The sequence below is a fragment of the Saccostrea cucullata genome, unplaced genomic scaffold (assembly GCF_032062105.1).
Source record: "Saccostrea cucullata isolate Sc308-1 unplaced genomic scaffold, CSIRO_AGI_Scuc_v1 ctg1236, whole genome shotgun sequence".
Taxonomy (NCBI): Eukaryota; Metazoa; Mollusca; class Bivalvia; order Ostreida; family Ostreidae; genus Saccostrea; species Saccostrea cuccullata.
In genome coordinates, this window is record NW_026940042.1 from 1,441 (window position 1) to 61,816 (window position 60,376).

General features: G+C 33.6%; 4 protein-coding genes and 1 long non-coding RNA gene across 6 annotated transcripts; 2 read left to right on the plus strand and 3 right to left on the minus strand.

The window, feature by feature from the left end:
• Window positions 1-3,463: 3,463 nt before the first annotated feature.
• On the minus strand, window positions 3,464-18,854 carry LOC134254652 (uncharacterized). The gene is made up of 3 exons (XR_009989346.1): window positions 18,749-18,854; window positions 17,473-17,610; window positions 3,464-4,858 (listed from the first exon to the last, which is right to left on the minus strand). It is a non-coding gene; the product is annotated as an uncharacterized LOC134254652 (long non-coding RNA).
• On the plus strand, window positions 18,852-29,457 carry LOC134254651 (zinc finger protein Xfin-like). Of its 2 annotated transcripts, XM_062737189.1 has the most exons (6): window positions 18,852-18,929; window positions 21,206-21,427; window positions 22,121-22,259; window positions 22,523-22,658; window positions 23,628-28,898; window positions 29,425-29,457. In XM_062737189.1, the coding sequence occupies exons 2-5, from the start codon at window positions 21,255-21,257 to the stop codon at window positions 28,877-28,879; spliced, it is 5,700 nt and encodes a 1,899-aa protein (XP_062593173.1). In that variant the 5' UTR covers window positions 18,852-18,929; window positions 21,206-21,254; the 3' UTR covers window positions 28,880-28,898; window positions 29,425-29,457. The 2 variants fall into 2 exon arrangements, with proteins under 2 accessions (XP_062593173.1, XP_062593172.1); XM_062737188.1 differs by having other exon boundaries at window positions 23,628-29,457.
• A 6,601-nt stretch (window positions 29,458-36,058) lies between these two features.
• Window positions 36,059-38,242, plus strand: LOC134254648 (uncharacterized). The gene is made up of 2 exons (XM_062737185.1): window positions 36,059-36,700; window positions 37,340-38,242. The coding sequence occupies exons 1-2, from the start codon at window positions 36,120-36,122 to the stop codon at window positions 37,797-37,799; spliced, it is 1,041 nt and encodes a 346-aa protein (XP_062593169.1). The 5' UTR covers window positions 36,059-36,119; the 3' UTR covers window positions 37,800-38,242.
• Window positions 38,243-42,281: 4,039 nt separating this feature from the next.
• On the minus strand, window positions 42,282-43,527 carry LOC134254654 (uncharacterized). The gene is made up of 2 exons (XM_062737191.1): window positions 42,884-43,527; window positions 42,282-42,759 (listed from the first exon to the last, which is right to left on the minus strand). Exons 1-2 carry the CDS (start codon window positions 43,408-43,410, stop codon window positions 42,285-42,287), a joined length of 1,002 nt encoding a protein of 333 aa, XP_062593175.1. The 5' UTR covers window positions 43,411-43,527; the 3' UTR covers window positions 42,282-42,284.
• A 5,284-nt stretch (window positions 43,528-48,811) lies between these two features.
• On the minus strand, window positions 48,812-50,076 carry LOC134254650 (uncharacterized). The gene is made up of 2 exons (XM_062737187.1): window positions 49,535-50,076; window positions 48,812-49,355 (listed from the first exon to the last, which is right to left on the minus strand). The coding sequence occupies exons 1-2, from the start codon at window positions 50,074-50,076 to the stop codon at window positions 48,884-48,886; spliced, it is 1,014 nt and encodes a 337-aa protein (XP_062593171.1). The 3' UTR covers window positions 48,812-48,883.
• Between the last annotated feature and the right edge of the window lie 10,300 nt (window positions 50,077-60,376).

Here is a 60,376-nt window from a genome sequence, read left to right on the forward strand (position 1 = left end):
GCTCTAAACTGATAATGTACATTGCAGGTTGAAGCTAGGATGGGCTAAAAAAAAATGTTAGAACCACAATTGTTAAAAACAGCTATAACAGAGTACAAACCTAAAGATCCATTTTCTAGGGGAGAAGTCTTTAATTTTGTTTAATTTATCCCTATACTACATATTTTATGACACCTATTAAAGCAACAGACAATTTTCTGAAGTAGATTTTATCATTTTAAATGGCCCTTTGATGAGGTTTCACCATGCAGCTACAATGTATGGAACAAAATGTATCATCCACATAAAGAAAAAAAGTCTCTACTTCTCTCACCCCATTACACTTAGCGGCACCCTGCCGATTCAATAAAATGCTGAATGTCAGAGGTAAAATGTGGCCTGACCTTTGGTAATAATTTGACACAATGATATATTCTTGTGTGTTAGACTAAGTATAAATCAGCCTCAAGAAATCTGAAGTTCATTCACAAGAAATGTCATTCTAACTGAACAAAGGACAAATTCTACTTCACTTAAATGTTTATTTTTAGCTTGTCTTCCTTGCACTGAGAAGGTATTTCATTTAATCCCCCTCCTCCACCCCCCAACCACCAAAAGGAAAATATAATAATAATGTACTATTTTATTTTGCATATTTTCTCTAATTCCCATTGTACATTTTACAGCTTGCCATTTATCTCTATAAAATTCCATCATGGGTAACTCGGTTTGGAATGCTTATAGATTCTTCATTTGCATTCCCACAAAGAGTGGTGATTGAAAAGAAATCCCGGATCCCCCACCATCAATCAGCTGATACAATAGGGGCGTCCCTGTTATCTTGTTTTACTTGACAATTAATTTGTTGACATTATTTTCAGTTTCTCAGATTCTCCGTTTGCACACCTTCTCAGCAGGCTGTCAAAGCCATGCTCACCAAAAGGAAAATTGGATCTCACACACAATAGCAAGATTCCTCATGGATCAACAAGCTTGCAATTTATTACTCTGTATCTTTTCTGCTATGATGTTTGTTTTCTTGCATGAAAGTGCATGTTACGTAACATAATTTTTTTTTGCTCACAGTAATAACTTCAGAAGAAAGGTACTCTTACAACGATAGGCCAGAAAGTGGGTCAGCATTGTTTTAGATAACCTTGAGATTTTTCGACACTTCAGAGAAATTTTTGTGTGAGAACTATACTTAGAGTTTTGATGCAATGATCGAGATAACTATATTAACATCACAGCAAGAAAATGATGCTGTGTGGAGGCATTTACACAGTTTGAATCATTCTTAGTAAATAAAATTAGCTCTTTTCTTGAGGTGTTGTTATTTAGTGATTTTAATCCTTGAAAATACTCAACACATACAAGAAAGAAACTTTAAGAAACTTGTGACCATTTTATGAGTCAAGTGGATAAGGATTAAATGATAAAGTGGCTTAACACAAAACCACTTGAACACAGTCTGCCCTTAAATTAGCACAAGTACAGGAACATAAATGTCAAGTTTGTGGTCTAAGGGAAGCAACTCTTCAAAGATGAAGCATTGAATTAGCTTATGAGGTGACCACATCATATAATTAATATAACACAGAAACATTGGCAAACTATTTTAAACATATGCTTATGTTGACAAACTTTGAGGTGAACATTAAGATTATTTTATATTGTTTCTAACACTGGACTTAAAATAGATCAATATTTTCCAGGCTAATCAATAGTTATGAAAAGGTTTTTTAACCATGCATCTTTGTGATATTTGTCTCAAGCTGTATCATGACATTTTGCTACAAGAAAAAATACATCAAGAAATTTCAAATTAATACAACTAGTAATGCTCAATGTAATCCCGCTTTTTTCATTTGCTAAACAATTTTGTATCATTTTGTTATACTGGTATTTATTGAAACACATAAAAAAAAATTATTGTTATATTTTCACTTAAATGTACTTTAAAAATAATTATAAAACCATTTTTTATATACTGTGCAGAGTTTAAAAAATCTATTTGAACTTGATCCAATACATTAACAGCTACTCTGAGGATATGTACTAAAATATTCATTATTCTTGAGTGTAATTTGATATAAAAATATATAAAAGTAATGAAAAATATTTAGTTCTTTTAAACTGGACCTATCTAACATCAAAGTGAAAATCAAGTAGACACACTTAAAGCTAGTCATTGTGACAGAGCGAGAGAGAGAGAAGTTCGCGATCCCCACACTTTAAGGTTTATAAATACACATGAACCAACGTCACTAAAAGCCTTTTTGTCACAAAATCATTGAAAACCTCTGACCTCAGAAAAGTGTCTACAGCTCAAACCTAAGATTGAGATATCATCTAATTTGAAATCATTATGAAGTGTAGAAAGGTAAATTAAATGGTCATTACTCGAATCACATATGTAATGATCACAGGAAAATTAAATGTACACAAGATATTGCGAGTTCCTTGACTGAAATTTTCTTTAAAAATATTTTTTACATTAAATATTTATAAATATCAACATCTTCAAATGAAGACACATACCCGAAAGATGTGAATGCCCCCATCAAAGTTACATTTTGAATTGTAATTAACATAAATAAAAGACAACTTTTTAAGTGTATACCTTCCTGATAGATTCATTCCATCTTAATTCTAACAGCTATATAAATAAAGCCTTTATTGAACTTTATCTATTTTCTTTATCAAGCTCTAGACTATAATCAATTTTTATCTATGAATAAAATTAATGAAAATATATTGAATAGTTAAATAAGAAGAGAAAGGTCAAGGTCACAGGAAAATCAGGTCAGAAAAATTGTACACATGCAGTGTATGCATGTACTTTTTTTTTTAAATTTGTATCTTCATATTAAGTTTGACAAAATATCTTGAATAGTTTACACTGTGGAAAATAGTGGGGTCAAGGTCAAAGTGAAGGACAATTCAGCTGAAAAAATATGACACAATCTTAAAAGTTCCCACCTACATGTATATGTGTGAAAGTTTCAATAAAAATATTATGAACAAATTCTTGTGCTAAATACAAATTTAGTTATAGTAAGATCAAAATCATTTGGAAGGTCAAGGTCAGAACATAATGCCAAAGTTCAACAACTCTAACTAATATGTATCAGTGCTTGATTTTTTGTTATAAATATCTTGAATAGTTACTTCGACATTGGGCTTTAAACAAAATATGGAATAGTGACGTCATGGACAATAATGCTCAGCAAACTATATCAATGTATTCATATTATGGTGAAAAAATCTTTGTTTCTTTGAGGTAAATGCTATGTGTGATAGATTGAAAAACAGATGGAAGGATACTGAAGAATGAAGGGGCAGATGACATATATGACAAACACTGTTAGTACTGACTATTTAATCATGGCAGGGAATAGATCGTAATATATATTCATACATGCATTATAATTGTTTAAAACTTTTGAGAACAATTATGAAAACAAACGCATTTGGCAGAGAAAGACAAGACAGGTTTTTTAGTATTTATGTCCTATCAGAAGATATCAAACAGCCTTTAACTGCTTAGTATCTATCAACAGTCTCTAGCTGAGCTGTTTACAGAAACTAAAATGAACCACAGATCACAAAATACCACCAAAGAAATTGACCTGAAATGCACATTGTTAAAAAATGACTGAAGTTTGATATGTGTGGTCCACCTTCTTACTAAATTCACAGTTTCGCAGTAATTAAATCAAATTTCCAAACCAGACAACCCTATTATTATCTATAATTGTATTTCAAAAATAAGTTTGAATTCTTGAAAGCATTGTTCAGTGCAAGAGTCAGCCACTTGTAAACTGTGATGCCTAATTTAGTTAGTGTATTTAAATACTTCAGTTTTCCTTTATCATGACAACAGAATTGAAATAAAAGTGTATTTTTAATGAATAAGCGAATAAGTGTTAAAAGGCTATGACAACATATGTCAACCGAACTAGGCAAGGCGAAATTGTTCACTTCTCAATCAAGGACAAAAGAAAAATTATTCTACTCAGAAGTCGAATTCCGACAATTGCAAGGGGTGGAAATAAAATAATTGATGAAATTTGCCTTTCATTATGTAGCTCTATGGCAGAGATTGTACTACACTGCGTAATGTCTTGATGTGATTATATCTGTGGGGTGATGATACCCCAAGTTGAACAAAAAACGTGGCAGTGCCTTTGTCACGTCGTCCTGGGTCGGCGGAAGAGTCACTTCTATTGAGTAGTTTTTCTATGCATTTCTCCCCATGTAATCTATCAAAATTCAATAGCTACACAAAAAAATATTAAATGAATGTAAAATGATGAAATCTAAGACACCCAGCTTATTGTGTACCCTTAAAGATTTTTATCGCTCTGTGTGTTCGAGGTATGGAATTCCAGTATCATTAAGATGGAAATATATTTTCTTTCCATTAGACATTAAATGTTGTTGTATGAATACTGATAAAGTGTCAGTCGGTTTGCAGTATCATAATTAATCATGCATCTTCATCTAAAATTTTACTTCCCACACATCTAATTAATAAGAAACCACAGTGGTATATCATGTCAGATCTATATATGCTGGTGTGAATTTTAAACACGAACAATTTGAATTTTTCATTACTGAATCTCCCTCACACCGAGTGCATAAAGACAAGACATACGATTATTATAAGAAGTGTTTAATGATTTATATAGGAAAGGAGAAACTAATTTCTTATGTTGTAAATTGTGGTAAATACACACCTATAGTCAGAGAGTACAGCATGAATTTGGCCTAGTATTCTTCTCTATGATGATATTGTAATGATTTCTGGTGGAAAACATCAGGACTTGGGAAGACATATCAAAATGGCATTATGAACTTTGGGGTTTGATTATACCTGTAATAAAGAGTATGTTTATGTTAGTCAACAGGCAAACAGATGTACATGTATATATGAATAAATAATAATTCAAATACTACTGCTTTTTTATGCTCAAAATGTTTGGGAGAATTGCGAGGAAAATTAATTATTTTATTTTATTTGTATCATCTGCTCATGCAATCTTCTTGCATCAACAATTATAGTATTTTGATATACACCTTTACTGAGGTTAAAATTTCACACATAGGTCATTCAGAATAAGACATCTCCATACCCTTGACATTGGTTTTTACTATCAAATGAAGAATTTACCAAAATCTCTATTGTATATTACCTTTTCAGATTTTAATCTAACTTTTATACAGCTTCCTACACAGGTAAATCAGGATAAAATTCTTTGTATTGGCATTAAAATTGGCCTTGAACTTTGACACTGAAAATGACAATAATATGGGCAACCTATTCTGATCATTACATTGCATGTATGTAGGCACATGTACATGTAAATTATGATGGGTTCAGTATTCACTTTTAAGTTTGTTTTACATTTTAAAAATATTTATTCATTACGTGAACTGCCTGACAATTATCTTCTTCCAATAGTAATTTGTAAATAAAGCACATCTGATCTTGTTGACCTTCCATGACCATCATCTTTGAATTAAGGACACAATATGTTAAATAGCACAGTGATTGTCATTGACCTAGAATTTGTAATTGGTTCGGTTTGCAGATGCATGGATTGTGGCTCATTTCTTTGCTTAAAGTGCATATCATTAAGAACCATTTAGGATTGTCCATGATTTCATTACATAATAATGATAATATGTTCTTTGTAATCCAGCCTCCTTGTCTTTTTAAAATTTCTTGTTTTGCTCCTTAATTCAACAAATCTGATTTGAAATTCATTTGCTCTAGAGAATGTACAGATGCATAATGTTCATTCAAAAATATAAAATTTAATTTATTAAAGCAACGGAGGAGCAAAAAACTTATAATTCAAACACATTATGGTGGAGTGATCAGAAATCAATGTTATCATGTAGAAATTAACCCCTAGAGGACATTAATCATCATATGAACCACAAAATAACACATACTGAATATCAAGGAAATTATTTCAAATAAACTTTGACATCTTTTAATTAATCCAATATTTTTAATCATTTATCTTTTGGCAAACATTTTTAATACATAAAAAATGTCAATTTCATGAATTAGAAGAGACCTTTAACTAATCACATGAACCAAAAGTTATTTAAAATGGGGAAGAAAAAAATCAACCAGTCATTGGTCAAACACATAAGTGGTCATTAAAATCCAAAAGTGGGTTAACAGCATTTTTCACATTTTATACTTTCAAGGGTTTGTTTTAAAAAATACTCTTTGATCAGATTTGCTTGTGATTATGACGATGCTGGATAAATGACCAAAATGATGATTTTTTGTGTTAATCATTGCCTACAAAGATGTTTTGGTTGTATTGTAAAAAACAAGTGCTTTATTACTGATGTAAATTGTTTGTCAGCAAGTGTTTTGTTTATCTCTGGAACTTGACTTTGTCCCAATCATTTTTTATTTATATTTTTTTCCATCAGTACCGCAATAGCTAACATACTATGTAGGTAACCTTTGAGGAAGTAAACAATATGAACCTTTGTACCCAAGTGACAATATATTTTTTACATTCTAACAATATTCTCAATGTGTTTTCAACAAATATAATTTTTTAAAAATGAAACATATTCAAAAATTTTTTTTCACAAAATATGAGGGGGAAAAAATCGAGCAAATTTAGTATACCAGAAAGAGCAAAATTTTAGTGAAGATGAAAACTCTACACATGAAACAGTGATTTATCAAATTTCAGAATCATATCACTTAGTAAGAAGCTATTATTCTTTAACTGTATAGTTTAGCTGATTGCTGCAGAGGGTCGTACATGGGACCGGTGATTTTACTTCGTTATAAGAGCTAATATTTTGCTATATTTGTCAAATTTACAATACATAATAAAGTCAAGGGGAATGAAAATCATTTCGCTGTAAGTGTCAATTAATTATAAGTCTGTTCACTATAACCATGTTTTACTGTACAATGTAGCTGTTCCATGAAGAGGGTCATACCTCCTTCATTCTACAGTCTAATTGCTTTAAAGGACCATACCCCCTTAACTCTTCAGTCAGATTGATTATGAGGTGGGCTAATCCTTAACTCCATAATCTGATTGCTGTAAAAAAAAAACATACTTCTTAAACTCTGTAATCTAACTTATTGCTACAAAGGGCCATTATCACAATTTTAATAGTCTGCTAGCTATAGAAGACATGATTCCTTCTTAACAGTCAGATTGATGGCTGAGTAAGTCAATTAATCCTTAATTCATAACTCAATAGTCTACGTGATTGCTGCTGAGGACCATTCCTCCTTAACTATATAGTTTAAACTGATTGCTGCAGAGGATCATTTTTGATCCTTAACTGAACAGTCTAAACTGATTGCTGCTGAGGACCATTCCTCTTTAACTATATAGGTTACACTGATTGCTACAGAGGACAATTCCTCCTTAACTATATAGTTTACACTAATTGCTACAGAGGACCATTCCTCCTTAACTATATAGTTTAAACTGATTGCTGCTGAGGACCATTCCTCCTTAACTATATAGTTTACACTGATTGCTACAGAGGACCATTCCTCCTTAACTATATAGTTTACACTGATTGTTGCCAAGGACCATTCCTCCTTAACTATATACTTTAAACTGATTGCTGCCAAGGACCATTCCTACTTAACTATATACTTTAAACTGATTGCTACAGAGGACCATTCCTCCTTAACTATATAGTTTAAATTGATTGCTGCAGAGGACCAATTCCTCCTTAACTCAATAGTCTAACTGATTGCTGCTGAGGACCATTCCTCCTTAACTATATAGTTTATACTGATTGCTACAGAGGACCATTCCTCCTTAACTATATAGTTTACACTGATTGTTGCCAAGGACCATTCCTCCTTAACTATATACTTTAAAATGTTACAGAGGACCATTCCTCCTTAACTATATAGTTTAAATACCATTCCATTAATTCAACAGTCTAAGTATAATCTAACTATATGATTGCAGCAAAGGGTCAGAGGATACATTGTGTATCACATCCTTATATAGTTTAAACTGATTGCTGCAGAGGACTATATAGTTTAAACTGATTTGCACCTTAACTCTATATACAGTCAATCTGATAAGGACAGATTGCCTTTAACTATATTATAGTTAACAGATGAACACTAGTCCTTAATACCTTTTAGTCAGTATGAACTGCAAAGTATCACATTTTAACTGATTGAGTAGAAGGCAAAATATGTCTTTACTCTATAGTCTAATTGATGCAGAAGGGCATTTCAATGTCTTGAATAAGCCATTTGTTTCTTATTACTATATTGAAAAGAGAAGTGGATGATTTATCTGAATCCACAATGTCAAATATTTTAAACAAACTGTGAAGAATTGCTCAAACTGTTCCTGGGATCCCTCAAAACCAAAATACCTGTTGTTTTCTGACAGGGACTGACCACCAGCTAAGAGAACCAGTGTACAGTCACCTCTCTCTCTCACCAGCCCAGATGATTCATATTCAACCTGAACACATCTTTTCTTGCACTCATATAAATCATTCCTAAAGTACAATACAGACAGTTTAGAAAATGTTAAAAATACAAGAAAATTGAAAATATGATAAAATATCCATTGCAACATCATTGAGGGCTTCATATAAAATGCCTTCATACCAACAAATTATTTTAACATTCAGAACATGAATTTTATTGTTCCACAAAAATTCAGAGAACTTGCATTAATGATTCACAAATATGTTTTTGCTTTCACACCTAATCTTGGGTCATAACCTTTCTCAATATATTAAGAATGACAACCTTAAAATCCAGCATAGCAATATTTTTATGCAAATTAATCTATCAACTTTTAATCTATAATTTAAAAGAATGAACAGGACATATAAAGGAAGGTCTTCCATCTCATTAGAAATGGACTTAAAAATGGAAATCTTAAATATGATGCATGTGTTTATAGTAACCCTGTAAAGAGATCTGAAAGATCTACTTCTCTTTATGAGCATTTGCAGCAATTAAAAGATACGATTTTGGAACTGGGTTATAATATCTACATATTTATCACCTTACCAATTTAAAACCTCTTTTATGTTACAAAACCAAAGCACTGTCTGTCCAGCACTGCTTGGTACCATTTATAAATTCAAATTCCAGACAGGCTTGGTTTTTTTTCTTTGCTAAAAAAATCTTTTACATTACTATTAAATATTTAATAGTAAAAAATGATTTTGCAAGTTTCATTTGGAATTTTTAAAGTAAAATATTTCTCCATTTAGCAGCTTTAATCCATACAGATTTCCATCATTTCATTCTTGAAGAAAAAAAATTGTCTTAGAAACAGAGGTCAAATCTCCATACTAACTCCTTATAAGATCCATCCAAGAGAAACAAATTTCTTTTTTATGCAAAATTATCCATACACTTTGACTATATAACCATCTTCATCAAATCCTTTAAGGTAAGAAAAGAACACCCCAATAGCAAACAAATAGCCAAACTGTTAAACTTTTCTAATCTAAATACTGTATACAGGGTTATTTTCGCCCCGTCTTTCACACTTGCAAACAATTTCCCCCCGTTTTAAATTCGCCCAGTCATAGTTTTGTTTAAGAAATTATACTGTATTCTTTGAATTCGTCCCGTTTTAAATTCGCCCAAATGTTAATAGGGCGAAAGGGGCGAAAATAAAACGGGGCGAAAATTTCCCTGTATACAGTAACTGTTTCCATAGAAAGTGACTGGATAAGAACGGTTTTATTAATTGAATTTACTGAAATTAGAATTAAAGTAAATATCATATTAGACAAGATTTTAGAATACGAAACCTCTGGACTAGACAGGTTTCACTGTTTTTCATTCATAAAAACAAAAGCTATAAGCCTGTAACTTAATTCCCCAGTGACTCCAAAAGCAGGCTGATATTGGTCAATTAGAAACATTCAATGCACGGAAAATAATCAAGAAAATATCTATTTTTGCTGAGATTTTTTATGGCAACTAGTATTTCTATAAATAGGGTAAATTTATGATTTATTTTCCAAAGGATATACCCACATGATTTGAATTTCACTAATGCCTCAATATTTCCATTTCTAATTTTTTTCTCTCTGTGATAATTCTTTGAAAGTTAGCAGAGTTGATTTCTTGATAATTTTACCCGAATGTAAGTTAGGCAGGTCGATAGGTCAGGAGCTAAGGAGGCCCAATATGCAAGCAAATCTTGTGTGCATCTGTCTCAACATGTGTCTGACGCTAAGGAGGCCAAATATGCATGTAAATCTTGTGCGGCTGCCTTTGCGTTTGACGTCAGTGGTCGGGGACTATTATCACAATGAAATGGAAATATAGAGAATCACTCTCTAGTTAGTATAGTATGCCAGGGACATCAACGATAGTCGGAAACATGGGATAATCTGCATAACACGCAAAGCCTGTTATGCATAAATTATCCCATGTTTCCCACTATCGTTGATGTCCCTGGCATACTAAACTAACTGAACAGTGATTCCTTAAATATTTTTACCAACAGTTAGGCAAATATTTATTGTTTGGTCTGCCAACAATTTTACACACAAGACTGGCACAAAAATTAGTTGACATGGAGCAGTCATGTTTCTGTAATAATTTTTTTTTGGTTTGATATATTCATTCAGCATTTTGTAGAAGTAGGGTTTCCCCCAGAGGATGCCCTATATAAAGAAACAAGAGGCCCATGGGCCACATCGCTCACCTGAGTAACTTGGGTGATGTGGTTCTTTACACGATTTCCCCTCTTGCTATACCTATCGTGCCCCCTACCCCCTCCCCTTTCATGATTTTAATAATTTGGAATCTACACTACCCCAGGATGCTTCCACATAAGTTTCAGCTTTCCTGGCCCAGTGGTTCTTGAGAAGAAGATTTTTAAAGATTTGTTCTAAACATTTCTATGTAAAACTTGGATTTCCTATTGTGGCCCCTCCCTACCCCCCGGGGGTCATGATTTTTACAATTTAATATCTACACAACCCAAGGATGCTTCCACATAAGTTTCAGCTTTCCTGGCCCAGTGGTTCTTGAGAAGAAGATTTTTAAAAGATTTTTAAAAGATTCCCTGTGTGGCCCCGCCCTACCCCCGGGGGTCTATCTATATATTTCTATGCTTAAAACTTTCCTGGCCCAGTGGTTCTATATATTTCTATGTAAAACTTATTGTGGCCCCGCCCTACCCCCGGGGGTCATGATTAACAATTTAATATCTACACTACCCAAGGATGCTTCCACATAAGTTTCAGCTTCCCTGGCTCAGTGGTTCTTGAGAAGAAGATTTTTTAATGACCCCACATTTTTGTCTTTTCTTGATTATCTCCCCTTGTAAGGGGGGTTGGCCCTTCATTTTAACAATTTAAACTCCCCTTCACCCAAGGATGCTTTGTACCAAGTTTGGTTAAAATTGGCCCAATGGTTCTTGAGAAGAAGTCAAAAATGAAAAATTTACAGACGAACAGACGGACGGACGACAGACAAAATGTGATCAGAAAAGCTCACTTGAGCCTTCAGCTCAGGTGAGCTAAAAAGAAGAGAAAATTAGTATAAGAAACATTACTGTGAATTCCATCAGGAGGTTGGAGAGAAACAGCCCACTACCTCCATTTACAAAGATGGAAATGACAAATCTGGAGCCATTCCTGCAAAGGCCATCATAAGAATTCAAGAACAAAATATTGCTGATATGCCATTGGTCTGGTGAGAAGAGGGTGGTTCTCAGAAAATGGACAGTAAACTGTCAGTGCAATCTGTCAACTGTCAGTGTACTCTGTCAACTGCTAGCTGACAGTAGGTTGATAAATTGAAATCACCCAACAGATCAGTTGGTTGATGACCGATTTTTAGTGTTCCATTGGTGTCACTGACAGCTGATTTCTTTGGAGCCCAAAATCTTTATACAGTTGATATTTGGTAGTCAGTCATTTGGTTGTAACAATGAATTTCACAACTGGAGAAAATATTCATGTATAATTAAAAAAAAATTCCTTCATTAATATGGTACACAATATCTCAGAAAATGCTCTTTAAAGCAGTAGATCTATAGGTATATTGCTTCAACTGGATTTACACTGAATACACCTTTAGTGCTGCTGCTATAGAAGTACTCAGTCATTTCAGACCATATAATATGACAAGGCAAATGGGTTCACAACATTAAAAAAAAACACGCAAAAATTTCAGAACACTCAAATAAACAGAAGGATTACGTAACGTCACATTACCATTTTGTCAACAGTCAATATTGTGGGAGGTAAGAGCCTGATAAAATTTAATAAATTCTACAAAAACTCGAGATTTTTTATGTTGCTATGTAACAAACAAATGCAAATCAAGCTTAAGATCTTGAAGTCTATTTTCTTAAAAACAGTCTTAATACTTTTTACTTCACAGAGTGCAATGCACACAGCACAACCATTAACCTTGAAACAAAACAAAGGTCCATAAAATGAAAATGCCTCCATAAAAGTGTTTATGATAGTACACTCTGTACATAAATTGTCCCCAAGACATTTAGTTCATAATGAATGCACAAATCTGGGCTGTGAAACAAGCTCAGGAAAATGTTGACCCCTGTTCAGTTTTAAATAATTTATGTTCATTTAAGTAGTACCTTGAAAGTCAACACCTAATCAAATATACAAAATATGTAAATGTCCAGCCTAAAATAGACCAGTTTTGCCATGCGGAAATGAAAATCTTTCATCCGTCCTCTTATTATGGCTTTTGTGAGGTCAGCTTTGTTGAAAAAGTCTAATCAAATATTATAATGAACATGAATTTATAATGTTTCATTTAATTGCTTTTGAGAGAAGTGTTGAATGTACTTCACATTTTTGAAATTGAAAATTCTAATTACCAACTGCTTTTTGAAGTACCTTGCAAATGGTTGTTATTAAGATATAGGAAATGCTTATAATTGTGTCTTAATTATTCAGAACACAGTCAAGTACAACAAAGGAGTCAGCCACTTAGAGACTGCTGATAATCTACGCATCTACATTCATTCAGCATGTCTACCATATGTAGTTTTTATAAAGGAATGCATAACAGTGGGCGTTTCTGTTAAATTTTTTGCAAAATTTATGACATTTAAGTTTTATTTTGTAGTTTATCTTTTTTAACATATAATGATTAATCTTAATATTGTGAACTATAAACAAAAAAAAAATTACTAAAACCTAAATTCCATTTCATTACCAAAAAAAAATCATTTAAATATATAGTACTTAATTAACAAATCATAGGTCCTTAATAAATTATTTTGCATTATTTTAAATCAAAGCATGCAGATTTTATGAAACAAATTGAGTCTTGATGTGAAATGTGGTGATCTAATTTGATCTTGCTAATTAATGGCAAATTATTTTTAACTTGATCTTGCAGACTAATCATACTGGGACTGTATGGTACAAGAAATATGCACTTCACTGAGATATTCTTAAACTGTCAGTGTGTGAAATGGTAGTGGTATTGTGTTACACATCAACATAATGACTTTCCTCACAATATTCCTAATATTTATATAAATGCCACTGCACTAAACATACTTAAGACCTTGAACAAGAGCACTTGGCCGTGTAAAGCGCCAGACTCTTCATTGCTGGACTTATTCATCCTCACGCTTTTGTCTTAAATCTTGTCACGTACACAGTAGACATGTACGAATTAACAGTCCATATGTTTCATTTCATTTTCATGTACATATTTCATACATTCACTACAGTATTATGCATTAATTTGAACTATAAATTATACTGGAACTGACAAAAAATAAAAAGACTTTATAAACATGTATGTTAAATTCATTCATTAAATTATGAAAAGGGAAATTGCAAGCAAACAATTCTAATTTCATCGTGCAATATTAATCTAGTTGATCGTAATCATAAATTTAAATTTCAAAACTTAGAAATTAGTATAGATCCTCCAAAGAGAATAATTATCCTCATTTGCACTGTATCATTGAAAACTCCTTTACTTAATTTGTAGGCAGATGCAAGCAATAAACTGATTAAAGGTTAAGTTGAGCATTTAACACTTTAATAACATCAAAGACATTCAAGCTGGCATTAAGTTACTTCAGGAAAGACCCATACACCCCTGGTATCTCCCCCCAAGTGTTCTAAAGGTAATATTTCTCTTCCTTAGTAAAATACTATAATACTCCCTCATAAAATTCTAACCCTGCCTGAGTCTGTTATTTAGGACTCAATGCCTGATCCCTATTCTACATAACATACCGTGGACCACACCCCAATGCTCACCAGCCAAATCTAGGTGGGGGGACCTGACAGGTGAATAAGGTCACAGCACTAGGAAAATCCTTAAATGTGTTAACTTGCACCCACTCAACCATCATTGGAGGGGTGGCTTAATACTCATCCCCGTACCTAATCTATGAAGAATAAAGGACTCTTAAACTCACAAATGATTAGACAACAATCATTTCAACAAAGCAAATCAATTTAAGGGCATTATATACATTATCACTTTTAATATACTACCAATGTAGGAAGCAAAATAAAACTTTTTGCTATATTATCTTTTCTATTAGAATTCAATTGCCAACAAATCTGCATGTGATAAAATAAATAATAAAAGTGGCTTTAAACAAGCTGAGCACACAAGACCAGAACTTTGCAGACCCCCTCATGGCTATATGTCTCCAATGAACATTTGCATTCAATTTCCCTTCAATATATTTGATTTCATTGTTGTGATATTTAAATGCACTTCATACAGTGCCATGAACTGCTCATAAAATTTGACTACAACTGTTGTTAGGCAATAGCAGGTATTAACGTTCATACTAAATAACAGTGTGCATGCTAGTCCCTGGTCTGATCTAGGCACAGGGGCCTCCCAACCTACATTTAGTGACTTCTGTGTTCTGGAAGAGAAAATTCATGACAGTAATTGTACATGTTTATTGTTCCTACAAAGTTCAAGGGAGTAGAATTGAGGTTTTAATGAAATATTGACCTATTATGGTCACTCAAAGCATAGAGATGTCAGTTACAGTTGCCATAAACTCATTACTCTGAAGCTATATTTTCTCCTACCTGGCCAATTATAGTTTGTTTACAAACTATAATTGATTTGCATCATTTAACTTCTACTGTGGCCTATCAATCTGTGCTGTGAAGCAAGAACACTATACTTCCAAGTACCCGGTACCATTAAATTATTCTTTCTTTTTTGCCTGACATAAATTCTGAAATGATTAGAATATAATATTTTCATAAAACATAAGAATCATAAATTAATATTTTACTTTCATTAAATAAGATGTCACTTTTAATTTAATTGAAAACAAAAAAACTTAAGCTATTATGTGGAAAATTTCTGAACTTGAACTTATCTTTTTGGACTAAAAATCAAAAAGGATCTTATTAACTGATCATAAGGAATTGTGATATAAAATGTCATTGCAAATTCTCGAATGTTTCTTAATTAAGATAATGCCTGCATGGATATAAAAATGTTATTTGCATGTACAACGTATAAATTTATGACCTTGACAAATATATGATCTTATTCAACCTAACTGAAAGAAACTCAAAGAAAAAGTTAAATCTGTATAAAATAATATTTGCAAGGTTTAAACTTTAAGACCTTGGCCTTTATTGTTCCTTTGACCTCAAAATCAACCATAAAGAGTTGTGCTGTGAAATTTAATTGAAAATCTCAAAGCTTCGTCAGGTTTTGAAACAAACATGTTATAAAGACAAAATGTATGAATTTATTTATTTCCTCAAGATGTAAGGTGTGATAGACACATGGGCAGACATGCAGCCAGTCAGAGACAAACAGACAGACAGAAGCCAAGCAAAATGAACCCTAAATGTTACTCTGCTATGTAAGTATGTCTTACTGAAATCACACCAAAACTATCAAATGAAACCCATTTTGATAGGATCTACTTCTTGAAACCATGACAACACTGTTCACTGAAAATCAACAGACAGAGTTTTGTATCAAAGTGTATTGAACTATTTTACTTGTGTATAAAGTGATGTGGAAATCAAAAACTTTAGAAGTAGCAGCTGAAAAAAAAAATGTTAACAGACAAACAGACCATCAATTAATGATAACCTTACTATCAAATAAGCACTGACCAGTAAGACTAAAACCATGCAATCATATAAAAAAAATAATTATCATTTCCACATGATTTTAAAAATTAATAAGTGCTTGTAAAGTATAAATTTTGATTTTAAGCTCCAAATCAGACATCATAGCTAGATAATAAAAATTATCATTTTCTTGTTCTTACAAACAATTCAAATGTATACACATGTATTACAAGGTATAATATTTTTTTTAAATATTGCTTTAAATCATTTTAAAAGTTAACTGAATTTATTTTTCCTCAAGATTTTAATCAATATATATTAAGCATAAAAAATATGCCAGAATATGCAGTTGAGCTTGCATGCTTATGAATTTAACATTCCAGACCTCACAATATATTAATTTACTTATGTGCCCCTGTAACATTTCATTTAAAGAACACCTTCATGATACATACATGTGATAATTGACAAAAAATATATATCTATTCAAAGAAGAGTAACTCCAACATTTATTTAAACAAGCTGGTAAAAACATCATTGTATATACCCCAATAATGATACTTAGAAATGTGTATTTAAAAAAAGAAATGAATGAAGGGCATATGGTATATTAAGGTAAATGACCAATCATATTATAATTTAATAAATCATTAAATATTATCATAGGAAAAATTTCTTTTCCTTTTTTTTTTTTTTACATCAATCGGGTTGTCAGACATATTTATTTGTATGAAAATACATCCAAAGTGCTAACAATCATTGATCTGGAATCAAACCTACAGGATATGATTTTAATATTCAGGAACATGCTCAGTTTGTAAAAATTTAACACATAAAAATTTAATTCACCCTATTTTAACCAAAATTCGTAAAAAATTACAGAATTAAAAATAACCTGTTATACAGTATGAGTAATGACACATTGGGAACTTATGTCCTTTTTATATAAAAAGCTTAATTATGAAAAAAAATTATTTCACATAATTCACAATCACTCAATCAATCTACTTTGAATAGTTTATTGAAGCTCTGATGCTGATTTAATTCAAAGGACCTAATGAGTAATTGTGCGTGCTTCTTTTCAGTTTGGGGTGATTATCAGGTATCAGGAATATTATACATCTGTTTGGATGATTACAAAACAAAGAAAAGCTGGAGACCAACATCCTGAGGTTAAAATTGCGGAAGATTCTCACGTGTGGATACCGAAAGGATGTTTGGATGATTGCAAGAATAATATATTGCTTCTCAGAAAATCACTCATATTAGTCAAAATGCATGTATTTTTCTGATGGATCCCATGTAAATTTGGGCTGCTGTTTCTCTCCTTTGCTTTTTGTATACATATATATGCACTAGTCTACATTATTATAAACATTTAGTTATATACATTACCTACACTGCTTTGACAAGGAAATCTAGTATGTACTCCCAAATTTCCAGCAGACCTGGATTAAGGATTTTTGTCAATATTCTTCATACTTCTGAGCAGAAAAGCTTCATAGTCATACTTCTCAGGCACTCTAGCCCATGCTATAATAAAATAAATTCACATATAAATTCATATAACTATGTCAACAATGTAATACACAATACACAAAACTAATTAAAGAACTCCTAGCTCCCCCCCCCCCCTGCCCCACTGCCCCATACTAAAGTTTTCAATGTCAATATTAGTAATACCACTGAATAAAATTGCTTCTTTCTCCTGATCTAGGCATATTTGCAATGTTAAAATAAATAAATATACAAAACAATTATATTTAAAGCAAGAAGAGAGGTACAAAGTGCTGCTCATACTGCAAGTTCTTACATCAATCCAATGCCTTGGTGAAAACAAAATGGATAGTCTATACAATGAACATAAAACCAAAATTTTCACCAAAGTTCAACATCATCCACAACCTGTTTGTTGTTGCCCAAATTAATTTCTTGAAGAAAAAAAAAAGGATTAAAAGACTCACTCACTCACTTCAATAAAAATTGCTCACACTGATAAAATTTACCTGATAATGGATTTGCTGATATGCAACAAACATACCATTGATGTGTCGTAAGTCTACAGACCTCATGTATTAGATCTATAACTTTACAAATGTATCATGTGGACTGAATGGGTCGGATCTAAGTAACTAGTAATAAATACTGATATATACTCAACTTTGGCTATCCCAATTATCACACTGTCAAACATATAATACTATACCAGAAATTTCATATTATACTGTGATTACTGATTAACATAACACTGGTTTATTAATTATAACTGATTAAAGCAGAAATAGATTCAATGAGCTGTTTTTCCATGAACGACACAACACAAAACAATGTTAACACTAGTAGTGGACACCAGACCAAAATGTTTGGTTCCTACGACATCTTGCTGAGATAAGTGAAATTATCAGTATATTATCTGTATGTGTTTGGTAAATATGGTAAATGATGTCACTAAGAAGACTTAAAGTATAAGTAATTATTTTCAGCGAAATGGGATTTAAGATGCAGGGGAAAAAATCAGTTCCCCGGGATCCGGTGATTGGAGTACTAGTTTTACCACCTGTCAAGCCAGACTGGCCTATAGCATAAAATGCATACAATATACTCAGTACAACAACATTTTCAACAGTGCTTACAAATATAAAGTCCCAAAAACGACTGAATATCAACATACATTTTGTAACAATGTCAATATTTCTATTTTCTATATTTCCCTCTTCCCTTTCCATCTTCAGACGACATTATCTTCCTTCACGATTGGAGAGTCATGCGCAACTTACGAATGCGCAGACGCACTGCGTATGAAGGATGCGATCGCAATTTCATAAAATTGTGGAATAAAGTAAAAAGCTAGAGTGAGTATTTGAAAAGTGATATAAACATATAATCAGAGAAGCAGCGAAGGTGGACGATTCAGTTTTTTCAAGTACCTGTATATTCTATCATTGCGCTATTTTGCAACCCAAGAGTGAAGACACAGTGGAATTTGACCCCATGGACATGGTAAAATGTACTTACAGTACTATCGACGCTTGTTACCTTCTGCAGATTTGGAGCTCGCTGGTCTGAAAAATTGGGATGGATGGCCAGAGAGCTACAGTGCCACCCATAGAAAAAAAGACTACTTATTACGTACAAAAAGATGCACTCATAATTTAAGTCTCCAAATTCTAACCTTAACTGTACAAAAGCTCGATTTCAAAATATTCTTTTATCCCTATCAACTGTACTCTCATATTTTATATCTGCACAGCCGTGTTGAACCAAATTTTCTTACTGTCCAAAATGGCAGTGTACATAGACAGAATTTTCGATGGTTTCCATGTCAGGTCCAGAATATAGGCTATTTACAACAATTTTAAGGAATTTTTTGTATGGAAATAGTACAAGAATATTTTAGAAACACACGGTTATAGTTATATTTGGAGATGGTAATTGGAAAAACTCGAAGAAATAATTCGAAAAATAGCACTTTTTTGTGTGCAATAAATATACACTTTTTTTCAGTGGGTAGCTGTCAACATATTTTTTTACGGAGAGCTATTCAGTTCTGTAGCTAGCTTATTACAAAGACTTACTTTTGTCACTTTTATACTTTGGTCCGTTGGTACACAAACAAAAGAATTGTCTAGATTAAGATATATCTGATCACTAATAATGAATGTTAGTTTATGAATATATAGATCATTTTAACAGAATAACATATACTGAAAGGAAAAAGAAACGCAGGGTAACATAATATTCGATAAATTTTTAACCGGATGACCGAACATTACGAATATTGGTCAGATGAGAAATTTAGTTACTTTGCACCAAAATCAGTGTTCAGAATTACTCAACCGTAAAATGTATGACGTCATATAGGGAAAATGCTAAAAAGCCCAAAACGCGTGCAATTTGATGACAATGAATTTGTCAACAAATCTTGTTGGACCATTTGATACACCTGAGATATACATATTGTTTTTCAATATTTAGAGACGATATGAATTTCTTGCAATCTTGGTACAGTCTATGGAAGTTCAATGGGGTCTTGTTTTCGAATTGCCTAATTAATGAATAGGGAAACAATGGTTAAGTAAGCAGTTTCTTGTAAATTTTCCCCCATAAAACTTGTTACCCGTTGTCAGAGAGGGCCTGGGATGGTTTTCAATCAACCGTGACGATCACGTTAACGCGAAACAAACTCAACGAGCGGGTTAATTACCACAAAAACCGCCATTTATACACTAGACTATCATAATCAATACATTCACACGAAAAACGAAAGAAAACAATACTGTTTTGTTCCTCTCACTATCATTTGACTAATTTTTTTCGCGTGGTTACCCATGCCCAATATAGCCAGGGTTTGAAAGATAAACACCCTGATGAATTCCATGCAAAGGAGAAATAAGGTCCTGACAGATGCGCAGGAGAGACATTGAAGATAATGAGAGATTTTGATTTTCATTTTTGGGGGGTATCGTCAAATGAGCTTCAATAACTCATGAATTATTAGACAAAATCAAGTGGGATTTTGGTTATATCTTTTTAAAAGAAGATTTTAAAAGTTAGATAGGAATAATTAAAAAAATTATTTGAAAAATAAATTTAATTCACCTCGAAAGTGTACCCTGCGTTTCTTTTTCCTTTCAGTATATAAAATAGTCAAGTTTTGAAACTTTTTAAACGAATCCCCCATCTAGTTTGTTGGGTATGCCAGCTAGGGACTTAAATTAATTGCAGTTTAAAATGCAGAAATATCTATCTATGGTGGGCTTCCTACCCAACAAACTTGAGGTGATTCCTGATATTTATCATGACCTTTGTTAGCAAAGAGTTTCTGATCCACTTCTCTTCTCACAAACTTCTTTCCAAGTGTCAAGTGAAGATGTATATATTTACATTAAAATGTAAAATAGAAATGTAAATAATAAATCAAAATGATGTCTAATAGATTGAAATAAAAACATATTCCATGTCATTTACCATAGTCCTTGTCCACTGATATCAGATGCATCGACAGCTAGGGAAATTGACATGCATTTTGGGGACTTGACCTTTCACTTGCCAAATTTACATTTATTTGTATATATGGAGAAATATACTTGACTTCATAAGTTTGTGACCTTTTTTTTGTTTGCAGTAGATTATTTGGTTCATTGTAATGATGAATACAGTGCAGATGTTGAAGTAGTATGGCCTTGTCCATTGGAAGAGACTCCTGTCTTCACTGTGGCAGACTTCTTTCTAACAGCCAGTCCCCCTCTCCACCCTTGATAGATTCAACAGAATGGACGGATATATTGTTGTCAGTGTTTTCAAAAGAGAAAACCTACCACAATGCTGAGAAGGAAAGCTTCTGTGACAGGTAAAATTTTTTATGTTTGTCAATAAATTTCAATTAAGTTAAACATACTGTATGTGTACTTTAAAAAGCGGGCTTCATACTTTAGCTGCTTTGGCTTAGACAACAATGCGCTAATTCATGAATACCACTAAAAAATCATTGACATATACAATACACTGAATGGACGTGTGTAGCTCTAATTTATGATTACGCCAACAACTCCATACCCATTGATTACGCTAAATTTTGAATACGCCAAATTATGTACATGTATAGTAGTCAATTTTCAATTGTTTAATTGCCAATGAATGCATTATTGTCAGGAGTCCATTTATTATCCACTCACAACAGAATTGGAGGGGATATAGTAATGAGTGAGTGTGTTGATTTGTCCTTGTCCTTGTGCAGAACAGAAGTGACATATTTTGCATCAGGATCATGCAATGTCAATTGCTGCATTGATTTATAGATCTGTATGCTATTTGCAACTCAGCAAGGGGATGCACTGCTTCACAGTGCCCTTGTCTTTTTTTTTGGTAAAATGATGTCATAAATAAATTGTGTGGAAGAGTCATATGATAGAAATGATATGATGAAAAGTTTAAAATAGAAAATTACTATTGTAATGTATATATTATTTTAATATTATCAGTATGATATTTTGTATATTAGTTTTGAAGAGTTTATAAATGTGAGATTTTCTTTCAAATTTAGGTGCACATCCTCAATTCTCCAAGTTCACAAGACTCAGGAGGAATCAGTAAATGCAATAAACAATTTGGCAGCCTTAGCGAAGACCCAGGATGTGTCCTCAAATCTCCTGTCACAGAATGTTGTGTCATCTGCTGCAGAGGTAAAGTGGAGAAACATCAGCAAGGAATATGGTTGTTGCATAGATTTCAACCAGAGTTATCTAACTCTAGAATTACAAGTTAAATATTGTAACAAAAAAAAAGTGTTCAGCTTAAGTGTATTTTAATATTATGATTCTAAATAGTTTGCATGAGAATTTTGAAAACGAATTCTTGATTCAAATGTATAACACTTAAGAAGATATTGTTCTTTGTAAAGTCAAAATAAAAGAATTTATTGAAAATTGGTCATGATATTTTTTAGGATCCTGAGCTTGACTGGTTCTTTGTGAGCTTTAATAGCAAGGAAGGTTCACTCCTATGGAAGGGCTCCGATAAAGGCTTGAACTTCATCAACAGTAACGACTCCATTAGCCACTCCTTCTTCCAGTATTGTACAGGTACTCACACCTCAGTTAAGTCAGTATAAAAACCTCAGACAATGCATATACCTTTACCAACATTTCTTTTTATGTTGAGGAAAAACAGAAAGTAATACATCACTTAATAGGTGACTTGCTGCTAACATATTTTGTTTGCATTATTGTAAAAGGCAAAGATTTATTTAGGTATATTTAAGACAAATCTTTCAAAATCTTCTGATGAAGAATAGCAAATCTATGATTGGTCATATGTAATTCAGCAAACATAGGTAGTGTGTGTCAGGTTTGTTATGTCCCCCTTCAAAGAAGGGAGGGCATATTGCTTTGCTGCTGTCTGTGGGTCGGTCTGTCAGTCCAGCATCAGTTTCCATTCATTTTCTTATCAGAGGTTGCACATATTGAAATGAAATTTTGTAATCGGGTACATCATAAGAATGTCTAGGTCAGATCTGTTTTGGGTACGATCGTTCCATATTGGACAGAGTTATGCTCCTTTGACTTAAAAAAAATTCCAATTATTTGCAGTTTCTGTTCATTTTCTTTGCAGAGATTGCACATACATTGAAATGAAATTTGGTATAAAGATTTATTATCAGAATATCTAGGTCATGTTCTGTTTTGGGTAGGATATGGAGGAGGGGGGCATAAATGTTTTACAAACACCTCTTGTTCAGATCATGATTCTCAAGGGAAGGATGTAGCCACAATAATAAATTAATTAAAATTTAACAAGGAAATACAAGGAAAATGTAAATATGTTCTTAAAGCTGAATACTACTCGGAAAAAGGCATAGTCCGCCATATTCCCCGGTTCATCAATGCTTTTCCCAAACAACCCCTTTATAAGCAGCTGATCTCTTAACAGTTAAATTTATTTTGATTTAGAGGTCTGACAAGTGTAGACATACATCTTACACTGCTGTGCTACTTGGTCACGATGAAATTATCAAATTGTTTGTAACATATAAAATATAAATTATTTTGTAGATATAGCCGCCAACCAGATACAAGAAGATGATGATCAACAAGATGGAGAAGAAGAGGTACAACTGACAACAAGTGTTGCAAGTTCCCTTGATGAATCTTGTGAACATTCAGAAGGAAATCAAGACTTAATGTGGAACTGCTGTGTCTGTAATGCTAATTATAAAACTAAGAAACTGCTGCTGTATCACATCCAGAAAACCCACAGCCTCAAGGGAGAGGAGGCTCAAAATGTGGCCAAAAGAAAATTCACTTCAGACGACACGGAAGTCTTAAGGGCAAAAGTAATGAAAACGGAGGACAGAGATTACAAAGAGAGGATTGAAAATGATGAACAAAAGCACTGGAAGTGTTTAGAATGTGGAAAAATTTACATGTACAAAAGCAATGTCAAATACCATTTGAAGAAAGAACACAATATCAGCATGGCTGAGTCCTTGGAATACATAGCAGAGGCAACTTTTGAGGAAGTTACAAAAGCATTAGAAAAGGAGAAAGAGGGTTTAATGTACAAGTGTAAGAAGTGTGACAGACTGTACAGACTCAAGTCCTCTGTAGTAAGACACCTAAAGACTTACCACCATGTAGGAATGAAAAATGTCCCCAAATTTATTGTAATAAACAATGTAGTCCCCCAAGATGATATAGAGAGTCATGAAGCTCCAAATTTAGACCAGACACCTATGATTTCTGAAGTCAGGAATAATCTTACAGCAGAATCAGAGAAAGTGAAAGCATGGACATGCAAAATTTGTCAAGTTTCATTTCAAGATCAGAAATTAATTGAGGAGCATATGTCTCAAGTCCATGAAATGAGGGTCAGCAAATCCAGAGCTTATATGGAGATTCCAAAGTCTGATGATGATGATGAAGGTGAAGGTGATGAAAGTGATGAATTAGGACCACCAAATATATTCCAATGCACAAATACAGATAAAGACTATCAAGTGTGGGGTTTCAGCTCTCTCAGAACAAGAGTTAAGCAATGGGGTTGTCAAAAATGTGGAGGTCAATTTTGTCACAAAAGAGATGCTCTTAGACATCTTCGTATTAGGCATTATTTGTCAGGAGAAAAGCGTTATATATATTTGAAGAAACTTGATACTGTTGACAGTATGCCTGAGTTGGAGAAGGAACCCTCAGCACCCAAAAATGTTAAGAATTGGCAGTGCACAAAGTGTCGCAACAAGTATGTGTACAAAGGAGATGCTGCTCGCCATATACAGCTTCACCATGGAATTGATCATAACAGAGAAGACTTCATCATGTACACTGGCTCACAAGATAAACAGGATATAGGAATAGATAAGAATGACAAACAGGAAACAGGAATGGATAAGAATGACATCATCATCATAGAATCCAATGAAGAGGACCTGTCCCCTGAGGCAGACGACACTGTAACTGAAGCAATTGGAGAGAAATTCAAATGGGGATGTCAAAGGTGCAAAAAGGTCTTCCTGAGAAAAAACAAGCTGGTAGAACATATGAGGAACTATCATAATTTAACTTTAACAGAGTCAGGGGAGGAAGGAAAAAATATTTTAATTCAGAGTCCACTTGGAGAGGGAATAAAATGGAAAAAGGATGTTGATGAAGAACCTGAGGTTCAGGTAGAGGTTGAAAGCACCAAGGGGAAACCTCAAAAGGAATGGTTCTGCAAATTGTGTCACAAAAGCTATTTTCGTCATTCAGATGGAGCTAGGCATTGCAGGAATGCGCATAATGTAACTTATGATGAGGGAAAGCTTATGGTTATACATGTTTCAGAAATGTCTGGAGATGAAATGAATAATTCAGAGGAAAAAGTAAATAGAGGGGAAGAGGAAAATAAAAAGGAACAACCCTGGAAATGTATAAAATGCAACAAGCAGTTTCAAAACAAGTCAGATGTTCAGCGGCATCTGACAGATGATCATTTCATCACTGATCAGGATCATGAGTTTTTCATTGAGAGGAATAAGAACTATACCAGAAAATGGAAGTGCTGTAAATGTGGACAAAGATTTTTTCATCGTTTTGAGGCCTCCAGACATGTTAACTTGACACATGATATTGAGTGGGGGAAGACAAAAGACTATGTCCAGTTTCTTGATGAAGATGGTTCAAGCTTTGAAGAAGTACAGAATAAAGATGGTTCAAAACCATATGTATGTATGATTTGTCAGAAACTTTTTGGTGCAAAGAAACCCTTAATGAGTCATCTGCAGAAATTTCACAAAGCTAAGATTAATGCTGATAATTTCGGAGAGCATGTGCTAAGTTTTCACAAAATGCATGCAAGAAACTGGGATTGTGTATCAGAGGATACTGAAAGTAGAGAACATACTGTTCCTTTGTCACTTTTAGGTTCCTACTTAATGGAAGAAAGCAAAGAAGCTGGAGAAGATGGTTCAATTGATGTGAATGGCATCAACATTAAGATATTATGTGAAGAAGGCTCTTTTACAGAGGATAACTGGGCAAAGATTATTGGAACCAGTTATGATAGCACCTGTAACAAATCCACTTCATACCGACCAAAGAATGACGTGGAAAACAAGCGGTTTAGTTGCATGATTTGTAACCTTAAATACTACAAAATGAAGGAAGCTCAGAGACATCTGTATTTGAAGCATAAGATATCCTATATAGAAGCTGTTAATTATATTATTGAAAACAAAGATGTGGTTTTTAATCAGGATGCTGAAGGTCTTGGTGAAAGAACCCCCAAACGTCGAAAAATAGGGGAAGGCAAGAGCGGAGTTTTCTTCTGTACACAGTGTATGAAGTCTGCCATCCATTTTCAGTCCAGTCAGCTTCATATTGTGAAATACCACAAGGAAAAGAAGGAAAATATCCACAAAAAGATTTGCAGATCCCAAAATGTTGAAGTGTTGAAACTAGGAAATGAAGATAAAATGAACTTTGTCTGTATGCTCTGCTTTGTAACATTTAGGAGCAGAATTGATGGTTTTAAACACATTGCTAAAGAACACTCAGTAGTGCCTGAAGATGAAATATCTGAGTTCTTGTTCACAAAGGAAGACAAGATGAAAACCTGTATAGTTAAGTTTGAAAAATTGAGTGGCCTCATCAAAATCTTCAGTGTTACAACAGAAGACATCTTGAATGATGTGAAATTTTCAGAGGAGAACAATAAAGAAGATGGATCAGATTCGGAAGATGACAAAAAAGTCAAGATTGAAAAAGATGATGGAAAAGAAGTTCATATGGAATATGAGAATGTTGAAGATTCTCTAGCAATCCTTTTAATGAATATGAGCAACCCAGAGAATTTTCAGAAATTTGCATACAATGAGTTTTATTACATATTCTCAATACCTGCTAAATCACAAAAGAATGTAGCTTTAAGTGAAGTTAACCACATTCCATGTCCAAACTGCCCCAGAGAATTTATTGATCACCATGCTCTCCATAGACACTTGCTATCCTGTTGTGTACCAAGACAAAATGCTTGGGAATGTCTAAATTGCAGAAAAAGTTTTAAATCTGTTGGAGTTTTAGTGAAACATATTCAGAAGATGTATGGAATTCAGGGTTCTAATGTGTTGAATTTCATGAGATCAAGAGAAATCCTTATTGCTCCAGAAAATGGTGTGGAAATTTCAGTGGATGGCCGGAATGACCAAGGCATTCGTTCTCTTTACCATTCAATGTCAAGTCAAGAAAATATGGCAGAAGAAGATGAAGTGGATGATGAATTTGAAGTAAGCCTTGATGAGGGGGACTCCAGAAAGCTGTGTTTTGTTTGTGGACATCAGTGCCCAGACAGGAAGAGATTGTTTAAGCATTGTGAGGAGGTCCATTTCATCACAGGCCACAATAACCGCTTCACAGAATGCATGCAGTGTGTGTCTTACTTCAAATCAAGAAAAGGAATCATGGATCATCTTCAAAAGGTTCATGGGGTAAAGTGTTCAAGTCTTCATGAGAAAAATCACATCTGTGTCATCTGTGAAGAGAAGTTTAGTGACAATGTTCAACTTGCTAAACACGTCAAGACGCATGGGATCCAGTTTACTTGCAAGCACTGTAGCAAGAAGTTTGATAGTTATTCAAAAATGGCAGCTCATTTGAAAATACACTCCGAAAAATTCACAAAGAAGCCTATGAACTGCATCATTTGTACTTTATCTGTACCAGAAGAATCCTATATTGGACATCTGATCGTTCACTATGATAGAAAATATGGGCCTTGGAAATGTCGTGTGTGTGAGAAAGACTTTTATCTGAGAAAAAATCTTAAAGAACACCTTAAAGGAGAGCATAAGATTTTTATTTGTGAGAAATGTGGCAGAACCTTCAATTGCATGTACTCATTCAGAAAACATGAGTCAGTGCACAAAAACCAAATCAAGTGCACCTTGTGTAGCAAACAGTTTGCAAATAAAATAGAACTTGCTATCCACAGGAGGGTTCACATCAAGTATTGGATTTGTCACATCTGTGGAAGGAATCTTCCCAGTCAAACATCACTGAATAGCCACTTAAAAGCCCACAGGGAGAAAAGGATAGTGACCTCAGCTCAAAAGTCCGAAAAGTTCTGTCAGATCTGCAACAGATCTTTCAGCAACCATGAGATGTATCAGAAGCACAAGACCATTCACAAAGGTGATAGACTTCACAGTTGTCAATACTGTGGAAAGAAGTATTCCTACATTGGTTCCTTGAAACTTCACTATCGCAACTGCCATCCTGAGCACAAGCCCTATAGATGTGTAGTCTGTGGAAAAACCTTTTCCACTTTCCACCAGAGAGTTCTCCACATGAGAGAACATAAAGATTACAAAGATCCCATTAGACCCTTCAAATGCTCTTTCTGTTCAGGAAGATTCAAACATAAAATGAGCCTACAGCGTCATGAAAGACTAAAGCATTTCAATGAATCACTGAATGGCTTCAGATGTGACAAATGTGACAGAGAGTTTGAAAATGGACAGAACTTGCTAAGACATGCAATGTTTTGTGAGCCAACTCAGCATCCTCTACAAGCAACTGGAGCAGGTTCCAGTGTCATAGTGGAGAATGAAAGTGCAGAGCTAGAGGTGGTGGCAGAGGAGACAATAGCAGGCACCTCCAGTGTACAATACTCAGTGGAACCTCAGTCTATGCAGGTCCACACTATTAACATTGGGTCTGAGGTGCTGTCTGTAGCCTGCAGTGACCAGGAGGAACTGATCCTTGAGGTACCAGAAGGGATGCTTGTGGAAACAGACATTGGGTACCAAATCATCGTGTCAAAGGGAAATTAAACATTAAGCTTACATTACTGTTTGTATGGATATGCAAGTATAATCAAATTAGCACTCAATAAACTCCCTTCTTATTTTAAGCTCTAATGCACAGGTTACGTGAGCTTTTGATTTTTTCTCACAAATGTCTTTCCATCTAGCTGCCTGCTTGCATTGTTTGATTCCTCCTCTAGTATTGCTAGACCAGTTCAAACCAAATTTTCTACTGTGAATGGATTGATAGAGGGGATTCACTTGAAAATATAATGATTCCTATACTTTATTTGAATTAAAACTTGACTTCCATGATAAGGAATGGATTGGAAAATTCTTATAAAAACTTTTTGTCAAAAAAAAAACGGAGTTACATTTTTCAAGATTAATATTCAAATATATTCATGCAGCGTTGACTTTGGTTCAAAATTTGGCCGTAGAGTAAGGACTGGTCCAAAATTAGAGCCACTGTAATACTGAAAATCTAAAATGAACAAGGGAGGCTTTGTTTAATTAACCAATTAATTAATCAATACATAGCATTTTTATGTTGTATTTTTTCCACTAGTTAGATATTGTTTCCGGTGAGCAGAGTGGCCAAAGGATCTCCTTTTGGTTCATTTTAGATGCTTGTAACACAGCCAATAGATATTACCTGAGTCATTTCAAAGGAATTTTTGTTGAAGTTGATTTGTAATGAAAAAGTCAAATAGAAACATATTCTAAATGCATACAGTTATAACATAAAAATGTTAGCATTAAGTATGAAACTAATATGAAAAAGAGCATCCTATGATTCTAAATGCTGTCCACTTTCCATTCTGAATCATGTTTATAGGGCTACCTATACATTATTATTTGTGATAACCTTTCCTGCCAAAATTTGTGTAGTATTTTTGGGGGTGGGGATGTGATAATCACATTTTGGATATTCTTTACCTTTCAAACATATGTGTTACATAAATTACAAATTTCCCTAGCATTACTGAGACCATTTTATTGTGATGTGGATTGTGTGAATAGACTCATCAATCTGACAATTATTCATGTAAAAGGAAAAACATTTTCAGGCTGTTAACCTTTGTATGGGTTTGTTAATCTGATAATCTTATGGAGCTGTTGATTTATGTGACAATTATTGAACACGATTATGCTGTGACTTTTTCAATTCAGATTGGCTGTTTTGAATTAAATGTTGATGAACGATTGAAGAATTATACCAGTGATGAAGAATCTTACCAATTTAACTTGAAAAATTATTGATTAAGAAGTTTTTTTTATTAATTGACTCTTTCAATTTCTTTTAGTAATTCAATTTGTTGGATGCCTGATTAATGCTGCAATTCATTTAGTATAATGAGTTAAGAGTATTAATCATATTTTTCAGTGAAGCTACATGAATCAATTTTAAAATAAGAAAAATGGTTGTATAGAAATCCCTTACTTTTATACTTATTTAATGACTTGTGGATGTACTTGCATTTACTTTTTCAATTTTTCTATTGCACAACTTTATTTCAGTATACTGTAATATTTTATTCAGTGCTATTTGAATTGATAAAGTTGGGAAAAATTGCTTGTAAGTTGTCTTGCTTGCCATTAATTTGATCAGGATATATATAGTTATATATATATTTTAGATAAATGAAACTTTTTGATGAAAAAAGAGAAAGGGTGAGAAAATGCAAAATTAATGAGTTGATGGAGTTTGAAGATGAAATATTTTGCGCTGATCATTCATTCCTTAATTCTTTTGTTAGAATGGCCTAAAAAACACTGAATAAACAAGTCTGTAGCTTGTAAGGACCCAATTCCCTCATAAGCAAATCTTTAAGACAGTAAAACAATTTTTTGCTGGCACTCGAGTCACTCAGTTGACTGATTGCTATGAAATGAAACGAAGTGAAGATAACGAACAGAGATTAAATTCACAAAGAATACAAAAAATACAATCCTGTGAACAGAGAACAAACAGAGACTGACATTCTAGAGGTGGAATCAGGTGCCTGAAAGGAGTAAAGCTTCCCCTGTCGACCGGTCACACTCGCTGTGAGCATTATGTATTGATCAGGTAGACAACAGATTGTATAGTCAAAATGGGTATAAAACAAAGGCCTAACAATTGGTATGAAACAAGTCAGCCAAAATACAATAAGTTGATTTGCTAATGAGATCATTATAGCAACCATTGAATTTATAAAATGCAATGTACTGACTTTAAATGAGGTTGAAATCCATGCAACTTCAACTTAATTGTGAGCAGCATGTCTCAGTTTAAAAATTGATCTTACTTGTACTCGCAGGATGATCTTGGGTACCATGAAAACTGGAAGACATAAATACCATAAAAGAATGGATGATAGTGGAATATTTCAAAAAAAAAATAAGAAAAGTTGATAAACATCTTGTTTTTAGCTCACCTGAGCTAAAGGCTCCAGTGAGTTTTTCAGATCACCCATTGTCCATCCTTCTGTCTGTCCTTCTGTAAACTTTTCACATTTACAACATCTTCTTAGGCTACTGGGCCAATTATGACCAAATTTGATACAATGCATATTTGGCTAAAGTGGAGTTTGAATTATTAATATGGAGGGCCAGGTCCCCTTCCAAGGGGAGATAATCAAGAAAAGACAAATATAGGATGGGGTCATTAAAAAATCTTCTTGAGAACCATCTGGCCAGAAAAGCTGAAACTTATATGGAAGTATCCTGGGGTAGTGTACATTCTAAATGTTTCAAATCATGACCCCCTGGGGTAAGGTGGGGCCACAATAGGAATTCAAGTTTTACGTACATTGAAATATTTAGGAAAAACCTTTTCAAGAACCACCGGGCCAGGAAAGCTGAAACTTGTGTGGAAGCATCCTAGGGTAGTGTAAATTCTAAATTGTTCAAATCATGACCCCAGGGGAAGGACAAGGCCAAAATAGGGAATCGTGCAAGTTTTATATTGAAATATATAGGAAAAACCTTCAAAAATCTTCTTCTCAAGAACCACTTGGGCATGAAAAGCTGAAACTTATATTTATGCATCCTTGGGTAGTGTAGATTATAAATTGTCCAAATCATGACCCCAGGGAAAGGGTGGGGGTCACAATAGGTATTACAAGGGGGTGAATCTGGTAAGGAACATCATATGGCTAAAGTTAGTCAGGTGAGTGATGTGGCCCATGGGCATCTTTTGACGAATAAATTCCGAATGAAACGGGCCGATGTATTGTTATGTTGTCAGGCGACGCGCAATGACCTAGGCCTAGAAGTTGTTTGGTCTTGAAAATTCGTCTCGCTCCAACATTTGAATATTAACAATGATGTTCAGCAGTCCTGTTCAGGAATTCTTTGTTCATAATGTAAGAGCAATGATACCTACTAAGAATAATCTAACTATTTTATGAATTCTTAATATATTTGAAGTCAGCAGTGATATCTCCTGTTTTACTCAAAGGTCAATGTCAAAATTTGAAAATATTTATATCCATGGAAAAGACTTAAGCTTGCCACACTGAATATACATGTATATTTGACGTATGGACAGCAAATTATTTCAAACAAGATGTGTTTGTGAAACACTATGCGCCCAGTGGCAACAAAGTTCGAAAGAAAAACTATTTTTAGCATATAGGTCACAGTCAACGTCACAAGGTCATTGACCTAGTGTCATTTGAAAAAAAACTCAATTAGTGGAGAATGCATACGAAATATGAAGTCTCTATCTCTCATGGTTCAAAAGTTACGGCGAAGGTTAAAGTTGACAACAGACAGACAGACAAACAGATAAACAGACAGGACAAAAAAAAATAGACGCCGATCTATCGATCTGGGCGCATAAAAATCTAGAAATTTTTGGCAAAATAGGGTCAAACTCCAATGTCAAGACTCAAGAGGTCAAATATTTGGTAACCAACGAAAGGCCTTGTCACATGAAATACACATATAAAATATGAAAGCCATGCCTCCAACCAATCAAATGTCAAAGCCAAGGTTAGAGTTTTTGCAGACGAACAAACAGACGGACGGAACAAGAAATTATACCCCCTGAATCTTCAATGACTGGGCCTAACACATTTAAAAGATGCACATGTTCCCCTGAAGTAAGTTAACCGTTTGCGACAATGTGCAGGTCCTGTATTTGTAGTGTTGATAATTTGGTACAGCACAGGAATACATGTACTGATTTTCTCTCCTACGTGGGCATCATTTGATTTCTTGTAAATATTTCATATTGATCACATAGTAGTTCTCATATGCAGTTCAATTCCATTGAAGAAAGAAATTAATGTCCTACATTTTACATGCTTGTAAGGCTCCTTACTTCAATTGTATTTTAAAAGAGCTGTATAATTAATCGCAGTGAAAGAGAACCGTTAAGGTAATGTTTAACAAAATATTCGAGAAGTGGTGAAAATCAGATATAGATTATTACTTTAAAACTAAACACATGCCGTGGCTTAAATTTCAGCTCGATATTTTACAAACAGAGTTTATTCCAAAATTAAACATATCGCAGAGTCTGAAACATCTGTTTCATATTTGGATATTTTACTACGAAACATATGAAGATAACGAACAGTACTAGTATTCAAGAGCAAAAGTCCATAAAACAATACAAAACAGGAGCAGAGCAAACACGGATCTCCAAAACATCAGAGGTGGGATCAGGTGCCATGAAGGAGTTCAAACATCCCCTGCCGACCGGTCACACCCGCCGTGTGCTCCTTGTTATGATCGGGAAATAACCAGGGATGTCAACGAATAGTCGACTATTCGACTGTCAGTCGAAAGGACCGACTATCGAATAATGCGACCGACTATCGACTAAATAAAATACGATAAAAAAAGGAGCGATAACTCTTGATTACAAATTTATGAAAAAGTTATAATCTGATAATTGTCAATAACAATTGCTTTTCTGATAAATTATGAATCACTATGCTGGGTTTTGTTTCTAAAATTATAATGAAAACACAGTTAATTAGACATTAAATTCCATGTATCCATAGTATTGTTATTTTAGTAATGTTCAAAGGTTCACGTACGGTAGCCAAGACACATTTTGATAATTTGATAATTATTTTTATAAAAACACGCATACTTTGTAGTGTTGTAAGCTAGGGCATTTAACCGTTTTAAAGTTAATACGGTAATCGGTATTAACAATGTCACACGGGCCCCTGACGTGTAGATGCTGTGTTTATCATATTTTATTTAAATGAGTTTTAAAAAATACTTGCTGGTAGTTTTTGATGCATAATAAACCTAAATAAATATAATTTCAATTAAACATAATAGCTAAAAATCAAGTGCTTGTGAATATAGATCTGTCAAAAGCATACGTAATGCATACACCAAAGAAGGATAACTCTTGCATAGTCTATGCAAACGAAAGTAAAACGGAAATCAAGTTTTTATTACGAAAAAAATGTTCCGAATAGTCGACTATCGTTCGAATAATGCAATCGAATGTTCGACTAAGGAAAATAAATATTTTGACATCCCTAGAAATAACAGAAAAATCCGTCGTCAATTCATTGTATAAATAAGGGACTATCAATTAGTTTGAAAAACGTCAGTCAGCATTTGACTCAATGAGAAATTATATTTGCTGACAAGGTCATTGTATCGACCATAGAAATTACGAAATGATGACTTTAAATAAGATTGCTGATGTTCTTGTTTTATCAACTTGTTTGTCAATAATTTGCTTCGTTTTAGAAATAGTTCATATGTAGAACATGCTCTTGCGTATTGAGTCAACTGTAAAAAGGGTCAGCAAAGCGCAGTAGTTTTTTCAAGGGTCGCGGAATAGGAAGTCGATACCTAAACCGTGGGTTCGAATTCCACAAGTGGACAATGAGACCGGTCTTTCGTGCTGACACGAAAAAAATAAATCATCATTACACAAGAGTCGTAAGTGCCGAGTACAGATCGAAAGTTAAAGTGGCATCCTATTAAAAATTCTCGAAGGGTCATTAGAAATACTATAGTAAACAAATAAAAAAACTTGAATAACACGTTAATGGTAACCTTTCAACAATTTTTTTTAGGATGAAGGTGCTGAATTCAACCTCCCCTTTTTAAACTTCCCTTATTTATTGAACAATATACCCATATCACCAGCATATGGAGTTTGTCTCCTATTTGATTCAATATGCAAAATCTTGCTTTACGTACAGTTTCTAAAACTATGCAAGCTTATGACTAACAAGTTGATGAAACAAGGATACCAACTGTCTCCTTTTCGTCAACATTTAACTATATGGTCGATAAGTAAACAATCAAAATCGTTTTGCCATTACTTCTGAATTAACACACTGAATTAATGTTTACGGATTTTTCCGTTTGCCGATCATGACAAGGAGCACACGGCGGTGGGATTGGTAGATAGGAGATGCTTACACATAAGTGGCACCTGATTCCACCTCTGCTGTTTTTGAAATCTGTGTTTGCTTTGCTCTCATTTGCTGTTGTTTCAAAGTACAGGTCGAAATTTTCGTGTTACTATTGAACATGCTTACTGTTCGTGTATCTCCAAATCTTTAAGATTATTCACAAAACTGATGCCGTTTCTTAATGATTTCTCCTCTGAGGTTCACATTCAGAAAAGTAGGATTCAGTGTATTAATGGGGATTGTCTACCGGAATATTTTTGTTGCTGGGTAAATAGATTTCAAACGGTAATTTATCGAAGATAACTGCTGTTTTATGTTTTAGGGGTAAAACTATAAGAATGAATTGAATTTTGATTTTGGTCGTGTTACAACCAATTAATCGCCTTGAATGTCGCCCATTACATTTGGTTGACAAGATTTAGACTTTTTCCTAATGATGGGGTACTTCCAACTACAGCTCAGGAAATAAAGAATACGAGAAACACACGAAGGGGTTTAATAGATACAATAAATATGGAATAAAACCGGAAGATCATTGACTTCGAAACTTCGGTCAAAGCCAAATAATGCTAAGATGCTAAAGAATATTCCTATAAAACCGAGGTCTCCATTCCGAGAAGCAATTTCACACCCGGAGTTACAGCGGGACACGATATCAATATTTGTAGGCACAAAGAAGGCCCGACAAGGAGTTTTATACACTTCAACACCTAATTACGCCTGCACTCACTGGTTTCAAACCGTTTTAAATGCATCATAATCATCGGCGCTGGAGCAAAAATCCATCACTGTGTTTACTTTGTAATGTCCAAAAATGTCAAAATTCTTTCTCGCTGTCCTCACATGAACTTGATAAGCAATTTTTTTCAGCATTTGACATGGAAAATATCACCTCTACTGGCGTCTACGAAAATATAACTGAACCCGAGGTATCGTCTGCAAAAAGTTCTCCATTCCATCCTGCCCGGAGTGGTTACGATTTACCTGTGTACGGTCTTGAGAATGGACAGTTTTACTCCATACACATTCCTGCAATCACTTGTATTGTCCTTAGCTTTATTTCTGCTGTAGCCATCATAATTGCATCCTTTAGACTACAGAACATCAAGACATTTTTCTCGTGGACAAAGAGTGAACGGTTTGTTGTCTATTTGGCACTGTGTGATGGACTTTTCAATATTGCGCATAGTTTGGACCATACTCACATTGTTCTGACCAGAAACCACGTGTACCCCAAGGAACTGTGCGAGTTTTACGGCTTTATGTTGGCCGAGTTCATCACTGCTCAAAATCTTATGGTGAACGTTGTTGCGCTGAACGTTTTCATTTTGATATATTTCACGAAAGACTTGAATTTTGGCGTCTATGATTGGCGTCTTCTTCTGTACACCTTTGGCCTTCCATGCGTCGGAGGAACTTTGGCTGCTTACTTCGATATGCTTGGACCTAATGGTACTTTGTAAGTTAACGTGACATATAAATGTACAGATCTGTATTTTATGGTTTATGTTCTTTGATTTTTTTTTCATTTAATTAAGGTATTCAATGCCTTTTCTTTGCTATACTAGTAGTCTTCCCGGCGTTTTGACGATTTTTTATTTGCATAATAAATAAAAGAGAATATGTTCAATAGAGAAATCTGTTACATTAGTCTGAAAAGGGGTCCGGAGAGCCACTGGAATGTCGCAAGGAAGTTCTGACGCGTAGTCGATATCATAAATGAGAAGCGCTTTATTCCAATGACTTGGATTATTTCATTCATACTAAATATCAATGGCCAACACTTTTTTGAAAATATTGTTTCTATAATCGATCGATTTTTTAATCTGATTTATATAACAATCAATGAAGATTTGCAGAAACATAGACAGTCAGACAATCGCAAAAAATTGCTCATTTCAAGATTTAGCAAAATTAAATAATCAAAAAAGCCAAAGTATTGTTTGCTCTGCTCCTATTTTGTATTGTTTTATGGACTTTTTTGCTTGGATGCTATTGGTTATCTCCAAATGTTTCGTTACCAGGAAAATTTAATAAAAGATTATTTATATAATAATTAAGTTCCGGATAATAGAATAATACTGTATTTTTTGTTTAGCTGCTATTTTGACGGGGTTAAGGGAGAAGTTGCCAACCTGTTCTTCACCACTGTACCACTTTTAACCGTCCTTCTCATGAATATCATTGTCTACGGCCTGACATGGAAGCGGATAAGAAGCGAGTCTAAGCGTCTCCAGCACACCCTGGGTCAGGAAGCCGCCACCATCCGGGCTTCTCTCCAGGCGGCGAAGACCATGTCGCTATTTGTCACGGCCTTCTTCGCCCAGTGGTGGGCCATGGCGCTGTACGGAATCTGGCAAATGCTGGCCCCTGTTCCCCAGACTCTGTTTCAGTTCGTGACGACGTTTTCTAACATTGGCGGTATCCTTAACGGTATCGTCTATATCCTCATCAGACGACGGAGAGCCAAGGCCAAGTCCAAGAGAGCAGCGAATGTGGACAAGAAATTTCAGAATATCAATTCTGTCAGCGATAAAGTTGAAAATTCAAGTGTTTGAATCTGCGTTTGCGTGATGTTTGGGTCAATTTAGGAATGTTAATATTAATTTGACTGAAAAATCAATATAGAATTCACGTACTACTGATTAAACACTTGTCGACACGAGGTTGAAGGATTTTGCTAATCTAAATCAAACAAAATTTTGATAATTGAAGCACTTAAAACGTTTTAAAAAGATATAAGACTAAAATAAACCCTTGATATTTGAATATTGTAGTACATATATATGTATTTGTTGTATTTGTTCCTTATGCAGCTGCTTAAACAAAATAAATTGTAATATTTGGTTTCTTGCGATGAAAATCTCAGTCGCTAAAAATTATAATACATGCCTCTACAGCTGTTTCATTTTTATATACTATGATTTTCTTCTACATCATGTATTTTGAATAATTCTCGAGGTAACTTCGACTTATTTTTCTAACAACCATAACACTCATCTAAAACATACTTCTATTGTGAAACAAACATAAAAGTCATGAATAAAAGTTTTAAAAATTCGCTTTATAGTTTGTCTTAATGGTTGTTATTAAGTTTTAATTTGTGTTTCTCATCAGATATTCATTAATTTGTGATTTTTTTTTAAAGAATAAAAGGTGTTGAAGAAATTGGTCCCCATGGCAGACGAGCATGATATAGAAGCAAAAAGTATAGAGTTTAAGGATAAAAATTACAGTGTTTAAAGTAACTTATTAATTTAAGAGTAAATAAGTTAATTCTTTTTAAAATACATTAAAAATCAAATATGCGAATGACACAACGATTTTTTCTCTCGTCGTTATCCATGCATTAGTTTTATTAGCTGCAGATCTGTAGCGTTATGGTTTTATTTATTTGTCTTCAACCACAACGCTACAGATCTCGTTATGCAAAAAAGGTGCAAATTACGGCGCAATATTTTTGCGCTTTTTGGGGGGAAATTTCTCCACTTTCTAGCATTGGTTAATCAACTACCTTTCATTCCCTAATTCTAGACACATTCTGTAGCCAATATGTATATTTTATCCACCTCCCAACCATTTATAGTTGTCTCTACAGGCAATAAACATAGGCGCTTTGTTTCAGGATGGTGTATTTTGTGTATTATGTGAGATCTAGCTTCAAAAATGATTGAATAACGCCTTTCAAGCGTCTGCCGATTTGAACTTGCCGTATAAAACAAGCAGTAAACCCCAAAACGTCCTCGATACCTAGTACAGAAATCGAAAGCAACAGAAGTGCCAATTTTTACGATGAAAAAAGTAGAGGTGTTCCGGAATTACATGGAAAATCTAGAGAGGTCAGAAACCGCGCCAAACTTGTTCTCTCTAGATTTTCCGTGTAATTCCGGGACGCCTCTAGATTTTTCATCGTTAAAAGTCGGCACTTCCGTTGCTTTCGATAAATAGGTGCAAGAATCGAGGACGTTTCGGTTCACTGCATGTTTAAAACTACATCTGTAGGTCAACAGATGATAGGAAGTAGTCATTCAATCATTTTCGAAGCTAGATCTCGCCCGACACTGGTAGGAAAAATGTAGATATAGATGAAAATTAAGTGTGAACCGAGGTACCCCCGATTTTCAAGATGTAGAGTGACGCTCCTTTACTTTTTTTATATACAGTAAATATGACATTTTTAAAACGTGCTAATTTCAGCAAATTTTTATTTTTATTTTAATGAGGGTATTCAGACAAACCTAGAAAAACACATAATACAAAAAATACACCATCCTGAAACCAAGCGCCTATGGCAATAAACTCGCTTGAAGTGAATTTCAGCAAACTAACAAATAATTTTAATCAAGCGAGTTTATCACTTGTAGAGACAACTATAAAGGGCTGGGAGACGGATAAAATATACAGATTAGTTAAATAATGTGTCTAGAATTAGGGAGTGAAAGGTAGTTAATTGACCGATGATGGAAAGTGGAGAAATTCTCCCCAAAAGTGCGCAAAAAATATTGCGCCGTAAATTGCACCTTTTTTGCATTACGGGATCTGTAGCGTTATGGTCAAAGACTAATATATAAAATCATAACGCTACAGATCTGCAGCTGTAGTTTTGTTTGTTCGCATTGGAAATTAAAGTCTAAAAAATTAAGTTTTAATTGACCCTTTTCATATGACATATTTGGCCTAGGAGTTATTCCCCTTAGCCGCCATCTTGTAGGGCAAAGTAGTGATATTACCTCTTTGAGCAACCAAGAAATATATGGGGGAAATATTTACAATTTTATAATCATGAAACTTTAGTATACAGTGGGATATGTCATTTTTAAAATTATCAGAGGCTTACAAACGGATATTACACTAGTGTATATGAACAGAAAGGGATGAAAAAAAAAAAGAAAAATAGTGTTGTCTTTACCTCAGTAACCAGTATAACACATTGAACTTGGTTGAATGAAGAATGGTGCCCTACAATGTGGCGGCTAAGGGGAATAACTCCTAGGCAAAATATGTCATAAGAAAAGGGTCTAAGCAGTTGTTTATGATCTCAAAATATTTGATATAATATCTGTAGAGTGACTATATTTAGTGTAGAACAGTAATAAATTTTGATGCTGGTTTGTCAAAAATAACCTTCAATAAGTTCCTATGAGTGCTCGAGGATTATAAACTTATATTATCATTATATTACTTACCCGTACATCATAAAGATGGATCATCAAGGTCACTAAGTCAAATATGAAGTCTCTATCTCCTATGGTTCAAAAGTTATGGCGAAAGTTCGAAAAAGCCCTTTTTAGTGTATAGGTCACAGTCAAGGTTACAAGATCAAACATGAAATCTCTATCTCCTATGGTTCAAAATTAATGGCAAACGTTCGAAAAATTTATTTTTAGCATATACATGTAGGTCACAGTCAAGGTCACAAAGTCAAATATGAAGTCCCTATCTCCCATGGTTCAAAAGCGAAAATTCGAAAAAGCTATTTTTAGCGTATAGGTCACAGTTAAGGTTACAAGGTCATTGATCTTGGTATCATTTGAAAGAGCTTAATTATTGGTGCATGCATACCAAACATCAAGTCTTTATCTCTCACGGTTCAAAAGTTATGTCGAAGGCTAAAGTTGACAACAGACAGACAAACAGATAAACAGACAGACAGGACAAAAAAAATATACGCCCCGGATCTATAAATTCTGGCGCATGAAAAGATTTCTGCTTTTGTTTAGGACCATTGTAAAATCAGCAATACTACCTTTCTTCTCTAGATAGTGGACGGCTATAGTGGTAGTATAAAAAAAAAAATAAAATGCGGAAAAAGGGATACTAATTTTTGGATTTAAAAATTTAAGATAAAAAAATGTGAGACATTGGCATCAATATTGAAAAGAAATTATTTCAATTTTCCGATAGAGAATTCCTTTGCATTGAAAATAGGATTTCAGACATTGGTTTTAATAAAAGGCTTAAAACATGTTTAATCGATTGAAAAAAAAAAAAAAGAAATTATGTATTATCGATCTCAATCAAGCTTCTATAAGTTGAAGGCATACCCCTTCGAATGTAAATGATCAAATTCAAAAACAAAAAAAAAGGGGGCGAGCTTTTAAATTACTGAATATCTATCAAACAGTTTTTTATTAGAAGGATTTTCCTTTGTATTATGAACTTTCCACAATTTGATATCAATTTTTTACGAATCGAATATCAAAGGGAACTGAAATCTATAAAAACGCAGGTTCATTAACTTACGTTTTAATGCTCTGTGCGAGGGGATGCTCCGCTTTGTGGTGCCCTTGTTGTTGATTTTTTCTATGCCCCCGGATTGAAAGATCCCGGGAGGTTTATTGTTTTTGTCCTCTCTGTTTGTCTCTCTGTCTGTTGTCAACTTTAACCTAAACCATATCTATAGAGTGGGTGGGGCTATGGGTTTCATATTTCACAGATGTATTCCTTGTGACAAGACGTTTCCATGGGTACCATCAAATTTGACCTCTTGACCTTGGAGTTTGACCTACTTTTACAAAAGAAATACCACACTTTAACCTTGGTCATAACTTTTGAAAGTTGGAGATAGAGCTTTCATCCTTCGTATGTGTATAAATTCATTGTGACAAGGCCTTTCAGCTGGTATAATTATTTTTGACCTTGACCTAAGAGTTTGACCCACTTCTTAAAAACTTTAACTTTGGTCATAACTTTTGAACAGTCAGAAATAGGGCTTTCATATTTCACAGGTGTATTCCATGTAACAAGAGGTACCAACGCTTTTGACCTTTTGACCATGACCTATGGAGTTTGACAAGCATCTGAGAGAATTCAACCCTCACAATAAGCTGCCATACGAGGGCATCAATGTTTCACAAACATATCTTGGTTACTTTAAAAACACTTACTGTGGAATAATTTATAAATATTTTTCATCCCATTTACAGTGCCCAAAAATGATTCTAATAAAAAACAGCAAGATAGTTGGACACACAGTACACACATATATTTTTGTTTAATTAACATAATTCTTGTTAAGACGGTTAAATTCTAATGTTGCTGCATTATATTCTTGTGTCTTCAGTTGTAAAGTTAGGATTGATAGTTCCCACTCCCGAGTCCTTAGATTTCTGATCAGGACCATTAGGCGTTTTAGGGGTCTTATTCCGCTTTCTTCTTCTTCGGATGATGATATACACAGCTCCGTTATAAACACCGCCAAGGTTAGTAAATATGACAATCACAGTAAAAAATTCTTGTGGCACCTTTGAAAAATTTTGCCACACACTAACTATACCGAGGGCCCACCACTGGATAAAAAAGACGGTTACAAAGAGGCTCATCAGTTTGGCTGCATTGTAAGACGCCCGTACAGTTTGGGCCTCTGTTCCAAGCATGGCTTTGATCCGCTTGGATTCCACGTGGATTTTCCACCATGTGAGGGTATAGAGCACCACGTTTATAACCAATACAGTAGTTATCGGAACAGTTACAAAAAATATGCTGGCAAGTGTCCCCTTTACGGCATCAAATGCACAACTGAAAAAAATAACATAAATTAGCTGAAACTGACGCAGAAACTTTATAATGTAAAAACAATCACACGTTACCAAATAGGAACAAAATAGGAATACGTATTTGAAGTGCTAAATAAAATATATACTAAGATCCCGAAGGTCCATAGTATCCTAAACTGACTGCACACAGTGACATCACAAAAGGTACTCCGAATGTGTAAAGAAGAAGCTTCCAATCATATTTGCCAAGTTTGAACTGCTTCTGAAGATAAATGAGTCCAAAAGCGTTAATTGCTGCCACGTTGGTCATAAGAAGCTGCACAGCTATAATTCCGCATAGGAAGAAGGCATAAAACTCGCACAGCTCTCTGGGATACACATGTCCTTTTGTGATGACCATTTGAAGATGGTCCATGCTGTGTGTCAGATTGAAAAATGCGTCACACAAAGAAAAGTACACTACAAAACGCTCACTTCGCGTCCAGGAAAAGAACGACCGCGTCTGACTCCGGAATGACGCAATGATGACGGCAGATGCAGTAAAAAGACTGAGAAAGATACAACACAAGGCAGGAATGTGGATAAAGAGGAACCATTGTGTGTCTAGTCCATAAACATCTAAATCATATCCATCCTTTACAATTGTCTTCGGTCTATATGTGTTGTTTTCCATTTAATTGTTTTTGGTTGAATTCAAAGCAAAAGCATTATCCATCAAAGTAATGTTGGTGTAGTCCAGGAGTTGAAAAAAGTATCTCTATTTGCTATTTTGAAAGCATCGTAAATCCATCAAGCCAAAGTTTCGGATACCTTGTAATAAAAATAAAATTAGGCCTTTCGTAGATACGGAATATAGTCGTAATGAAAGATAACTTTAGAAAAAATAAAAAAATTCTCAGATATCTTCGAAATGAAATGAAAATTCTTTTTCCAGACATTCTGATCTTATGGAACATTCATTCAGGATGACTGCAATTATAGATTTCAGCGGCTTCATGGGATAAACTAATTTTACTTATTTTAAGTCCTAATAATTCGATTGCTAAATTAATCATCACATTTGAAACTCAACGCTTCACGTGGTACTTTTACGTTGCCTAATCAAAATGACTTTTAAAATCCAATATCCCATCTCCCGAATGCATTCGAACTTACCGATGTCGTGATATTAACGCAAAACTCTCGAATGACCTTCCAAGTAAGTTCTTAATTTGCTAATGCCGACTGTGCACTGTTTTTGCACGGATGTGACTTTGTTAATTCCCAGTGATGGTAACTGAAGTTGTCACATCAGTGTCTTCCCTGTGTCCGTTAAATGATATAGCATATCACCTAAAAGTTACCGAGTGTTTTTTTTTTTGTGGCGGTTTTGCAATTTTGTCTGGTGTAATAATTTAATTCTGATTGTAACGCTGTATTTGATTGGATAAAAAATTTACTTCATATTGTATAAAATGGGTTGCCTACGTCACAATGACTTACGTCAAAAACGTATCAATCCGCTTGACGTTACATTCAAATTTTGTACAAATTGAAGTCATTTTATTAGAACAATCACCTTTTTTTCTTGCATCAAATGAATGAAAATTAAATTATAAGCAATGAATTTAATAGCTACCCATTTTATACGGTATAAACTGGGTTGGAACAGTTTACGCTTTTTTATAAACCGCTTCGCGGTTTATAAAGCGTAAACTGCCCCAACCCAGTTTATACCGTATAAAATGGGTAGCTATTAAATTCATTCCTTAACTAATAAAATTAATCAGATACTATAGTACCAAAAACAAATTTAAACTTTAAATGGCTTTTTCAAATGTTGTAGGAGGTTTTCTTTTTCTTTAATGAGATCTTGTCGCATGGAGAATAAAGGAAAGCCATCTGCTTTAAATTTGATTAATATTTGATTTATTTAAGGTTATTCTTAAATATAGATGTTGAATTTTAAGAGTATCAAAATTAATTTTATTGATATGTGGTGTCGGTCAGCTCTACCTTTGATCGATATATTGCGTTGGACGGAAAACAATTAAAGATTGTCATTCTTGGATTATCTTTGAATATTGATATTAACAGGATGCCTGAATTCTTCTTCACTGGCCCCAGTACTGAGTATATGAATTTATGAAATACATCAATTGTATTCAATCTAGTGAACAAAATAAGCAACTTCTATCAAAGAAACTTATGAGTAAACTGTAATTTTTTGCCAATAAATAAATTAAAAGATATTACGCTGGATTTGCCAAACTGTTTTTTTTTTTTTTTTAGATTTAGAAATAATTTGCTACATACGTTTATATTTACATTCAGTGTAATTTTCTTTATGAAATCCATTAGAAATCCATGACTTTCAAATCTCTATAACACACGCGAATCCTTGTCACCGCACGTTAGAATACACAGTAGGAACTATATGCATTTACAATACTTTATGAACACCAAAATGTATATTGTTTGACACAATTTAATAAAAAAAAAAAATAACCCTGTTGAATTAACGTAAAAATACAACAAATGTGCATTCAAAATTAATTTGTCACTTTTTTTCCTCGCAATGTTCGTTTGCGTTATTTAATTTTACGACGTCACAAACGTCACAAACGGCTCTTACGTCTATAAAGCACACCAGTTTTGAAGGGCATTAAATTCACATCAAAGATTACCTAAATAAACAATTATGAAGACGAATAAATTAAAAAAAATGTAAATATAAGTATTGAATTCATATTTTGGGATGTCTTCGGTCCTATAACACACCTGGCCGTGCCCACAAATTATCATACCGCGCGACCGAAGAGATCCCAAAATATGAATTCAATGCTTAAATTGCGTTTTGGGGTTTCATATTTAAATACAACTCTAAATTCATTTAGTCCTATTGTAATACATATATAGTCATATAGTCAACACCACAATTAAGTTTATCTTAATAGAATCACGACGATTCTCACGACATTAATCTTTTCTTTGAGATGCATCTATTGCTTCTCTTTCACAAGCAGATCCTTAAGAGTTCAGATTCTCTGTTGATTTTCTATCATTACAACGTTTAATACGTGGGTCATCTGAAAAGTGATTTTCTTTTTTTTAAGTCGTCTTTTCATGGCACGGAGGTTATAACTTAGTTACTTGTTACACAGTCTAATTCAAACAGAAAGCCCCCCCCCTTACCTCCAGTAAAATTGTGAAACCAGACTGCGGCTCCTCTTCTTCTGTACCAGCCAAGGCAACAGGGGACTATCTTCTACAACGCATTGTACAATAGTGTAACACAATAGCAGGTACCATACAGCGACCAATAGATCTTATATACGGAACCTCCGGGTATGGAAACACGCGGTATAGATATACAAATTTGCAATGCATATAGTCTCAATTTTACAGTTCTTTCATCACCAACAATTATAATGGTTTAACAGGGCTTACTAGATTTCCATCAATGATTTCTCTCTCTATACTTATGTTAATGGAGATGTGAACCGATCGGCCAAAATAGAACCGTTTAATCTACTTAAAGGACGTAATTTGCAATATTAAATGCATCCACTAAACCTTCATTTGATTTTCCGAATTGTCTCATTAGGATTACTTGCTGTATTATTTGCATTTCAACGAAGAAGACAATAGTTGTGTCTTTTCATTAAAACTTCATTACCAAGGGGCCAATAGGAATGCATTTACCTGTATCTCTACAAATAAAAGCAATAATATTCCTTTTCGTCAATACACCCTACTTTATTAAGACGCAATCATTTTTTATTTGTCTTGTAGCTACATTTGCATATCAACATTCACTCCATTTGTTGCTTGAATTCTGATTATACAGTATTTAGCAAAATATTTGATTATTGGTCCAGAAAATAGTCCCTTCCGAGTTTGTACTACCCGAGTGAGTATTAACTGTCGTATGGCTTCTTATGGAGGCAAAATTGTCAAAATGTGATAAGAAACAATTCAAGAGAGGTTTATTACATATAACACATCAACGTAACGAGAAAAATAAAAAAAAAAGTGCAAAAGCCTCATTGCTTTAAGCATTTCAGGAAAGCAATTCTACACGTATTTGATCTTACTTTAGAACTTCTGTGTTATCATAATGTGTACTTTGCTATGATTAAAAAGAAATAAAGATTGCCAATCTACCATTTAGTGTCTGTCACCGAATTGAACTATCAAAGGCTCCATCCAAAGGAATTCACTGGAGATATGACGTATACATGTAATACCGCTGTCAAATGAGGCTGGTATCCAGAACTAGAGCTCTAATATTTAAATGATTTGATATAAGGAGCAGAGTGGTCTAGTTAGTGATTTGCATATGGTAAAATAATTCCATTTGTAAAATTGATATAATATTCCCTTTTGTTTATTTCCTTCCTTATTATTACGTTACCATAATCGAAGAATCAAGTGCGAATAGTTTCTGATCTGTTATTCCGTTTGTCTGTCTGCAAAAAATTGAATTTTGATTGATTTGAACTAAGGTTATCTTTCTTTTAATTGTGATATTGAACATACTAGTATCTTGAACTTGACAGTGGAAATCTTAATTACTGCCACGAGCTTTTGATATAACAGCTTCCCTATTTACTTTCAAATTACCGAAGCAGTGAAATGAAAACGTGAAATTGCACAAACTACAGCATGTAGTTCTTATAAATACATGTACTCTTATCTTTAGTAATGCAAACAAGAGTCATTAAAAGATAATGGCAACAAATAAATACATCATGCCTTTGATAAGTAGAAATATATGGAGAAAATATGTATTCCAGCTCAAAGGTCAATTCAAACAATACAAATCAGGAAAAGAGCAAACATGGGCCTGTACAACATCTGAGGTAGGATCAGGTGCCATGGAATAGTGAGCATCCTTTGCCGATCGGTCACATCAGCCGTGTGCTCCTTGTCATGATCAGAAAATAACAGGAAAACCTGTTCAGTGTGAAAAATATTGACCTATCAATAATTTTAAGTGTGTAAAACGCCAGTCAACTTTTTTACTTAATGATAGACTGTATTTGTTGATTCAAATTGAAATGGTGACTTTAAACGAGACTGTGATATTCTTGATTTTTTTTACAATAAAACTTAAAAATAGTTTATTGAAATTTAACAAATCTTTTTGTTTGAATTTCTTATATCTGTTTACAATGCTATATTAATAAAGCGAATATATGTATTTTAGGAAAGAAGAAAAAAGATTACTACATCTTAATCATATATAGGTATAGAGCATAAAACCCTTGCTTATAGAGTCCATGAGAGACATATGATATGGGTATATTTCTGCATAAGTAAGGGAAGTTGAAAAGATAGTCATTACGTTCATTATAAAGCTTTGTTGTTTGGTTGCCAATAATGTCTTTTACTAAAAAAATATAAAAATATCCAAAAATATGAAACAGGTGCGCCAGACTCTGTGGTATCTTTTATTTCATATACACATATGCACTATTTATATCATTATATTTTTATATTGTAGCATTTATAAGTATTTCAAAAATATTTTTTATGAAATATTTTTGAAATACTTAGTAATTAAAGAGTTAAAATACATATTGGTGAGTCTTCAGTCAGAATAGGCAAAGGGAAAAGAAATTGTTTCGTACAAAGACATTTTATACAGGGAAATATTCTAACTGGATTTGTGATGCTTAAAAATGGCAACATAATGTCAACAGAGTATAAACCGTCGTCGGGTTAAATGCAGTGTAACGGAGAGAAAACCCGTGGGTTTCGACGATGAGTATAAACAGGCTTTAATATTTCTAAAACACGTTTTACCAAGAACTTTTACTTTTATTAGTTATACATGTACATGTAATTATAATAAAAATACATACGAAAATTGCAAGAAATTTGATTATTTTAAAGAAAAACCCCAAATGCCAAACAAAAAAAGAAGAAGTCGCAATTTTTCTGTATAAATAATTATTTACAGATGTTTATTTACTCGTTTTTCATCAAATGTTATATGGCCCTTCTTTTTTCAGAGTATTAAATTGCACAACAATGTAAGTCTAATAAAGCAAATACATACTGTATCAAAGCTAGACCACATCTGCGGAAATCAATTTAACAATTAATGTTCTATGTACGTTAACAGTAAATTTGTTTGCAAGATAATCTGAATAAACACATTAAACGTTTGTGTTGACAATAGATATGGAAGTGTTACTGTTTCCTACTCCAGAATCTTGGGACATCTGACTCGAACCCTTCACTTTAGAGCCGTAATTCTGTTTTCTTCTTTTCTTGATGATGATGTACACTACCCCATTTAACACACCACCGAGGTTTGTGAATACGACAACCACCGTGAAGAATTCCTGTGGCACCACCGCAAAATTGAGCCACACACTGATGATTGCTAGGGCCCACCATTGGATAAAGAATGCAGCTACGAAGAGACTCATCAACTTGGCCGCCCTGTGAGACGCACGCAGCGTTTTGGCTTCGTTCCCGAGCACCGTTTTTATCTGCTTGGATTCCACGTGGATTTTCCACCACGTAAGGACATAGAGAACCACGTTTACAGCCAGAATAGCGGTCATCGGGATGGTTATAAAGAAAACGCTGGCAAACGCTCCTTTAATGCCATCAAAGGCACAACTGTAATGAAAAGAAAAAATATGAGTGAAAATTTTCATATTAAACATTAATGAAAGCATTTTGAAATAAATGCGTGCATGTGCTGTAAAAATAAAATCTAGAGATAACGAACAGTATTTAAGCTCAAAAGTCCATCGAATATAAATCGGGAGCAGAACAAATGAAGAAAGTGCTATTACTAAGATCCTGAAGGCCCATAATATCCCAGATTTACAGCAATTGTTGACAACACGAATGAAAACCCAAAAGTATACAAGAGAAGCCTCCAGTCATATCTGCCGAGTTTGAACTGTTTCTTTAGATAAATCAAGCCAAAGGCATTGAAAGCTGCCACATTGGTCATCAGAAGTTGCGCAGTGACGAATTCTCCGATGAAGAAGGCATAAAACTCGCACAACTCCCTGGGATACACGTGTTCTTTTGTGATGACCATCTGAAGATGATCCATACTATGTGACAAATTGAAAAGTGCGTCACACAAAGAAAGGTACACTACAAAACGCTCACTTCGCGTCCAGGAGAAGAACGACCGCGTCTGACTCCGGAATGACGCAATGATGACGGCAGACGCACTAAAAAGACTGAGAAAGATACAACATAAGGCAGGAATGTGGATAAAGAGGAACCATTCTGTGTCTAGTCCATAAACATCTAAATCATATCCATCCCTGGGAATCTTTTTTTCTTGCAATGTGACGTTTTCAACAAAACTACCTCCCATAGAACCCAAGGTTGAATTTTGATCCATTAGAAAAACGTATGCTAGAGACGTACTAAAGAACCTTGAAAGAAAAACTGTAATCCTTAAAATGAATGCGTCTTTCTAGCTCGTCTGAATTTATCTGTAATGAATGCTGTTTGGCCTAGAGTAGGCAAGCATTTGTCTTCGTCAAGTGAACGCTTCTGGGTAGCTGATATTGTTCTAATTTTTAAACAAGAATTCTGAAGAGAATTCTAATAAATCATGCTTGTTTCAACATGAGAGACGCCTTTCTGACCTTACATCCTCGTTTAATTAATTTGTCACTTCTAGAAACTCCTGGGAACTCCATGTGGAACAGGAACGATTGACGGTGCATTACTACGGTAATCCCTACTTTCTAGCAATCACTATCAAAGTGCATCATTGTTAATGCAAAGTTTTCCCTATACAGAAATCAAAATTATATTCGTCACTTTAATAAGCTATGAAATTAATCTACTAGCCCATACTCCAAGAATTTATGATTCTTGATGATTTAGGAAAAAATTATCGATTATAGGATTGAGACCAACAAAAATTCCTATTTTGTAATTCAAATCAAAAGGAAAAGGTCTAAATTTCAAGCCTTTTACATGCGTCTTTAAAAAAAAAAAAAAACGAAAACCGTCGAAAAAGCTTTGTCTAAAAAAAAGGATCTATATATAGGAACCGGTGTCTTGTCATCTCAGTAATGAGACTAATTTAAGCTGATTTTGCTCAGCTTTATTTGATAATTCCCAGTACTTAAGGTAGTCCGATCCTCAGGTTTATAAAATTAGCAGTTAAGTAATCAAAGATACTCATAAAAGTTATCTCTGTATCCACAAAGTTATCCGCAGTATTTCTTTTTTAGTTAAAAATTAAAGTTAATCATATTATATAGGGGAAATTGTCAAATCTCTGATATTTTTGCAGAAAAAGCGAATTGGAATACCAGCAATGCATTTTCTAATTGCAAATTGATCAACAAATATATTCTAGGTTAAAAAACGATAGTTATCCAGGCATTCAGAGAAATTGTCATGATTTTTATACTTATTTGGGGTTTTTTTTGTCTTTTATTTCCGTCATGTATTCTATACTACATAGTGTAAAAGGCTTTTGCTATCATTGCAAGACACCACAAATCACTTCTTATTTCATATCATGCTAATAAGCATTGATATCTAAGGCTGGATTCAAGAAAATCTTGTTTCTCTAAAACTGTATTAATTTTTTTTCCTTTCATATAGGGAACAAATGTAAACTTTTATAAGACCTTTTTTAAGACTTCCAAAAACCTTGAATCTTATAAAGATGAATAAAATGAGAAATGCTGCATGAGAAAAATTAATTTTCAAGCATCATTTTGATGCATCTCAAATTAAATATTATTTTTTGGAGTTATCCTTCCTGGCTGAGGATCGAATATCCTTAATTGTTTATTCTGTTGGTTATTATTTTTTAATTATCAGTTAAAGGACAAGATAGGGTAAGACTGCTTTTTAGCCTCTGGTTTGGGATGTCTTTTAGAAAGGTGCAACAGTCTATAAATTGAAAACCACTTATAACCCCTGTTACAAAATGAGTTTTGGTTCTAAGTTATGGGATACACAGCGGTCACAGGAAGGTCAGAAAATATGTCAATTTCCGTATTTTCTAATTGTTATGCAAATTTGAATCAATTTTACAGCATATTTTCTTTCAGAAAATATAGAACACAAGCTTGCTTATCTACCAGGTTTATATATTTCACGCATTAGTATCAGATGCATCTTTTGAGTAACAATCTCAGATAGGCAAGACTGTGCTCTATGTTTTCAGAAGTGAAAAGTTTCTCAAATATGATGAAATTCCAATAGAATTATGAATGTCAACGAATATTCGAATATTCATTCGATGAATTGATATTCGAATATAAATTTATTATTCGAATATTCAGGTTTTAGATATACAAGCAAAAGAGGGGAGAATCTGGCAAGTTTCATTAAATAATGAATCAAGTTCGTACTGTTAATCAGCAATAAGATTTTACTTAAAACAAATTAAAATTTAAAGACACTCCTCTTGGATTATCTTAAAAGTGTGAAGAGTGTATCTAAAAGAATGAATTATTAATTAGATCATTTACTAAGTGGTATAACGGTGTCCAGTACTTACAATCAGTTTCTATTGTTGAAAGGACACTGTTTTACAGTAAACACATGGATCCCTTGTTTATGTATGCATGTATCATTAAAAATCATTATCAGGAAATTAATTCGCTAAAAGTAATTGTTTTTAACTTTTCTCTATTAGATAATTGTTCTGCATGGTATAAATTTGTAAGAGTTATTTAATCTGGAACAAACGAAATAATCTTTTGAATTTTCAGAAAAAAATCATTACATTTTGGATGTAACTCTAGTCTTCATATATTAAATGCAAAAATATTTTTAAATGTAACAACTGTGCATTTACAAAACTTTACATGGAATTGTATTCTAAAATAATGACATAAAAGGTATATAGTGCTTGACAGGATAATGAAGATATATATTTTATAATGCAAGATTTATTATTTTATCGAATATTCGAATGCACTTATCGAATATTCGAATATCAATTATTGACAATTTTGACATCTCTAATTAAAAATTGAGAAAATTCGGGAAAACGTTCCTGGATCCTCTTAATTGTGGTCTCCATGTAAGCTTGGAATAGAAATTAGTGCTGGTTTTAAAACAAGTATCAATTTCAGTTCTTTTAAACTACAAACTATCACAGTTTTATCTGTATTCTGATTTTTACATCAAATAGGGGGACCAGATTCTGTGGTTACCATACCTTGTCCTTTTGCAATTGGCAGATTGACCGATATATGCATGATTGAATTTATCCACATTTCATGTTACTTGCAGTGGCTTAATTAGAGTATATATGTGACATAGTACATGTATCTCATTTTTGTAAAATATCAGAAATAAAACAGAAAAAGTTTAAAATGAAAAACAGTAATCGATCTCAAAAAACCCCTCAAACTTTGGAACGCCATATTAACATATATTCAAATATTTTACCTATCTTCAAATCAATTATACTTATCTTTAGATTTATTAAAGATAGGTTTGATTCAATAATACCTGTCTTTAATTCATTTGAAGATAGGTGCAATTGATTTAAAGATAGGTATAATTGATTTGAAGATAGGTGCAATTGAATTGAACCTTTATATTTAATTATTTAGATACTGACAATATAAACTACTCCTAATAAAATTGTACAGTTCTCTCCGTGCTCAAGTTGCTGCCATGGATAGCTTTCATTATTTTCAATAACATTGAATAAATTGAATTATACCCATCTTTAATTCTTTTGTGGATATGTTTCAATTGTACCTATCTTCAAATCAATTTTACCTATTTTTAATTCAATTGTACCTATCTTCGAAAGAATTGGTCACACCTGCCATGAATTATATGTATTGATCAAGCAGACGGAACATTCCGTAGTCAAATTCAGTATGAAATAAAGGATTAAGGTGGGTTAACCATGCATCGGAAACAACGTTCTGAGTCATGTTTTGAACGTCAATTGATAGGCAAAGACGAGATCACGCCCATTTACCTGCTTCGGAGAACTATAGGCAATAAACTCTCTTTCAACTTAAGAGTTCCCTGTATTTATTTGTTTCTGTCTTGAAGCTAAAGATTTAAATTTTTTAATGATACCGATTATTGATAAAAATATCCCGAGAATGGCCCTATAGTTATGTCATATTTTACATCATCAAAGGGGAATAACCAGAAATTTATGATTTTGCAATTTTCAGAGTTATCGTTCTTTAAACTCGACTTCAACGGAACGCAGACTTTGGTGAATATTGCATAAATATTGAAGAAATTTCACTTCAATGTTTGTATAATTCTTTTTAAGCTGGTTTTTATGAATTTATTTCATGTACATTGGAGCACAAATTTACCATAACACGGACACTTTCCGATGCAAAGTTAATCACGACCATTTTTATACAGCACCCTACTGACAGCTGTTTTTGTCGGAAATAGAAAATAAAAACTCTATATTTTTAGTCATAATACAATTTATCCACATATGACGTCTAGAATCTGACTCAATTTATTTCTACAAAACAGAGTATGATAACCAATGAGAAGAAATGCGCGAATTACTGCATTACAAGCATTTTAAAGCATTTCTAAGGCAAAGTGAGGGCTGTGAGGCATTTTGAATCGTTCAACATTTGTGCAACGATATCGTCAATTAAATTTAAGTTGAGGGTTATTTCTTGGGTAAAAGGTAAAAGTATATACATATCAATGATTTTAAAGCACTGTGATAAAGTTATGATATTTTTCCAGTCCATATACCGTCTGTCCGATGCATGGTAAACAATGTCCGATCCATGGTGAATTCTGAGTTATTTTTTAAAAACTCAATTTTTGATATTTTCTCAATAAAAAGCATGTAATTGTGTCCAAAATTTATATCTTAATCACATACTAAATGTTAAGCTCCACTTTGATAATTTTCCGTCGGTAGCGATATCACTAGAACTTGTTGAAGTACAAGGGTGTCCCATGCATGGTGAATTCACCCTAATATAACAATGGATATGAAACAAGTCAGCCTTGTTAACAAGGTTGTGGAAAGTCTTGTAACATCAACTTATCTGTCGGTAGCCTGTCTCGGTTTAAAAACTGATCGTGGCAGGCTCTGGAGTATCGAATAAGTTGGGAGATGAAAACATGAAATGAAGATGATATAGGCTAGCAGAATGTTACTACAAAAATGAGAGAAGGTGACGATCGAAAGATTAAAGTCACTTCGTTTATCACACAATTTAATCGTGAACTTCCCTTACTTAGGCAGCAATATACCTTCATCATCTGCATACGGAGTTTATATATCTCAGTTGATTCGATACGCAAGAGCATGTTCTACGTATGAACATTTTCTAAACGAGATAAATTTCTGACAAACAAATTTATGAAACAAGAATATCACCAGGCTCTTTTTAAGTCACCACTTCGTAAGTTCTATGATCGATACAAGGAGCACATGGCGGATGTGACCAACGGTTTTGTTCATTTTATGGCATTTTATCACCTCTGATGTTTTGGAGGTTCTCTGCTAACACATTGTTTTATGGACTTTTGATTTTACTGTTCATTATCTCAATATGTTTCATTAGTTTTCCCTTATTGTCAATAGTCAGTAAAACATCCCAATATGAAACAGAGCACAGTTAATGCGGAATTCAAATAAATTGTTGAAAGGAGTACATAAATGTGAATGTTGTGAATGAAAAACTCCGGCAGCGTTTTTAATATTGACTTTAGAATTCTCAGTAGTACTTGAGTATGAATCAGAGTGGTTTTTAACAAAGAAATTTTGTGATGACCAATCACAAGATTGGAACATTTTCTACTTTCATTTTAATTGAAGAAACAGGTGTCATTGATATCAAAAATCCTAATTTAAATTTATCGTGGGGAATAGATTTTTAAAGTATAGAAAAGTCATATATATTCATGTTGCTGACTTCGGGAAAAAATGGCAGTTTTAATTTTTCTAAAAGTTCGGTAAAGTTTTGGAGAATCCACATGATTTACAGCACTTCTACATGTAATTTATATGTTGAAGCACAGTATGAATGAAGATGATTATTTCATCTTTTACTTATACATGTATCACTTGATATGTTGTTTACTATCATTTTATTATGTAAACAATCTTTTTTCATTTTCATGGGTAAAGAAAGAATTTTTTAAAAGATGTTTTTTCATTGTACATGTGTGATCAATTTAATTTGGTCCACTGTAGGAACTTAAATATATAAATATGACATTATGGTATTTTCATTTTATTATCCTCCTAGAACTAGCTTGTGGTGTGAATCCTTGGTTCAGAGAATACGAAAATTATTTCCATCACAGGAGGATGGAAATACCTTAAATAAAACTGATGGAGATTTCAAATTTTAAAAAATCCAAATATTGGGATGTATTTCTATAAGGTTAAGGCAAAACTTTGTAATTCGAACCGTTCTGAATCAATTTGGAAATTAATGAAATGTTATGCCCTTGAACAAATCCCTCCTCATCAATGAAAGACCCTTGGTTATAGATAACTAAGTTTTTGTTCTGTGATGAAATTCTACAAAGGAATCTTCAAAAATGTAGTAATATTTCGCCACAGGATATTATCGATAAAAAAGTGTAATTTACAAAAATAATTTCCATACTTTTGTTTCTAAAGAGAGATTTTAAATACAGGATCCAGGGAAGTGGCTCATAAAAGATACAATTGATTACAAGAAAATTCCCCAGATAGTCACTGTGAATAATATGTCACAAATTCATTAAATCAGACCCTTACTTGACTTAGTACTTATGTACATGCATATCAATACTGATGCAGAAAAATAGGAACCCGTTCAAATATAAAATGTAACTGTTCATCGATTTTTTAAAAATTTGATTTCATCTCTAAGAATCTCACTCTCGTTTTCAGTAAATTTTCTCAAACCTTTTGCATTAAATGTTAATTGATTATCAATTCAATCATGAATCAACTCCAAACTAATTCGCTTCAGTATTCAACAGTGTTGCCTTTCTTTTCTTCAGTTCGTCAGCGTTGCAAAGTGGTTAAGAGTCCCGATTTGGAATACGGAGGTATTTCTTCTGATTGAAAATTATATAGGGGCCTACCGAGGTTCCCTGACGCAGAGGGTGTTGGCAGGGACGTAAATCTGACAAGCAACCAACCAATCGGTTCTTCAAGGGGCCTGGGGTCCCATGGCAGCAACTTGACACGGGACCTCTGACGTTGTGCGGATTGATGAATGCTTGTACTACTGTATGAAAGACATAGAAAGTTCTTACTTATGAGATAAATTGTCATTACAATTTTCTTTTGGGTTTTTGAGAATGCATATTTTATTTACACCAATGTAACATTTATAGAGCACAGTATGCAAATTCATATTTTTTTTATCGGAACGGTATTGTATCTTCGATTATAGGTATTTTATGAAGTTTTGGAATACAGTGTAGGTAATAGTGATTTTAAAGAGATCTTATCTTTTGAAGGGGGACTGCGAGTACAAGTTTTAGCAGACGTGTAATAAAAGTCAATTTCTTCAAAATGCAGTTCTTCTACTAAGTCTTATACTGTTATACTCAGGAACAATAATGCTACAAGTCATGTCATCTATTGAAAAGGAAAGGATATTAAAAAAAAAAAGACCAGAACACTTTGTCAGAATGGATTAAATATTATATGTATATTAAAGAAGTGTACAAAATTTTTTTAAAATGCGAATAATCTATCTTTTCGATTTCACTAATTGGGAGGCGGTAAAAGAATTCATCTTTGTTTGTAAAGCTCATTAATAATTATATTTTATTTTGGAAGAACTTCGTTTCAATTCTACCTCTGGAAATCCTACACATACTTGTAGTTTACTAAGGATGAAATACTTCAAAATCACATTTCAAACTTTTAACATTCCTGTCAGACAAGGAAAGTTCGATACTGTACCTTTACTGGATGTTTAACAATCATTAAAATCCTTACAAAGAAAGATATGCCGGGTCCAGCAAATGCACTACAAAGCTATACCACTATCTTTACTCCTTATCAAAATATTAAATGTCATTAAGAGAAACCTTAGTACAGACGTACTGTGCTGCAGCATATTCTAGAAGTGGTTTAAGCATCAATTTTTCAAGAGCCTGTAAAAATAAAAACGTACAACTTTTCTACACTTTTTACAACCACGTTAAATTAAAAAAAAAACTAGGAGACTGTTTCATCAATAGAACCAGAAGTCTCTGTCGAGACTGTAGCTCTACTGGTTTTTACTTATCAAAAACCATTGCACTATTTTAAGTTTCTTTGTGTAGTCTACTTGTGTGCCAACTTATTTAATTTGAAATCAAACTAAAACTGTAGAAGGAGTAGCGTTTTAAAGGAATTTCACGGAAAATTCTATTTCTAGTAACCATGGCAACACCATTCATTGAAATCAAAAACTTATGCACTGTTCTTTGTATCTTAGTGTAGTCTACTTGTGTGCCAAGTTATATTGAAATCAGCTAGACCAAAACTGTAGAAGGAGTAGCATTTCAAAGGAATTTCACAGAAAATTCTATTTTTAGTAACCATGGCAACACCGTTCATCGAAATCAAAAACCGATGCACTATTCTATTTATCTTACGTTAGTCTACTTGTGTGCCAAGTTAAATTGAAATCAGACCAAAACTGTAGCAAAAGGAGTAGCATTTCAAAGGAATTTCACAGAAAATTCTATTTTTAGTAACCATGGCAACACCGTTCATTGAAATCAAAAACCGAGCATGCACTATTCTATTTATCTTAGTGTAGTCTACTTGTGTGCCAAGTTAAATTGAAATCATACCAAAACTGTAGAAGGAGTAGCGTTTTAAAGGAATTTCACAGAAAATTCTATTTTTAGTAACCATGGCAACACCGTTCACCAAAATCAAAACCGATGCACTATTCTATGTATCTTAGTGTAGTCTACTTGTGTGCCAAGTTATATTGAAATCAGACCAAAACTGTAGAAGGAGTAGCGTTTTAAAGGAATTTCACAGAAAATTCTATTTTTAGTAACCATGGCAACACCGTTCATTGAAATAAAAAACTGATGCACTATTCTATGTATCTTACTGTAGTCTACTTGTGTGCCAAGTTTAATTGAAATCAGACCAAAACTGTAGAAGGAGTAGCGTTTTAAAGGAATTTCACAGAAAATTCTATTTTTAATAACCATGGCAACACCGTTCACCGAAATCAAAAACCGATGCACTATTCTATGTATCTTAGTGTAGTTTTCTACTTGTGTGCCAAGTTATATTGAAATCAGACCAAAACTGTAGAAGGAGTAGCGTTTTAAAGGAATTTCACAGAAAATTCTATTTTTAGTAACCATGGCAACACCGTTCATTGAAATCAAAAACTGATGCACTATTCTATGTATCTTACTGTAGTCTACTTGTGTGCCAAGTTATATTGAAATCAGACCAAAACTGTAGAAGGAGTAGCGTTTTAAAGGAATTTCACAGAAAATTCTATATATTTAGTAACCATGGCAACACCATTCATCGAAATCAAAAACCGATGCACTATTCTATGTATCTTTGTGCAGTCTACTTGTGTGCCAAGTTATATTGAAATCAGACCAAAACTGTAGAAGGAGTAGCGTTTTTAAGGAATTTCACAAAAAATTCTATTTTTAGTAACCATGGCAACACCGTTCACCGAAATCAAAAATCGATGCACTATTCCTTGTATCTTAATGTAGTCTACTAGTGTGCCAAGTTATATTGAAATCAGACTAAAATTGTAGGAGGAGTAGCATCTCGTTTTTGAAATATTGTTTACAGACAGACAGACGTGAAGTTGATTTATACATCAAAGACAGACATCTGACGGACGTTAACGTTGCAGGGCGGGGGTGGAGGCTTCCCTATTATTTTCTTAAACATAACTATATATATATGGTAATTTGGTTATATATAACATAGACTTTTACGTTGATATTTTCAAAGTTTTTGTCTGTGAACGAAGAACATTTGAGACCATTTTTTCAAAGAAATACTACATAGGGATAATTGCTTATGGGCACTTACTGTGCTCACTTTAGTTTGCATTAGCTGTACATATATTGTTTTTATATTCTAAGAAGCAGGATTGATTTAGATTTAAGTGTGTTCAAATATTGTTAAAACAGATTTTTTCTAAATGTTAAAGACAATTTTATAACTAAAAAAACTTGCTACACGACACCGTTATACTCGAGCACGTTTCCGTTTTCTCTCTAGAAGGACAAGTTAAATTTCAAATGCAAAAAAAAATAAATAAAAACGTTATTAGTAAATAATAACGAGATATCGATTAACAATAGTATTTTCATTTATACATCGATTCGTTTTTTCCAAGTGAAATTGGTTTTAAAGACACTAAAGAGTTGGCCTATTTTTGAAAACGTTAACTTTGACTATAACTTTCAATCAGATTTATACTAGTATTTCAAATCTTGACCTTGACTTTTGTGATTAACTTGCATTTGAGAAATTTTACCTTCGTAAGCTGACATACGTGGTGTTTCACAAACACATCATGTTTATCCTTTAAAAAATGATTTGTTTTCATTGTCAACTATGCACTTACATCATCAAGAATGATGTGTATAACAGAAATAAAGATAAAAGAAAAGGAAACACAAATAAAACTAGAGATAATTTTGTGAATATGACATATTCAAGTTCTTAA

Coding starts and splice junctions, on each gene's coding strand:
- LOC134254651 (XM_062737188.1), top strand. CDS start 21,255: ATGGCCTTGTCCATTGGAAGAGACTCCTGTCTTCACTGTGGCAGACTT. Junction 21,428..22,120: donor AAGGAAAGCTTCTGTGACAG/GTAAAATTTTTT, acceptor TTTCAAATTTAG/GTGCACATCCTCAATTCTCC. Junction 22,659..23,627: donor CTTCTTCCAGTATTGTACAG/GTACTCACACCT, acceptor ATTATTTTGTAG/ATATAGCCGCCAACCAGATA.
- LOC134254648 (XM_062737185.1), top strand. CDS start 36,120: ATGGAAAATATCACCTCTACTGGCGTCTACGAAAATATAACTGAACCC. Junction 36,701..37,339: donor CTTGGACCTAATGGTACTTT/GTAAGTTAACGT, acceptor TTTTTTGTTTAG/CTGCTATTTTGACGGGGTTA.
- LOC134254654 (XM_062737191.1), bottom strand. CDS start 43,410: ATGGAAAACAACACATATAGACCGAAGACAATTGTAAAGGATGGATAT. Junction 42,760..42,883: donor TATGGACCTTCGGGATCTTA/GTATATATTTTA, acceptor TATTTTTTTCAG/TTGTGCATTTGATGCCGTAA.
- LOC134254650 (XM_062737187.1), bottom strand. CDS start 50,076: ATGGGAGGTAGTTTTGTTGAAAACGTCACATTGCAAGAAAAAAAGATT. Junction 49,356..49,534: donor TATGGGCCTTCAGGATCTTA/GTAATAGCACTT, acceptor TTTTCATTACAG/TTGTGCCTTTGATGGCATTA.